The sequence below is a fragment of the Myxine glutinosa genome, chromosome 1 (genome assembly GCF_964187855.1).
Source record: "Myxine glutinosa chromosome 1, kmMyxGlut1.1, whole genome shotgun sequence".
Lineage (NCBI taxonomy): Eukaryota > Metazoa > Chordata > Myxini > Myxiniformes > Myxinidae > Myxine > Myxine glutinosa.
In genome coordinates, this window is record NC_136261.1 from 371,613,227 (window position 1) to 371,685,315 (window position 72,089).

Below are 72,089 nucleotides of genomic sequence, written 5' to 3' on the forward strand. Positions count from 1 at the left end.
CTGGCGCTCAGATGTGTAAACATGACGTCATCAAATCTATATTTATGCAGCCGGTTCTGCTGCGAACTACTTCACCATGGAAAGTACCATATGAATAATAATTTCCATGTGCCAACCTGGGCGGAATCCAAGTGGATTCACTTGACTTGTTGGACATGTCCTTGCAGTTTGTAAGAAGATCGTGCTTTTTTGCTGCTTTTTTTATCAACTTTGAGTAACCAATCACAAATGCAGATAATTATAGAATGCTGTTATTGGAGATGTCCATGCAGTTTGTAAGAAGTTGATGATCATGAACTGATATAACATTCTACTCAGGCTCATAATTTGTAGTCTCAGTATGTGGCTACACTACAAGTAATCAAGTAATGTTGCAACCAGTGGAGTGTTTGTGGAAGATTGAAGCAATAATTGATTAAGTGTAAATGAGGCATTGATGTAAGGATTGTCTGTTTACTGCGAATGGCCAAAGAGATGTTGATCTTCACAAGCACATGATCAGATGAAAATGCATTGTCTGTTTGAAATTTCTTGAAATTTTTTCCTTCATAATTTTGGAGAAAAATTTCAAAAGTGAATTTTCAAAAAACAAGATAGCTTTAACTATGTTGAACATATAAACCAAGTAAGAGAGAAAAGAAACAAGTGTATCAGAATGAATAAAAAAGGGAAACAAAATCAAAGGAAAGGGAAGGAATTAAAGTCAAGAAAGTGGGAATTTTGAAAGATCATGGAAAAAGAGAAAAAGCAAAGAAGGACAATGAATTTCCTCGTTAAATATCATTCTTTTCAATCCCTTCACCCTCCATGTCCCATTGCCCTTCATTTCACTTCCAAAGACTTCTCAAGCTGCTCTGGTCCAGCTCAGACATTTGGAGCTCCACTGGCTCTGTTGAAAGAAGGAAAGATAAAGCAACATCACAATCAATGTGGACACCCTGCTGTTTATTTATACAGTAAATATTTTTTGCTCTAAGGAACAATTTACAAACATGAACAGATTTGGCACAATGTATGAATGCGAACGAGGCCTTTCCCGCATGTGCTGTGTGTGAATTTTCAGGGACTTGCTTCTGCCCATCAGGGCACTTTTAACCTGCCGCTGCCAGGGAGAAGTGTGTAACTCAAATAGTCTTTTTAAACATGATTTTCAGCATTTAAACGAGTGGCAAATTATCGATGATTAACCATAATTGTTTTGCTCCTGGATGAAAATCAGACTCCTGGAAAAAGAGGAAATACGAGAAATATCTGTTGATGAGACCGAGGTGTTTAGTTCCGTTAATTTCCTGTTAATACAAGTGAGCTGTGGACACACACACACACACACACACACACACACACACACACACACACACACACACGCGCACGCGCACGCACACACACACACACACACACACACACACACACACACACACACACCTTACCTTCAAGCAATAAATGCAAAAATCAAGTATAATTTATCTTGCCTGGAAACACGAAAATGAGGGTGGGTTGGGTATCTTGTCTGTTTCCCCCTAGAAACAGGAAAAAGGAAACAAAGAAAATATATTTATCCCAGCCCTCACAGCTCCAAAATCTCTTTTGGTCTTTTGCTCTCTGAAGCAGGTTCTAATCAAGGATTTGCCTGCACTTGGCTCCATTCAATGTTCCCTCTGTCCTTACAAGTCTCCCAGTCCCTGCCACTGAAAAGCATCCCCACAGCATGATGCTGCCACCACCGTGTTTCACAGTGGGGATGGTGTCAGATGGGTGATGAGCCGTGCTCTGTTTCCACCAGAAATAGCACTTTGCATTCAGGCCAAATAGTTCAATTGTCGTCTCATCAGACCACAGAATATTTTGCCTCACTCGCAGAGTCTTTCACGTATCTTTTTGCAAATTCCAGGCATGCTGTCATGTGCCTTTTTCTCAGGAGTGGCTTTGTCTGGCTTCACAAATCCAGCCATAAAGCCTCGATTTGTGAAGTGCTGCAGACTCTTATCCTTCCAGCAGATTCTCCCATTTCAGCCAAGGAACTCTCGTTCTGTCACAGTGGTCATTGGGTTATTGTTCACCTTCCTTGACCAAGATGCTTCTTGCCCGGTTGCTCAGTTTGGTCGGACAGAACTTTCAACATTCTCGAAATTGCTTGATACCCTTCCTCAGATATACGCCTCCTCACAATTCTATCTCAGAGTTATACGGACAGTTCCTTGGACTTTATGGTAGTTTCTTCTCTGACATGCACTGTCAACTGCGGGACCTTGTATAGAAAGGTGCGTTTCTTTCTAATATAATTTCCAATCAATTGAGCTCCATTAGCTCTGTTTGAAACGTGCCATGTTTGTTTTTTAATTTAACATTTTTTTGTCAATGCACTAATTGTATTTTATAAACTTTTATCTTGTAAGCAATCTTTGATTGAAAATTATGAATATGTATGCATGTGCAATTCAGCCATTTGCTGCCAGACATGCTTTCGCCAAACCATTTTGATTGATTGATTGAATTGGCCATAGTGGACTCCAATTAAGTTGAACATCCATCTTAAGGATGATCAAAGGAAATTGGATGCACCTCAGCTCAATTTGGAGTGTCATAGGAAAAGTATTGTGGACTTGTTGACTCGAGACATTTCAGCTTTTCATTTTAAATTATTTTGTGAAAGGAAATTCTAAAAAAATTAATTCCACATTATGGAGGTATTACGTGTAGATCAGTGACCAAAAAAATCTACTTTTATCCATTTTAAATTCAGGCCGTAACACAACAAAATGTGAAAAAAGTCAAGGGGTGTGAATACTTTCTGAAGGTACTGTACGGTATCCTTTAAGGTGCCCCAAACACCGCTAAGGTGCCCCAACAGATTATGTCCTTTTGAAAGTTGTGTACGAGAGTAAGACAATGATCTTTGTCATTTATATACTTTTCACTTTTCTATTATCCTTCCTGGTTCTCTCGCATCTCATGTTCCCCAAATAATTATTCTCCTTACAAAATAGCACATTTTTGTCACTCACTCATTATATTCTTCAGAAAGTTCTCATTGAGTTCAATGAATGAGCCCAGATTCTTCTCCTCCTTGGAGAAGTCCAACACTGTGGTTTGTGCCATCTTCAGAGATTGAAAATGTGACAGTGACTCGAGCCTTGGTATGAAAAAGAAAAAACTTCAGGAAGGTCAGGGGGTCATTGGAGGAGAAAAAGGTTTGTAAAATCTATATCTATAAAACAGTGTGTGTGTGTGTGTGTGTGTGTGTGTGTGTGTGTGTGTGTGTGTGTGTGTGTAATGTTACCGATAGACTCCGAAACGGAGAGGCTCACGTGCTTGATATTTGGCATAGACAGCCATTGAGCCTGGGACGAACATGGCCGAGACCATATTTGACGAGATCCATATTTTTTATTCATATTTACCTCAGCGCATTTCAGCGAAGTACCCGCTAATCTCAGCCGGTTCCAGAGCAGCTCGCTGATTCGCTCAGAGCGATCACGTGATGTTCCATCCCGGCACACGTCACACGTTTGCACGTAATTCAGTGCGAAAAGGGATTGCGAATTCGCTGCTGCTGCGAGCAGCAGTGCTCGGCTTGTGTGCGCGAAGGGTACGATCAGCAGTACTCGGCATGTGTGCGCGTAGGTTACGAGCAGCAGTACTCGGCCTGTGCGTGAAGCAAACGGCCACCAGTCATTCCCAAAACTCCAGCAGTTCGATCGAAACTGCGGTTGCCATGTTCGTTTGAAGCCCCCGAAAACGTTCGGGCGAAGCCAGGGTCACCAATGTAGGTGCGAATGGTGAATTGCGAATTTCGTGTTTACGAATTCGAATACGAAGGATTTCCCCTTTCCCCTTTCGATTTCGAATACGAATTCATGTTTTAAATTTCAATTAATTAATTAATGTGATCACAGGATCACAGGATCGGTGAGTCTCCAAAATCCGCTTTGTGCTCTTGCGAAGATGCAGGACGATGTCGCGATTGTTGTGCTGCTCTCCGACCATGAGAACTGCAACGTCATTGTTGACTGGCCCTCCCCTTCCCTCTGTCCTCCCCCCCCCCCCATCCTCCCCCCTACCCCCTCTCCTTCTCCCCTCCCCCCTCTCCTTCTCCCCTCCCCCTCCCTTTTCCCCTCCCCCCCTCCCCCCTAAACTTCAATTGTGCTCCAATTACTTTCCTTCTCAGTTTTCCCAGTCATTTCACCACATACTTCCTTGTTTAAAATCTCAACTCAAAAAAATATATATATTTCCTTCTCTGTTCTTATTCGTTGTTCTAATTCGTTTATTCGTTGTTCTTATTCGTTCGTTCGTTCTTCGACCACGTGTTTCACCCCCATTTCCCCAGATAGTTTTCACTGCTCAATTTTAAAATGTTTAAACTTTCCCCTGAAGTACTGTATTCTGTCGTATATTATCTCATACTGTTGTATCTCATACTGTCGTATCTCTCATACTGTTGCGGATATGAGGATTGTATTTTTTTGATTGTGTGTATTATATTGGAAATGGTGATGAACATTGGTTGGATATGGCCCCTCCTGCCTCCAGAGTTGTGTAAAGGTAAAGAGGGCGTCTCGGTAGTTATTCCATGAAACACCACATTGCAGGACCCGATAAAACCCTTGTTCAGTAGCTTATATCTTATTATGTGTTTTAGAGTAAGGCCTTGTCTTCCATTAGAATAATACTCCATTGCACCGAATCAATTAAGAATAGCTCCCCTTCAATAAATCCATTTCCCAGCCAAACTCTCCATCTGTGGGTAAAGCAGTTCACAAGCGTGGGATGCACGCCCTCTCATTTCGCTGCGATGGTAAATATGTGCTCCGTGCTCTGTTTGAACAGGAGGGGCGGGGTCGCCAGGGAGAGGCAAGCCCAGGGCGCACCACGAAGGGCGGGGCTGTTCAGCCCCATGCCCAAATAAGGAAACAAGCCCGTGGCTCGCCACGAGGGACGTGCCGTCGGCGCCATGCCCAAATAAGGAGACAAGCCCGTGGGATTACCATACAAGGTCACGAAACAGAGCACGGGGGGGAGGGCGGTACAAAAACCGAGGAGGGCGTGTCAGACAAGGTATGAGAAAAGTGTGCGACGATCGCGGGGACAAGCGACATGAGGGATACGGCAGATGAGTCCAAGTGCGTAGGAGGGTTGGCAGTCCACCGGGAGAAAGTTCAGAGTTGCACCGGAGTTGCGTGAGAGATACGAAAAGCCTTTGACAAAGAGCCGCTTCAACCAGCCCCGTTTCAACCAGCCGCGTGAAGCCCTGACGGGGCAGCGAGTGACCCTGCCGGCGTGCGCTGTAAAGCCGAATACAAGGAGCTGCCGGCTCCTCGCTTCCCGCCCGGAGTGGACCTGCTCGCTGTGCCCTGTGATTCCACCTGCTCATCCCTCCAAACGATTCCTGCCCTTATATCCATTTGCGTACGTGAGTTTGTTTTGTTTGTTCTGTCCATGGGTATTTAATTAAGCTTGTATAAGGAATTCACTGTGTGTCTAAAAGCTTCTGTATATTATTTTCTTATCTTTCCTTCTCCTTGGTTATTTTGAGCCTGTAAATAGTAATAAATAGTAATCGTATTTCCAAACCTTTCTTTGCCTTCGTCTTCTTCCTCTTTGGTCTTTTCCCGATTGAGTAGCTGTGGCGCGATACGGCCAATGTCTGGGTGGATCGGGTGAATTGGGGAAACTGTTAGGTCGCGGAGCCTCCGCTCGGCAAACATACCATCCTTAACCGCGGACCGTAACAATACCTTTTTCTTCTTCTTCTTTAAAAGGATGCTTTCAACTTGCTCACCAAATGTATTCATTCCAAAAAAAAATTCCATCTATTACAGTGCCTCTTTCATACATTCCCTAAGCTCACCTGCATTCCACCCCCAATCACAAATGCAGATAATTATAGAATGCTGTTATTGGAGATGTCCATGCAGTTTGTTATCTTGTCATTATACCCCCTCCAGCGTCCTTAAACGTATTTGACTCGGTCACAAGAAACTCATTTTGCAATAAATGTTCGTTTCCTATTTATCGTACACTTTCTAAAATCCAATCTCACCCCTCCCCTCCAAATCTTCCCCATCACCCCTCCCCTCCAAAACCTCCCCATCACCCCTCCCCTCCAAATCTTCCCCCTCCCCTCCAAATCTTCACCATCACCCATCCCTTTCAAATCCCACCCTTGCCCCTTCCCTCCTAAACTCCCCCCACACCCCTCCCCTCCTAAACTCTCCCCTAACCCCTCCCCTCATAAAGTCCCCCCACACCCCTCCCCTTCAAATCTCCCCACCCTCAAATCTCCCTCCTCACCCCTCCTCCTCAAAGCGTCCTCCCCGCTTCTTCCCCCTTCCAACTCTCACCTTCATCTCCCCCAACATTCTGCCTCGCTCTTCCCCCTCCTCAAATAACACCTGTCCCTCACCCAATCACCATCAAACCTTTTGTCCACCCTATCCTTCCCTTTCTGCAAGCTATTCTGAAATCTCTGACACACCTTCAACAGCTCTCCCTACCTCCTGCTCCTCTTCCACATCTTACCCTACCCCGCCCCCCCTCTGTTCTGTATCCGATGCTCCCTCTTTTCTTCTTCATTAACGGTATGGACCTCAAACATCCGGGGCCTTCACTCAAACTTGACTGATCTCTCCCTACAGGTTGCTTCTGACAAACCAGACGTGATCTGCTTAACAGGAACTTTCCTCCTTCATGATGTCTCTGATTCCTTAGTATCTCTAACGCTCTCCATCACTCTCCATCTCTGATACACGCTCTCCATCGAAATCGAAGTTAAGTAATTGTTCCCATTTGTATTTTCGTTATAACTGTATTTATTTTATGGTGTATGTACGTATATTGTCCCGACGAAGATTTTCGGTGCAAATCTTTCATACCTGTATTGAAAATCGTGTTAATTCGTGTCGTGTCTTGAGGCCTTGTACAGTGTACACTGTACAACCTTGAGGCTTTGTTTTTCTCTCAGCAGTCTGTCGTTTGTGATCCAATAACTTTCGTTCTCTGTTTTCCCAGTCTTTTCACCCCATTTCCTTATGTAAATCTCAACTCAAAAAAACAAAAAAAAAGACATTACCTTCTCTGTGCTCATTCGTTTATTCATTCTTATTCGTTCGTTCGTTCTTCGACCACGTGTTTCTCCCCCATTTCCCCAGATAGATTGTCAAATTTCAACTCGTTATTTTATCGCCCATGCGATATTGTTTGATTATAGTTAGTTTTGGTTTGAATTTCCTGTAACTCGTAATTAATTAATCGTGTTCTGCTCCTCGTGTGTGGCCTTGTAGTTGTACCCCCGTCGGTGATTTGTTAACTTAAGCGTGTTTTGCTTGGCTCTTAGTTTTTTCCCTTCTACCCCGAACATAATACTCTGTCTAACGTTCTAAATCCCCACCCCCCCCCCAAAAAAAACAAACAACAAAAAAAAAAAAACATTTATTTTCCTTTCTCCACGTGTACTGTTGTCTCATCTGTCATCTCATCTGTCATCTCATCTGTATTTTCTGTCCAGGTGTGCTGTTCGCCCCGCCCCCATTATCTCCTTGCCATCCACCGTTTGCCCTGTTCACATGACTCGTGGTGGTCCCTCTCAGCTCTCCCCCCCGTTGGTATTTTGTGCATAGAAGATTGTTCACAGTTCTGTTTAAATATTATTTAAATATGTTTAACCTTTCCCCTTCTGTGTTTTATTCAGTGGTATAATACAACACGCTGTTTTTCTTCCTATTTAAAAGGCTTTTCTCAATTTCCTCTCCAACTCATTCCACTTAAAAAAAAAGAAATTCAATATCTTATACGTCTCCCTCACTACATGGTCTAAATTCACATTCATTCCATCCCTCCTCCATCGTTCTGAATCGGATTGCTAACTTGAAAATCACAACAAACCCAATTTGTTATCAATGTTCGTCTTTCATTAATCATCCACTTTCTAAACTCCCCTCTTGCCCCTCCCATCCAAATCCCCCCCCCTTGCACCTGCACTCATAAACTCCCCCCTTGCCCCTCCACTCCTGAACTCCCCCTTTGTCCTTCCCCTCCTAAACTCCCCCTTTGCCCCTCCCCTCCAAATCCCCCCCCTTGCCCCTCCACTCCTGAACTCCCCCCTTGCCCTTCCCCTCCTAAACTCCCCCCTACCCCTCCCCTCCAAATCCCCCCCCTTGCCCCTACACTCCGAAACTCCCCCCTTGCCCCTCCACTTCTAAACTTCCCCCTTGCCCCTTCCCTCCAAAACTCCCCCCTTGCGCCTCCCCTCCTAAACTCCCCCCTCACTCCTCCCCTTCAAAACTCCCCCCCAACCCCTCCCATTCAATTCTCCCCCCATACCATTCCTCTCCAATTCTCCCTCCTCCCCCCTCCTCCTCCAAGCTGCCTCCTCCCCACTTCGTCTCCCTTCTATCTCATACCTCCACCCCCCCAAACCTTCTACTTTCCTCTGCCCCCCCCCCTCAAACAACCCCTCACTGTGCCTCATTCCTTCACCATCAAACCTTTCATCCTCCTCATCCTTCCCTTTCTTGGAACTCTTCTGCAATATCTGACACTATCAACTGCTCTCCCTACCTCCCCCTCTCATCCTTCATCTTACCCTACTCCTCCCCTCCCCTGTCCTGTACCTGATGCTCCCCCTCTCTCTTCATTAACGGTATGGACCTCAAACATCCGGGGCCTTCGCTCAAACCTGACTGATCTCTCCATACAGGTTGCTTCTGACAATCCAGACTTGATCTGCTTAAGAGACTTTCCTCCCTCAAGATGTCTCCGATTCCTTAATATCTCCTCCTGGATACTCCCTCCTCCGGTATGATAGACCTGAGCCTCGGCCTAGTGGTGGGGTGGCTATCTTTATCAAAAACTCTTCCTCACTCTCCTTGCACTGCCCTCTTTCCTCCTCACCCCCAGGAGTACCTCTGGCTACGGCTTCCTCTCCGCTCCCACCTTTTGTTCATATGTGTTTTGTACCGTCCCCCAAACAGTGATGACTCCATCTACATTTCACTGTCTGACAACATGGACCAACTTCTATCCACTCATCCCAACTCTCTCTTCCTCATATGTGGTGACTTCAACTGTCATCATGCCACCTGGTTGGGTGTGGGTTCCTCTCTCACCAGTCAGGGCTCCTCAGCAAAGGACTTCTGTGACTCACTGGGATTGACACAATCTGTCAATTTCCCGACCCAGATCTCAGCCAATGGAGTATCTTCTCTTCTAGACTTGGTTATGACAAACTTCCCTGCTAATGTCTGCTGCTCTTCTTCTGCTCCAATCGGTTCTTCTGATCATGTGCTTGTCAAAGTGGACATCTCTCTGGCCATTCTCAGAGAGCCTCCTCAGCGTCGACGAGTCTGACATTTCACTCAGGCCGACTGGGACGGTCTTCAAGCAGCCATCAATCGTCTGGATTGGTCTCCCATCTCCACTGCCTCTGACATCAATTCTTCCTGGGAATTCTTCCAAAGCAAACTGATCTCTCTCATGCACAGATTTATCCCATCTCGCCTTCAGTTGTCTTACCCTTCCTCCCGTCCATGGTACACTGAATCTTGTGGTGAGGCAGTTGCCCTGAAACAACTTGCCTTTGCCTCTTGGAAGGCTAATCCAACTGAAGGCAATCTCAGTTCCTTCCACCAAGCTCGGAACAAGTGTGTGTCTACCCTCAGGAGTGCCAGGAAGCACTATCTCTCCTCACTCAAGAATGAACTCTCAAACCTGTCTCCTTCCTCCAAATCTTGGTGGCGTCTGGTCAAATCCGTTTCTGGTGTTTGTTCCCCCTCCATCCCCTCCCTTACCTCAAATGGCCACACAGTTGACATCGCACGTGACAAAGCCGAATGCCTCAACTCTGTGTTTGCCTCAAAATCCTTAGTCCCAAACCCATCTCTCTCTGTTCCCACCTTTCCCAGTCCAACCCAACTGCTCCTGAACTCTGTGTCCTTCTCTCCCGACAAGGTGGAGGAGTTTTTGTCAAACCTCGACTCTGATTCTACAACTGGACCAGACGGCATCAGCCCACGGGTCCTAAAATCCTGCTCTGCCGCTCTATCTCACCCTCTCTCTGTTCTTTTCACCCTATCTTTTGCTCAAGGTCATCGGTCATCTGCCAGCATCCTGGAAATCAGCTAACATTACCGCTTTACACAAAAAAGGTGCAAAAACAGATCCTTGCAACTACAGACCAATCAGCCTGCTCCCAATTATCAGCAAAGTCATGGAATCCATCAATGCTTCGGATATGAAATCTTTCCTCTTCTCCAATGGCTTGATCTCTGATCAATTTGGCTTCAGACCAGGTCACTCTACTCTGGACATGCTGCTTCTGCTGTCTCAACAATGGATGGAGGTCCTCAATGCCAAACAGGAAATCAGAGCTGTCTCCCTTGACATATCACGTGCCTTCGATACGGTCTGGCACCCAGCTCTGCTCACCAAACTCTCCTCCTATGGTATCCATGGAAATCTCCATGCATGGCTTGCGGACCTCCTCTGGTCGGTCAACGTGTGGCCCTGAATGGATTTCTCTCATCTCCCCTTCCTGTTCAGGCTGGAGTTCCCCAAGGCAGTGTGCTGGGCCCTGTGCTTTTTCTGGTCTTTATCAATGATCTCTCCGACACTCTGGAAAATCCTCTATCTCTTTGCTGATGACTCCACTCTCTGCCGCTCCATTCCTCTTCCCTCAGATCGGCAGTCTGCAGCCTCCTCACTCTCTGAAGACCTGGACAAAATCACAGACTGGTCAAACAAGTGGAACACGTCTTTCAATCCTGACAAATCTCACTCTCTTACTATGTCTCTCCGAAAAGATCGACTGGACAACCCTCCCATCTACTTTCTCAACAATCCTCTCCAAGAAGTTCTGTCGCTCAAGCTTTTGGGTCTCACTATCTGCCATGATCTTTCTTGGGAAAACCACATTTCCAAGCTGGCCTCCAAAGCCAGTCGCCGACTGGGCATCCTCCGTCGTGCGAAGTCCTTCCTCGGCACACCTGAGCTCACCCCATACAAGGCTTTCATCCGCAGCTCAATGGAATACTGTTCTCCCCTATGGGCTGGTGCTCCTGCCTCACACCTGGCTCGGCTTCACGCTGTTGAATCCAAAGCTTTCAAAATCATTGGAATCTCCCGCGATGAAGCTATCTCTGAGGGCCTTTCACTCACTCACCGCAGGCAGGTAGGTGGTCTTTCTGTCTTCTCTCCGGCCGACTCCTCTCCGGCCTTGCTCCCCCAGCTCTCTCTGTGCTCTGTCCCCCAAATATTCCTACAGGTCGCACAAGATCTGCCAGCAACCCTCTGATGGTTAAACTGCCGAAATCTCGGCTCTCTGCTCACCTTCACTCTTTCATTCCTCTTTTCTCCCGCCTCTGGAACAAACTCCCACACTCCCTTCAATCCCACTCCTCCCTCCAGGTCTTTAAAACAGCTGTTCACCACCATCTCTTATCTTCCCCCATCCAAAACCTTGATCTTTTCTACCCCCACTAATTCACCCCAGATCCACCTTGTTTGAAATTCCAACTTCTTTCCTGGAAGTCCTGGCAGTGTCCATATGTTTATACCTCTCCCACCCCCCCCCCCTTCACATGCCTCCCCCCCAAGCCATCTCCCTCCCACACATCTCCCGATGTCCCTGCTCTCAAATGTTGTGTTTGTGTGCTTCCCCTTCTCTCCCCATCTTGTCTGCCGCTCCCTCTTTTTATATATTTTGTTTGTCTGTTTGATTTGTTTGTGTGATAAATGTTAGCTCTTTCACGAGCCTCGATTCTGTATACAAAAAAAACAAACTTGTGATTGAAATAGAATGATCGATGGAATTTATGTTTGCGCCAATCTTTCGATGAGAATCTATAATTCAACAAATATATGAAAAGGAGAATGGGTGAAACAAATAGACTTGCTAAACTTTTATTTTCTTCATGTTCTCTCATATAATATGGACTCAGGTTACATTATACAACAAGGATCATCAAATGAGAACGAGTCGAGACATTTTTGTGAATTACATATTTTTGGAAGAAGTAGAAAATAAAATATATCTGGAGATGATTGAAAATGAATGATGGTTCTGAAGAAGGAACAGAGAGGAGGAAAAAAGCATGATGATGTGTCAAGCAATGTGATGGACACCATCACAGTCTCACCTTTTTATGACATCCTTATAACCTTGAAAAGGAAGAAAACAGTGAATTACCTCAAGACTTCTTCGTTAATGAATGCTCTCTTCATAAATGTAAATAATGCTTCATAAATGTTGTGGTGAATGTGGAACTATAATCCTGAAACAAGTTAGAGTGATCAATGAACTTCCAGGGTCTGTCAAGGACGATATCTCCACATCTGATGGTATATTCATGTTGTGTTATTGTCCTTCTGAAGTACAATGTACCATTAATTCACTCTCCGAGCAATACCCCAAGTCCGAGCATTCAATCGGTTCTCATGTCCTGAAAGTTTATGATTAGTCAATTTTTTCCTCTTCTAAAAAAATTAAATTTAATAAATATTGACAACTAAACATTCCCACTTTTGTAAAAGGTGAAGAAGAATGCCTACCTGCAAAAATGAAATAGTCTCAAGATCCTGGAGTGCTGCTTTCAATGTGAAATTTGTTTCATGGAGAGAGTTCAACTGCTCCTTCACCTTGTCCATCTGCTTCTGAAGGAGAAAAATCTTCTCATTTTGCCTTTTGATCACGCTACTCTTCATCAGATCCACGGATTTATCCACATATTGGTACAGCGCCAATCGCTTTTCCTCCATCCTGTCCAGTCCCTTTGCCTGAATCCTGGAATAAATCAACCATTGTGTGATGAGAGTTAAAAGTCAAGAATAAACCATCAGAAAGGAGGTTAAAACTAAAGAGAACAAAGAATTACGACTGAAGAAGGATGAGGACATATTGCACGAGTGCGTTTAGAAGGACATAATGTTTTGGACAGGACACTTTTCCACAACACTTATTGGGGTGAGTTGATGGGTTGATGGAAAATTTCAACATTTACCCAACCGAGATGAGGGAGATTTTAACTAGTTCGCATGTGATGGACAGAATTAGGCAGAAAAGGTATAAATCTTTAAAAGTGAAAGAAATAAAATTAAATTTCAGATTTCCTGATCACAAAAAAACACCAACACTTGTTCAGATATGGACAGAGTTTGTTTCCAGGGAATTGCACAGAGGTGGGCAGTAATATTACAGGATACCTGCCCACCTCCACTCTTTTCTCTGGCTTGTGAAATAATCTTCATGAAAAAGTTCAATCCCGCTCTACCCTCCACGGCGAGATGTTGGCATCCCACTACCCTCTCCCGTCATCCTGAACCATCCAAACCTGCAATATTTTACCACTTTCACTATTTTCACCACTTTTCACCACCACTCCCCACTTCCCCAAACCAATCGTCTTGCAGGTTAATGTGTTCTTCACATCTTATTTTTTCTTTTTTGCCCATTAATTAATTCCCTAACTTTTTTTTTTGTATACAAGATCGAGGCTCGTGAAAGAGCTAACATTAATCACACAAAAACACAAACCGACACACAAAACACAAAAAACAAGGGGAGCGGTAGACAAGATGGGGAGAGAGGGGGAAGGACACAAAAGAGAGGGGGAAGGACACAAACACAACATTTGAGAGCAGGGACATCGGGAGGACTTGGGGGGAGGTGGGAGAGGATTAAAACATATGAACACTGCAAGGACTCTGGGGTGAATTACCGGGGGTAGAAAAGATCAAGGTTTTCGATGGGGGAAGATAAGAGATGGTGGTGAACAGCTGTTTTAAAGACCTGGAGGGAGGAGTGGGATTGAAGGGAGTGGGGGAGTTTGTTCCAGAGGCGGGAGAAAAGGGGAATGAAAGAGTGAAGGTGAGCAGAGAGCCTAGACTTTGGCAGTTTAACCAGAAGAGGGTTGCAGGCAGATCTTGTGCGACCTGAAGGAATATTGGGGGGACAGAGCACAGAGAGAGCTGGGGGAGCAAGGCCGGAGAGGAGTCGGTAGAAGACAGAAAGACCACCAACCTGCCTGCGGTGAGTGAGTGAAAGGCCCTCGGCGTTGACTACATCGCAGGAGATTCCAATGATTCTGAAAGCTTTGGCCTCAACAGCGTGAAGCCGAGCAAGGTGTGAGGCAGGAGCACCAGCCCAGAGGGGGGAACAGTATTCCATTGAGCTGCGGATGAAAGCCTTGTATGTGGTGAGGAGCTCAGGTGTGCCAAGGAAGGACTTCACACGACGGAGGATGCCCAGTCGGCGACTGGCTTTGGAGGCCAGCTTGGCAATGTGGTTTTCCCAAGAAAGATCATGGCAGATAGTGAGACCCAAAAGCTTGAGCGACAGAACTTCTTGGAGAGGATTGTTGAGAAAGTAGATGGGAGGGTTGTCCAGTCGGTCCTTTCGGAGAGACATTGTAAGAGTGTGAGATTTGTCAGGATTGAAAGACATGTTCCACTTGTTTGACCAGTCTGTGATTTTGTTCAGGTCTGCAGAGAGTGAGGAGGCTGCAGACTGCCGATCTGAGGGATGAGGAATGGAGCGACAGAGAGTAGAGTCGTCAGCAAAGAGATAGAGAGGATTTTCAAGAGAGTCAGAGAGATCATTGATGAAGACCAGAAAAAGCACAGGGCCCAGAACACTACCTTGGGGAACTCCAGCCTGAACAGGAAGAGGAGATGAGAGAAACCCATTCAGGGCCACATGTTGACTACGACCAGAGAGGAAGTCCGCCAGCCATGCGTGGAGATTTCCATGGATACCAAAGGAGGAGAGTTTGGAGAGCAGAGCAGGGTGCCAGACCGTATCGAAGGCACGTGAAATGTCAAGGGAGACAGCTCTAATTTCCTGTTTGGCGTTGAGGACCTCCATCCATTGTTGAGAAAGCAGAAGCAGCATGTCCAGAGTAGAGTGACCAGGTCTGAAACCAAATTGATGATCAGAGATCAAGCCATTGGAGAAGAGGAAAGATTTAATATCTGAAGCAATGATGGATTCCATGACTTTGCTGATAATTGGGAGAAGGCTGATTGGTCTGTAGTTGCTGGGATCTGTTTTTGCACCTTTTTTGTGCAAAGCGGTGATGTTGGCTGATTTCCAAGCAGATGGCAGATGACCTTGAGCAAAAGAGAGGGTGAAGAGAACAGAAAGAGGGAGTGAAAGTGCAGAAGAACATGATTTTAGGACCCATGGGCTGATGCCGTCAGGACCAGTTGCAGAATCAGAGTCGAGGGTTGCCAGAAACTTTTCCACCTTGTCAGGAGGAAAGGACACAGAGTCCAGGAGCAGCTGGGTACGACTGGGTACGGTGGGTACAGAGAGGGATGGGTTTGGGACACAAGATTTAGAGGCAAACACAGAGTTGAGGCATTCAGCTTTTTCACGTGCGGAGTCAGCCGTTAAGCCGTTTGAGGTGAGGGAGGGGATGGAGGGGGAACAAACACCAGAAACAGATTTGACCAGACGCCACCAGGATTTGGAAGAGGGAGACAGATAAGAGAGTTCGGTCTTGAGAATGGTGAGATATTGTTTCCTGGCTCTCCTGAGGGTCGACACACACTTGTTTCGGGCTTTGTGAAAGGAAATGAGATTTCCTTCCGTTGGATTTGCTTTCCAGGAGACGAAAGCAAGTTGTTTCAGGGCAACAGCCTCACCACAAGATTCCGTGTACCATGGACGGGAGGAAGGGTATGACAACTGAAGACGAGATGGTATAAATCTGTGCATGAGAGAGAGCAATTTACTTTGAAAGAATTCCCAGGATGAGTTGATGTCAGAGGCGGTAGAGATGGGAGACCAGTCCAGATGATTGATGGCTGCTTGAAGACCGTGCCAGTTGGCCTGAGTGAAATGCCAGACTCGTCGACGCTGAGGAGGCTCTCTGAGAATGGTCAGAGAGATGTCCACTTTGACAAGCACATGATCAGATGAGCCGATTGGAGCAGAAGAAGAGCAGCAGACATTTTCAGGGAAGCTTGTCATAACCAAATCCAGAAGAGAAGATGCTCCGTTGACTGAGATCCGGGTCGGGAAATTGACAGATTGTGTCAGTCCCAGTGAGTCGCAGAAGTCCTTTGCTGAAGAGCCATGGCTGGTGAGAGAGGTACCCACACCCAGCCAACTGGCATGGTGACAATTGAAATCACCACATATGAGGAAGAGAGAGTTGGGATGGGTAGATAGAAGTTGGTCCATATTATCAGACAGTGAGATGTAGATGGAGTCATCGCTGTTTGGTGGACGGTACAACACACATATGAACAAAAGGTGGGAGCGAAGGGGAAGCCGTAGCCAAAGGTATTCCTGGGGGTGAGGTGGAGAGAGGGCAGTGGAGGGCGAGTGAGGAAGAGAGTTTTTTATAAAGATAGCAACCCCACCTCCAGGACGAGGCTCAGGTCTATCATACCGGAGGAGGGAGTAACCTGGGAGAGATACCAAGGCATCAGAGACATCATGAAGGAGGAAAGTTTCTGTTAAGCAGATCACATCTGGTTTGTCAGAAGCAACCTGTATGGAGAGGTCAGTCAAGTTTGAGCGAAGGCCCCGGATGTTTGAGGTCCATACCGTTAATGAAGAGGAAGGGGGAGCATCGGGTCCAGAACGGGGGGGGGGAGGGGTAGGGTAAGATGTGGAAGAGGAGGAAGAGGTAGGGAGAGCTGTTGAAGGTGTGTCAGAGATTTCAGAATAGCTTGGAGAAAGGGAAGAATGGGGCGGACAAAAGGTTTGATGGAGATTGGGTGAGGCACAGTGAGGTGTTATTTGAGGAGGGGGAAGAGCAAGGCAGAAGGTTTGGGGAGATGAAGGTGAAAGTTGGAAGGAGGAAGAAGCAGGGAGGATGCTTTGAGGAGGAGGGGTGAGAGGGGAGTCTAGGAGGGGAGGAGCGAGGGAGAGTCTCGGAGGGGAGGGGTGTGGGGGGAATTTAGGAGGGAGGTGAGGGAAGGGGCAAGGGGGGAGATTTGAAAGGGATGGGTGATGGGGAGGATTTGGAGGGGAGGGGTGAGATTGGATTTTGAAAAGTATACGATTCATGGGAAACGAACATTTTTTGCAAAATGAGTTTGAGACCTTCGAGTCAAAAATACGTTTGAGGACACTGGAGGAGGGATGGAGTTCTGGATAGTTTAGGGAATGTAGAAAGGAGGAACTGTAAGAGATGGTATTATATATTTTTTTTGGAATGAATAGATTTGGTGAGCAAGACGAAAGCATCCTTTTGTAGGAAAAGAAGAAAAGGGTGTTATAATATATGAGAGAAAATAGTTGTTCAGGGGAGAGATTATACATTTCTAACCGCGTGATCGCGAACGAAGAACGAACAAACAAAAAGAACAAATAAACGAATAAGACCTGGGAAGGAAATAGTTTTTTTGGGTTTTTTTTTTTTTTTGTGAGTACAGATATTAAACAAGGAGGTACGGGGTGAACGACTGGGACGAAACAGTGAACGAAAATAATTTCAGCGCATTAGACGAATCACTGAGAGAAAAACAAACCACAAGGTCGGAGACGGTACGGTAGTCCAAGCCTACGAGTACTAGGCCGCAGAATACTCGATACCATTAACCGACGATTGTGTATACATGTACGAAAAATTAGCACCGAAAATTTTCCAAAAGATACGCTATAACTTTTTCATATTCCACCTTTTGCCCCACTGCCCCACCGTCAATACATTTCCTTTTTTCACTCTGTTTTTTGCTCTTCCATGAGCTGACTTTTGTATCAAAAAAGAGCATTTTAAACAATAACTTGAAAGCATTTTCAGCAGACAACTTTCAAAAAAAGTCTGGTCAGTTGGATTTAAAAATAAATCTGACATTAATGGTCATGGATTGAAATTGTTTTGGGTCAGGTGGTTGGTGGTTCGTGTGTGTAGATGGCCAGACGTGGCCTGAGATGGCTGAGATGTAAGTAAGATTGTGCAGTTTGAGCTGTGGTGATGTCACCCATTGTAGAACAAATGTTTTTTCCAGATGCTAATTCTCTTCCCTTCAATCACGTCCATTCCTTGGCACTTCATACCCGTGTTTGTTCAACATCCCGCTTCAGCTGATGGAGTTGGGATTCAAGGTGCTGCTTTGACTTTGATAGTTCAGGACACTTTGCAGCCAAAACGCCCTGCACAGAATAAATAAGTCCAGGTATAGGGAATTGTGCTTCTGTATGTGGAAACGATAAGGCACAAACTGCACAAAACGATTTTAAAATGTATTTGCAAAGAAGTGGAGACGAGACATTTATCGATTCCAAATTAAATATCAACTCTTCTTTATTTATACAACTGTATGAGAAGAGAGCTCATCAACATTATTTATCATGGCGAATAATTGATAGTTAAAGGAAGCAGAGGTGGACTATAAAGGGGCGCCCCACATCTGGCAAATAAAATACATTTACTTCTTCATGCAGCTGTATGAATGAAATTGGCACCCTTCATATGAACTTTTCTGGAACATTACTTGATTCCTCCTCAGAACATAAGGGTAGACCAAACATGCACATGAGATTTTTTGAATGTCCCTTCTTTTCTATTCTTTGCCGTTTTTCTACAAGCTATGAAATGTCCCTTCTTTTCTATACTTTGCCATATGGCACATCCCATATAAAGTGGCCGTTTCCATACCCCTGGCATTTTTCCCAAGAATTACTACCAGTCAAAAAATTTATATGTCCAACATTATGGGGATCGCCCCCATGAGCCAAGCAAAAATCGGACCGTGGGTCCTGAAGCTCACCTGGATCAGGAGCCACAGTCACTCAAACTCCCCACAGACCACGATATTTTTTAATGCTGTGAACAAACTTTTGTACATCATGAGTGATGATGGTTGTGATCAAATTTCATTGAAATTGTGTGTAGTTTCAGAGAAGAGAGCAAATTCGTAGTTGGGGGGCCTGGGGGGAGTCAACCCTCACAAGCCCCTCCCCTGTGAATCCCCTTCATATGCTCAGATTTTGATTCAGTCAATACACCTTCATTAGGCATCAGATATGAAGTTTGTGGCCAAGTTTCATCAACATCGTATGTGTAGTTTCAGAAAAGAGAGCAAATACCAATTTTGGGTGGGGCCCCACAGACCACCTTAGACGTTGAGTTTTTTATGCCATGAACAAACATTGGTACATCATGAGTGATGAAGGTTGTGGACATGTGGACAAAGTGTATGAGTGGTGTATTGAGGACATGTGTAATGATGTTGAGTGATTGACTTGCATGGGGTGCAAGTGGATAAATGGAGAGAATACTTGGTGTGTGGGAATAAATGGTGTGTGGAGCGAGTAGTGTGGATTGAGTGGTGTAGAGTGCATGGTGCGAAGGAGTGGATGGGGGAGGATGGACCCCTTCACGAATACCCGGGGAGGGTAGTTTAAAGTTAGGTAGAGGGAGCAGGTAAATTGTTTGGAAATTGACATCTGTGGTGCAGGGAGTAGCAAGTTGTTGTTGATGCATATCCTTGTAAAGAACCAATCGACGTGTGCATGTGCACGTGTGCATGGATTTGCAAATGCCTGCCTGTACGTCGTCGTTTCTGCATATATCGCATTGTCCAAAAATAAAGAAGCAAGCAACTTCGGGCGCTCGAGGAAAGACAGGGCACGCCTACGACTCGGAGGCGAGCGTCGATCCCCGGGGTGGGGCGGCCGGGTTCACGGAACCCTGAGCTCGTTCGTTCGTCACAGACGACACGACACGACCACCGGTGAAACTGCGCGGACACGTTGGGTAAAGCACGCCGTGGTGAAGCGGGCCGCGGAGCCACTCGGCACACAAGCCAGCTCACGGTCGACACGTCCGTGCCGGTCACCCCGTTCGAGGAGAAGACCCGACTGATAGAAAACAACGGAGGGACTCCCGACGGGGAGCGGCAAAGATTCAGGGCGAAGCCGCAGCCTCCTCCGGTTATTTACTCTAGTTTTACGAATTACGGTGTTTGTCTTCATTTTAAGGCATTTTTAAGACATTACGCCCGGTTTACGTCAAAAACCGAGTTACGTCACGGCTTATGGAACCAATTAATGACGTAGGCCGGGGTATTACTGTACTCCATTGAGTTGCAGCTGTTAGCCTTGTGGGTTGTTAAAAATTATAATTTTTAAAATTGAGGCCATGAGGCAATGGCTTTCCAAGCCAACTTAGATATCTAGTTGTTCCAGGAGGGATTGTGGATAATGGAGATGTTAACACGTTTGAAGACCTGAATTGCAAGTGTTGCTTAAATTGAGTAGATTGGAGGTTTTTCCAGTTGGTCGTTTTAAAGAGACAAAGTGAGACAATGACATTCGCCAGGGTTTACAATTCCAAGTGCTGCTCCAAGCAAGTGCTTCTTCTTTTTTCACACATGTTCAGAGAGGGAAGAAGCTGATGCCTGCCTGTCTGGAGGATGAGTGGTGCTGCAGAAAGGGTGGAGTTATAAGCAAAGTTTTAACCTGAGACTGGTTTGGAGCCTTAGATTTTCAACTGGGTGTGGATCCCATTGAGACTCAGGCATGACTATGAAAGTGGAGGAGAGGTAGACACAATACCAGATTTGGATAAATGCTTGAGCCATGTCCAGGAGATACAGAATTGATCTCTTTTCAAAAATCAGAGCCTCAATCCATTGTTGGAAGAGCAGCAGATGGAGGGCCAGGGAGGTTGAATGGGGTTAGAAACCAAACTGATGGTTTGAGATCAGGCCATGAGAGAAAAGGAGGGTTTTGATTTCAACTGCAATGTTGGATTATTAAGGCCCTTTCTGTCAATGTGAAAACCTGTCTGTGCTCATTTGTAGACTGGTGTCCTTGTCAATATCAGTGCACATTTCAAACAGCCATTTTGTTTATGGAGAACAATTCAACTTTGGTTTCCAGTTACATCATAGTTTGTTAAAGGAGTTTCCATGATTAATATGCTGGTCATCTTTGAACAGAATATTAAAATGAGATCATTAAAAAAAAACTCAAAATAATTTGTTGCTTCATCCTTTCGAGCAGTCGAGTAATTTGTTAAAGTCTGATTGTCATGTCATCAAATATTATTGAAGATCTTTAAAACCATGAAGACGACCATTGGCCGAGACTCAGTATGAATGTGAACATTGTGATGCAAACAAGTAAAAGCTCAAGAAAACTAACACCCAGTGATGGATAATACCAGGCCTGTACATTACCTCTTGGTAATTGTTGTAACTGGAAGTATTTTTTATCCTTTTATATGAAGTTTAACAACAGCCTGGTGTTGGCTTAGCGGTTCGGGTGCCGGCTTGGGATCCTAGGATCCTGGGTTTGAATCCCAGTCGATCGCTGAATTAACACCAGGGGGGCTGACTCAGCCGGTCATCCCACTGAGGTCGTCAAATTGAGTACCAGTTTACTCGTAATTCCCTGTGTGTCTCAAGAGGCGACTTACAGGGTTGGCGGCAGGAAGGGCATCCGGCCATAAAATATTGCTTCAAAAAGGGGACCACGGTGCCCGAAAAAGGCCAAGCCCTGCTCTGCGGGGAAAAATGGCCTCTAAAGGGGGTGCCATATGAAGTTTAACAATAACAGGTTGTTTTGTGTGGTTTTCATGAACTAGGGCATGCCCGTACTATATATATATGCCCGTACTTCTATATATATATGCCCGTACATGCCCGTACTTCCTAGGGCATGCCCGTACTATATATATATCTAAAATTATATCCCCCCCTCTATTTACATGAAATGGTTTGGTCCATTCTCAAAGCCAGTAACGACCACAGAACCCCCCCCCCCTCTATTTACATGAAATGGTTTGGTCCATTCCCAAAGGCAAAGCGAACGGCGAATGGCTAAATCGCCATAGCTCGGTAACTACTTGTCCGATTAATATGAAACCTTGAAAAGGCACATCCTCAGGTCCCCAGCAATATACCTGGCAAGTTTGAAGTATATCGGACCGGTAGTTGTCGAGAAACAGCGGTCACAGACAAACAAACACACAAACACACATTCACACAGAGATTACTGGAATTATAGATAGATATACCTGGGATGGTAAAGCGGTCTCAACCTGTATCTTTTATTAACACACACTTCCCTTTATTCAACAGCTCAAAATGCTGTTCACACACATTATTCTTGAGCATCGCTTGACATTTCATCTCCAAGCTTTTTCAGAGATTTGGGTCTATATCCTTAGGCCCAGGGCCACGAACAATCTCAGCACAAAATTGTTAATTTGGTGAGCTCTCAAGCCTACCTTTTTACCTGTAAAATCAATAACCACCTTTTCTGTCAGTTGTTCAATTAAAAAAAACTTTTTTGATACTTCGCTCATTCTACAACCAATTGATCTACAGCAGTGTGGGGGAAAGTATCATAAGAAGGTAGTCTTTCTATAAAATAACCTCCACTTGAGGAATGTTCTGAGTTATGAGAAATTTTCATGATTACAGAACTTGCAATTTATAAATGTCTTATATCTTATATCTTTTGGCACTTTGTTCTTTCAACTTCCTTTGAGAATGGATTTTATATTCTTGGAGATAAATTCAAATGGATAAAATTTACATGAAATATAAAACATTTTCATTTATTTACTTGCCTTGAGTTCGTCATGAACAATCTCCACAGGAACAACTTCATGGTTCTTATGTTGTCCAACCAGGCACATCACACATCAAGCTTTCATCATCCTTGCAAAAGAGTTGTATTGGCTTGCCATGCTCGGTGCATCTTTGGTCCTCCACGTTTACTCCTGGCACCAACTTCGTCTTCTCTACCAATTTGGCAAGGGCCACATTCTTTTGACATTTTGGTTTTATCGGAAATACCTCACGGCAGTTCGGACAATCACAGACTGTGGCCTCTTCCCTGCATTCCCAGTGTTGCTTGATGCAGACTTTACAAAATGAGTGACCACATGGCAGAGTAATTGGCTCCTTGTACAGTTCAAAGCACACAGCGCATTGAAGTTCATCTGCACAAACTCCCGTCATCGAAGAAAACGCCATTTTCTTGTATCAGAGAAGGAAATGGAGCAGAGTTGAAACCTGTAGATCGAGAGGGGTAGTTATAAAAACAAAACTTTAAAGGTAAGAAAACATCAGATAAATTACTATGGAGCACAACTACCTCAGAAACAAGAGAGTTCATAGAACACGATACCCCACTCAGTGTTAAAGTCTATACAGGAATGCCTTGTCGTTCACGAGGTGGTGAAAATCCCCGTGAACCGCAAACTTAGGAGGTAATGGGGGAAAATATGGTTTGGCACTTCAACTATAAAATTGTCCACACTGTACCATTAATTAACATGTTTGTGCATTGTTTTTGTGCTGTTTGGATTCAAAAGAAAGTATTATTTTCCTGTATTAAGAACATAAAATAAAGTTTATTTTCCTGAGTTATTATTATTATTCCGAGAATATAAGACCCGTCGCTTCTCTGATGGAAATACCAATCTTTGCTGCAATGGCTAATCTATGGGGGAAGAAAAACAAACAAACAAAGGATTTCTGGGAGATCCTGCTCTCCGTGCAGGGATAACCAACACCACGTGTTGGCATTTGCAGTTTTGACATGCGTGTCCATGAACTCATTAAAGAAAAAGTTTTTTCCCGGGAGTTACTCGAATCCCACGTAGTTGGATTTCTTGAAATCCATTAATTTGCTCTCAAGTTATAACATGAAAAACAAGACAGACGGCTCCTTTTATAATATAGATTTCGCGAGTAGGCTGAGGCTGCTGATTGCATCATTGCTGGGAGCGTGGCTGTGTCCCTGATGAATTGCACGGATTCCAGTAAACTGGAACTCATTTTGCAGACCTCAGAATGATGAAAGGCCGAGGCAACTCCCACCCCGCCCCACACAATACACCCCTCCCACCCCATCCCACACAATACACCCCTCCCACCCCACACCCCCAACCCACCCTGCCCAACCACCCCCCCAATCCACCCCTCCCACCCCCCCCAATCCACACCGCCAACCCCCACAATCCACCCCGCCCCATCCACCCCAACCCCCAAACCACCCCTCCCGCCCCATCCCCCAATCCACCCCACCCCATCCACCCCAACCCCCAAACCACCCCTCCCGCCCCACCCCCCCGCCCCATCCCCCAATCCACCCCACCCCTCCCACCCCGCCCCATCCCCCAATTCACCCCACCCCTCCCACCCCGCCCCAACCCCCAATCCACCCCACCCACCCCTCCAATCCCACCGCACCCCCCCCCCAATCCACCCCCCCAACCCCCACCCAATCCACCCCCCCCCCCACCCAATCCACCCCAACCCCCCCCCTCCCCCCCCAATCCACCCCTCCCCCACCTCTCCCACGTCATGGCCGCACCAGAAAAGCAATTTTCTTGAAATCGAACATCAATTGGGATCGATGACAAAACAGACAGAACAATGGCAAGCATGCAATCAGCAGAGCTATACTTCGATCTCTTAGTTTATCTTTCTATTTAATAAGATGATCTGAAGTATATGAGTGGCAATGCTCCATGACCCGTCCTTCATTCTTCCTCTCTGCATGTCCTGATGCTTTTCCACTTTGACCTTCATGCTCTGAAAAAGAGGGTCTGACTGGTCCTGGTCCTGGTCCTGGCATCAATACAAGACCCTCAATTTGGAATATGTGTTTGTGTGTGTCAGTAATCTATATAATAATAGCGTAAGGACTCGACTTTGTTATCCCTTTTACGCCGCACCCAGTGGCCCGATGCCCACGGCACTAATGGATTTACGATCTACGAACCGAACCGCGCTCTTTGTTTATCACGTACAGCCATACTCGAAAAATCTGAATTAGCCGACGTTGGGGCCAAAAGCATCCGATTAACTGCCGCTACGACGCCATCTTACGACGCCATCGTATTGGCGTCTGCTGGGCGAAGGCGAAGCAAGCCGTCCGCTGAGTGGACAATCCAGAGCATGCATTTGTGCCGGTGTCGGCGATCGTTGTTCATATACGCACTCTTCATTCTCATCTTTCTTCCTAACTCTTACTCGGACAAGCAAATCCCCGATGCCATCCATAATGGTACACTCTATCCATACACCACATCCTCCCTTCCGTGGATGTTCCACGGGTTTCGGCTAGTAAGCCAATAATAAGCCAATCACTCCGATGGTAACCAGGTGGAAAAGAAGCACTATCAACTTCAAATTTTGACATGTTGAAAACACGACTAGTTATGCTGGACCAATAATTCCGGCTCTATCCTGGAAGGAGGGGGTCCTTCATGGCATGGTGTGATGGTATTCTTAGATTCGAACTTTCACCAAAATGTAATCATTTCCTCAATGTCACATACACAACCTCCACCAAATTACGTCCGAATCCATCCACAAGTTTTTGAGATGTCCTGTTCACAGACAAACAGACAGTGGGTAAAAACATAACCTCCATCCACCTTGGGTGGCAGAGGTAAAAATACAAAAGATTGACGATTTAGGCGACCTTGACCTTTTGACCTCAAGAGGAATCAGCTTCAATGACCCAATATGTAAAACCTGGTCAAATCTCAAACCAATCGGATGAGAAATGACGATTTTATACAACCTTGACCTTTGACCTTTTGTCCAAATTATTAATTTGTCTCCTCCGTATTCTTAAAATAAAACTTTGTTGAAAATTTCCATGACAAAAGCTGAAATGGTACAAAGGTTACAGCCCGTGCAGACAGACCCCCCCACACCTCTCCACACCCCCCCCCACACCCCCCCACACACAAACACACCGGAGTGATCCAGATACTTGCAAAAAAAAAAAAAAAATCCAAGTAACAAACACTCAAATGCAATACGCTCTCCTTAGCATGAATAATTCATTACACACACCGATGACACCAAAGGTGGGATTAATGAAATTGGTGTTGCATTTGCTAATGTTTACTTAGTCTGGTGGAGTGGCCGTGCGCTTGTTGTACCATTTTTGAATGCGCTTGTACCGATCATCGAGAGAGACAAGGACTTTGTTTCTTTTTCAGTTTTAGGATTGGATTGCGGGAAATTTTTATTTCTTCCTTCTGATAACGAAACGTAAAAGCGACATGTTCAATGTCGTTGTTAAACGGGCTGTCAACAACATGGAAACACCACTAGTAGAGGACCTGGCTTGGACATGGATGCACATAATTTAGGAGAGGATAACTCAACCGTTATAGGCCAATATGACCGACCCCAAGGAACAACTTGGGATGTGTGCCAAAATCTCTATCCGGGACGAAAAGCCCGAAAATGACCACGCCCTTTTTCATCAGAAGTGCTACTTCCGACATAGCTGTATCTTTGAAACCGTTGGAGCTACAGATTTTCTGATGTGCTCAAAATGTTCAGAATGGCCATGTTTAGGGGGATCATAGAAGAGTAAAATTTCTAATTTGATATTTTACGAGAAAATGGCTAAAAACCGTTAGGTCAACTTATTACCATACAACTACCTACATACTGGAATTGCCATATATTTATAACAGTTGAGTTATCCTCTCCTAATTATGTGCATACATGTCTAAGCCAGGCCCTCTACTAATTAATATTATCATTCAATTATAAACTAACAAGACTGCTTCATAGCACCAGTGGTACAAGATCCGGAGAGAGTGAAACAGTGAGAGAACGACTTATCCATCCAGTGTCACAGAGATAATATCTCACTGAAGTACAGCGAAATGGTAAGACAAGCTTTAATATTGTTACAGACGCGGTTTTAGATGTTAGTTTACCGAGCGGTTTGGTATTACCGCGTCCGCACAGTTTACCCGATTCCACTCGAACGTTGACTAAGTCGCGCTATGCTAAATCAATGAAGGAAAGGACACAACGGCTGGGATAAATTCAACGACACAAGGGGTACAGTTCTCAAGACCTCCGGAGGAGGATATAATATTGGTGATGCAGAAACGGGTAGATTACACGGACGGAGGTAAAGCACAGAAAGATGGGCACTTAGACACAGTCTTATCTTATCCCCGACAGACCACAGACAAACAGGACAAGACTGACTTACACAGGGATTGATGGCAAGGAAGGGCAGGCAGTCGATAGCTCAAGGTGCACCTTGGCTCAGGGGCAGAATCAAACGCGGTCCGGTCCAGAGATGCGGGGAGGTATATCGCAGCGCTCGGGGGTGACGTCCTGTTCTCTCCAAGCTGAGGCGCATCTGACGTCACCTCCCCCTTTCTGCGCATGCTCAGCGGGGAGTGACACGCCCTCGGCTCGTTAGCTCCGCCCCAGATGGAATCGGTCCGCCGCTCCTATTGGGTGCGGGGGGGTTACCGGGCTCCGCCCTTGACGAGGAGCTGACAGCGAGCCCCTGCGTGGTAACCCCGTCGGAGCACATGGTCAATGGCGGCTAACCAAGCCGGAGTGAGGACGCGCACTCCCCGCGCCGCCGCCGCTGTTGTTGGTGTTGTTGGTCCATGAGGAAGAGATGCGGGGAGGTATTGGGAGGTCCTAAACTTACTAATGGTGCCATACAATCACATTCTGGTGCAACGAAGAGTCAGAATTAATGGAAACGAGTCCTTAACTGACAGACTAAGAATAACTAGCAAGATGTCCGAAAGTTGTCTACGTGAGATGCGGTGAACCTGGGCACGACATTTAAGGGGGGAAAATAGGTGAAGGTCGGTTCTACAGAGTGTTGTTTACAGAAAATGGGACTAGGGAATGGGGGATTGGGGATAGTTGGGAAGTATTGGGGAAATAGGGGAATATTTACAAGCGGATATGGATGGAGGCCAAATCCCATATCCGCAACATTGCACCCTTCTCTACCTCGGGGCGTCCCGACCCGATAAATTTTTACCTACTTTAGTGTGGCACTCAGATGTAGTTCCCTCTACTATTAACTCAACCCTGAGTGCGACAGTTTTACAGATGTTCACAAATGAGTAAATATGTCCCCCTGCGACGTTGCACCCTTCTCCTCACAGAAACACACCCACAGGATAACCGAATCGCGGAAAGAATCCTCAAACTAAACATACAGCCGGTAGGGAGCATTATTTACACAAGACTACACTGATATTTACACTACGATCCAGGACCTGTTCTTTGAGGAACACATGCAGATGTTATGCAGAGAGAGAGCACGCATGCCAGCATCGATACACCAACCCACGAGTGCCCTGTGGCCCTACGGCCTTTAACAATGTGCAGAGCACCCCATCCAAGCACCAAAAGCACCACCCCATCCACAGTCAGCACCATCCGGTGCACCAATAAAGTGTTCAATAATCACCGGTGGTGTCGCAGCCGGCCGATGTTCTGCCGCTGGTCTTGCCTTGGAGCCCACTTGGTGTTCTGGCTTCCCTAGAAATAAAGAAAGGCGCCAACCGCGTCCATTTCTAATTTGTGGCCGTCAGGGGGCCAACTATGAGTGGTTCACCTGTATGGCATAGGTGCCACATTGACCCATAGGCCCATCAACGGGTGGTGCTTGCCCGCAAAAGACTGCGGTCCATGGTGGGCGGCCACAAAAATTGCGGTCCATATGGTGTATCGATCCCGGCAGCAAGCAGCGAAAGTACAGGCCCACAACTGCGGAGCCAGCACCTCTCTCTCCTCTCTCTCTGCCCCAAAGCCAGATCCTCGGAGGTGGGAGACAAAAGAAGAAGACAAGTGAGTAAGGTGGTAAGGGCGCAAAAGTGCACGCAATACAAGGTGATGCACACTGGGGGCACATGGGAACCAGGTGAGACAGGTACGTTCCTACCGTAAGCCCCCCCCCCCACCAGGTAACCTACATTGCCCCTCCCTTACCCCTTACTGTATCCACAAAACACCACACTACCCATAAACATCTACTTTACACATCAACAAACGTCCCTACTGTCTTCCCCGTTCCTCCCATAAACCAAATTCGTCTTCTCTCCCTCCTAACCAATCAAATTTGCCATTTCCAACTCAACATCAAAATTTGCCATCTCCAACTCATCAAAATTTGCCATCACCAATTCATCATCAGTCCCTCCTAAGGAGGGAGAGATGGAATCACCCCAATGTCTCATCCACGTCATGATGCGTCTCACAAATCCAACAGCAATTCTCATTTCCTGCACACAGAACAAAGAAAACACAGGTGTGGAGTCATCATCATCACCTCAGGTAAGTGGCTGCGTATGGTGCGACAGGTTCAGCAATCCTAACTATTTCCTAAATGACTAACAACTTTACATTACCCGGGGTCTTTCTCCTGCCAAACCATTGGCCCACTTACACTATGGGTTCTAAAAACCAATTCCCATTGACCAAACTGTGGTGCTTCTCAATTTGGGGTCTCACTCCCCCGATTCATCTCCCGGTGCCCTCGCACAATTTCTGGGCTGTGACATGTAGCTCTCCCAGCAGGTCTACCCACCTGCACACCTCCACCACTGTAGTTGCCACCCGAGCTTACCTGCTCCTTACCCTAACCTATCTACCTGGGGAAGGCCCTCTGGCGCTCTCCCCACTCGGTGCCCTCTATGGCACTGGGCTACCCGGGTCCGTCCTCCGGATCCTCGGGCCCCATCCACAACTCTACCGGCTCCCAGTGCCCACCTGCGGCCTCACCTGGCCGACATCCTCACAGTGGTGGAGTGCCCAAACCAACTACACACACTAACAGGCTACACGCCCAGCCATTTCCACACACTAATGCACCCATCCACAATACCATTCTGCAACCGCACCACAAATGCCAATATCCAACCACAATTTACCTATACCCTCTACCTAACACTTACACTACCCGCCCCGGGTACTCGTGAAAGGGGTCCACTCTTCCCCCATCCACACCTTCGCACCATGCACACCACTCCGTACCACTTACTCCAACTCTCTCCACACCACTCATTCCAATACTCCATGTATTCCACAGACCTGTACTTGCACACCTGTGCTCTCACACCTGGTGCCACCTGCACCCTTCTCTCCCCAAGCGCATTCGCGCTGATCCACAACACTCACTACTCATACACTGCTCCACACACCTGTCCAGTTGCACACCTGTGCAATCACACCTGGTCAATCCTCACCTGTTCAATCTTCAAACACACGGCATCATCTCATCTAACTACTCCCCTCTGAACTTGCGCTTCCCAGTCGTCCCTTTAAACTATTGCGCTCCCACGTCATTATCATCCACACTAAACTACCTGCGTCCCCACTACAGGTATCCTCGTCACTAACTAATCTTATCGTTACCTAATGTCATCTTCGCTAGATCCCTACACACGATATCCTAACCCACCCGGGCTAGTTTTCACTGCCATACACCCCATAATCTAGTGCTCCTTTGCCCCCCGTCTGTGAGGGATGACAGAGTTGCCATCCCACCACATCGGGGAGGTCCTACTATCAATTTGGCACACCAAATTTCAGCCAATCAAAAATTTTGCCAATCATCTGCCAATCACCGTACCAATCAATTTTTGCCTTTTTCTAATTTTGGGTCCAAAACACTAACCTCATCACTCGTCTACTTATTAGATCCTCTCGGTGCGCCAATTCACGTCTACAGCCCGGCTTCGTACAGCCGAGCAATGAACGCGGGTCGTTTTGTGCCAGCGGCTGGATACGTCCCGCATTCGGGGCAGGGGCGGGGGCTTACCCGGGCCGAGATCCCACGCACCACCTCGGCGTGGAGCCATCCCATGGCCCGATCTCGACCTGCCGGAATGCCTCAACAAAAAGTGGTCGCCATGACGACCCTTCCTATCGGGCTGCCCGCTCTGCCTAGTGGAGCCCGGACGCGGCCGTTCCAAGCGAGGCCCAGCGTGGATCGCGCATGGCGGTCCTTTCGAACCCGCCGTGGTTCGGATCCCCGCTGGTCCTCGCGGCACGCGAAGCTGCCCGACGCGCACCGAGGGCCCGATTCGGCTATAAGTCGTTCTAACCTTTAACCCGGTTACCGTCGATGCTTCACCTGCAGGCTTACATGCATACGCTACCCCTTTCTTGCTCATACCTCCAGCTGTTTCCATGCTCCTCGTCGTACCTTCTCTTACACATCCAGGTACACTCATTCCACTCCCAGCCTTGGTCACACACCTGACCACCGAACACTTTGGCACACATTCGTCGCTCGCACACCTCACCAACACACCTCTTCGCGCCCCTTCCTCGGTCACCTCCTCTGTGACAATCACAGGTGTGCTCTTACTCGCACACCCAACCACGTGCCTCACGACCAACTCAAGTGACAATGGTTCAGTTCTTGGTTCAGTTATTGGTTCAGTTCTTGGTGGTTCAGTTCTTGGCCCCCTCCTCTTCATCCTTTACCTGTCCCCCCTCGGTCACTTAATCCGCCGTCATGGTCTCCAATTCCACTGCTTCGCCGATGACATCCAGCTTTTCATCTCCACCAAGTCCATCTCCACCGCCACCCACTCTATCCTGACAAACTGCATCACTGAAATAAAATCCTGGCTTCAAATCAACTTCCTTAAACTTAACTGTGATAAATCTGAAATAATCATCATTGGCCCAAAAACGCTCACCAAGTCCACCCATAACTTTGCCCTCAACATCGACGGTTTCCCAGTATCCACCTCCCCTCACATCCGGAATCTTGGCATCATCTTTGACCAAACCCTCTCCTTCGACAAATACACTAAACAGATCACAAAGACAGCCTGCTTTCACCTGAAAAACATCGCCCGTCTCCGTCCATCCCTCTCCTCCGTGGCTGCAGAAACCCTCATCCACGCCTTCATCACTTCCCGTCTGGACTACTGCAATAGCCTCCTTTATGGTTCACCCTCAACAATCACCAATAAACTCCAATACATTCAGAACTCCGCTGCCCGTCTACTCACCCATTCCCGGACCCGTGACCACATCACCCCCGTCCTTTACAAGCTTCACTGGCTCCCCATCTCCCAGAGAATCCAGTACAAAATCCTCCTCTTGACCTACAAAGCCCTCCATAACCTGGCCCCATCCTACCTGGCTGACCTCCTCTCCAGACACACTCCCACCCGCAACCTCCGCTCTGCTGGTACCAACCTCCTGACCCCCCCCCCATCCGGACCAAATTTAGATCCTGGGGGGACAGGGCCTTCTCCATCGCTGCTCCCACCCTCTGGAACTCGCTACCTCACACCATCAGAGACTCCTCCTCACTCACCACATTCAAAACATCACTCAAGACCCACCTGTTCAACACTGCATTCAACATTTAACCCACAGCATCTAACCCCTGACTATCTCCTCTCCTTCTCCCTCCTTTGTGCTTTGAATATTTCCCTATTGATTCTTCTTTTTTTGCAATTGTTTTTATGTTTTGCTATGCATTATGTTTTGCACTCTGTCAAAGCGTCTTTGGGCTTCCTGAAAAGCGCTATATAAAATAAATGCATTATTATTATTATTATTATTAAGTGTGCATTCCCACACACGCTCTACCATTCCAGGTGTGCTTCCTTTCTCACCTGTCACAACCAACTCACGCTCCGTGTCACTCTTACTACTCTCACCTCCACTCTTGACAGCGCACTCACCCTTACTCTCGACAGCGCACTCTTTCCTCATGCACCCGTCCGTTACACACCTTTCTCGCGCACACTCTTGCGCACACTCTCCTGTCACACCCTCTGTAACACTCACCACAGGCGTGCATTCTTCCTTACTTTTGACAGCGCACTCTTTCCCCATGCACCTGTCCGTCACACATCTTTCTCGCACACCCTCTCCCGTTACATCCTCTGTAACACTCACCACAGGCGTGCATTCTCCCTTTACACCCTCCGTAACACTCCTCACTACGCGCTTCCATGTGCTCCCTCGCACACGCGCTACGACCGACTCACTCTCAACAGCACCCTCACTCCTTGGCACGCACTTTTTCCTCACACACCCCAGAGTCGGACTTTCTCGCACACCTCCTTTTTCGCACACCAGACCTGTCGCACACTTCACCAACGGCCTCTCACGAACACCCTGGTCCATCTCGACCCCCAAGCTCATTAAATCACCTGGCGCATCATACGCACGACCATATTGGTCACCACTTACACCGGGTCCTCTTCCTCTTCGCTTCTCCTCCATCACCTGCGAATCCCTCATCCGGTTAATGAGCACATCATCACGATCCGAACACAGACTTTGGACCAATTCTTTTACTTCCTCTTTTATCTCTTTCTTATCCTCTCTCCGTCGCTTCTTAATTTCGCTCACCCCTTCTTCCACTTCTTCTAATTTCTGCTTCACCTCTTTTATTTCCCGGTATGTCTCCTCAAGTTCGTCCTCTAAGGCTACCTTGACCGTTTCCATGTGCGTCCTCACCTGCCGGTCCTTCGTCTCCATTACCTCTGTCACCTCGTTGTCAGTCCCTCACGTACCATCTGACATTGCCTCTTCGTCGCTATCAAGTCGTCTTTTAGTTCTTTCTGTGTCACTTTTAACCCTCCTAGTACCGCAGTGTTCCTTTGTACCTGCTCCACTAACTCAGTCTGTCCCACCGTCAGCTGTTCCACCTCCTGCGTCAGGTCCTCTATGCCCCCTTGTAACTTTACAGTCCCCTTTCTCACCTCCTTCTCCATGCGCTCCTCACAGTGCCTCACCTCCTCGCGCACTCCTCCGACCTCCTCACTCACACCTCTTCTGATCTCTTCTCCCATCACCTGCATCTCCTGCCCAGATGCCACCCTCATCTGCTCCATTTCCTCCCTGTGAGCATCCAATTTAGTTTCTACCCCCATTCTGACCCCCTCTATCTGCTGCCCCATTTGTTTAACTTCCCTTTCCGCTTGGTCCCTCATGTCCCTCAATTTGCCTTCCATACTGTTTTCTAACCCCTCTAACCCCTCTTGCATCCCTTCCATTTGATTCTCTTGAGCGGCCATTCTGTTTTCTACCCCCATTAACCCCTCCTGTATTTCCCCTAATCTATTGTCTAATCCCTCACCGGTACCCCTCGCTTCGTCCCTCATTACCCCCATTTTGCCCCCCAATTCGTCCCTCATTGCCCCCATACTGTTTTTCAAACCTCCAATTTGGTCTCCCATTTGTCCCATAAGGGCCCCCATCATTCTGTTTTCCATTTCTTCATTATTCTTGTCCATAAGGGCCTTCATTTGCATAAAAAAAAGGTTCAACTCCACCGGTGGCGCTACTACGGTCGCGGGCGCGGTCGCCGTGGCCATGTGCGAGGCGCCATTTTGCGCGCCCATAACCTCGTGCGCGACGACGCTATTTTGCGAACCTGCCACCCTCACTGCTTCGCTCTCCTCTTGTCCCTCAATTTGGTCCTGGATCGAACCTGCCTCACTCTCCTCTACCGGAACCCAGCCGTCTTGATCTGCCATAGCGCGACTTTCAAAATTCGGGTTTTTATTTTTGTAAAACAAAATCAAATTTCGCCGTTAACAATTTCGAGCGCGTGAAGCGCGCTTCGGGTTCAATCCCACTTCCCGACACCAATTGTTACTCTAATAGTACAATTGGTGTTCCAAAATTTGGGCCTAACAAATTTAGTCCCAGGTCCGAATCCAACTCCTGACAACCAATTGTTACAGACGCGGTTTTAGATGTTAGTTTACCGAGCGGTTTGGTATTACCGCGTCCGCACAGTTTACCCGATTCCACTCGAACGTTGACTAAGTCGCGCTATGCTAAATCAATGAAGGAAAGGACACAACGGCTGGGATAAATTCAACGACACAAGGGGTACAGTTCTCAAGACCTCCGGAGGAGGATATAATATTGGTGATGCAGAAACGGGTAGATTACACGGACGGAGGTAAAGCACAGAAAGATGGGCACTTAGACACAGTCTTATCTTATCCCCGACAGACCACAGACAAACAGGACAAGACTGACTTACACAGGGATTGATGGCAAGGAAGGGCAGGCAGTCGATAGCTCAAGGTGCACCTTGGCTCAGGGGCAGAATCAAACGCGGTCCGGTCCAGAGATGCGGGGAGGTATATCGCAGCGCTCGGGGGTGACGTCCTGTTCTCTCCAAGCTGAGGCGCATCTGACGTCACCTCCCCCTTTCTGCGCATGCTCAGCGGGGAGTGACACGCCCTCGGCTCGTTAGCTCCGCCCCAGATGGAATCGGTCCGCCGCTCCTATTGGGTGCGGCGGGGTTACCGGGCTCCGCCCTTGACGAGGAGCTGACAGCGAGCCCCTGCGTGGTAACCCCGTCGGAGCACATGGTCAATGGCGGCTAACCAAGCCGGAGTGAGGACGCGCACTCCCCGCGCCGCCGCCGCTGTTGTTGTTGTTGGTGTTGTTGGTCCATGAGGAAGAGATGCGGGGAGGTATTGGGAGGTCCTAAACTTACTAATGGTGCCATACAATCACATTCTGGTGCAACGAAGAGTCAGAATTAATGGAAACGAGTCCTTAACTGCCATAGACTAAGAATAACTAGCAAGATGTCCGAAAGTTGTCTACGTGAGATGCGGTGAACCTGGGCACGACATTTAAGGGGGGGAAATAGGGGAAGGTCGGTTCTACAGAGTGTTGTTTACAGAAAATGGGACTAGGGAATGGGGGATTGGGGATAGTTGGGAAGTATTGGGGAAATAGGGGAATATTTACAAGCGGATATGGATGGAGGCCAAATCCCATATCCGCAACAATATATATACCTAGTCTTATATCTGTGGCTTCTGTGGGTTAGATGTTAGGTCTAGGTGGGTTTCATTTGGAGAAGATTGTGTTGGCCTGTCTTGATACATACCTGGAACCCTCTGGAATTTTTGCTGTTCTAGTTGAGACAGAGTGCTATGGTACTGATGTCATCAAGACCGTGATCTCCGGTTCCCACTATTCCAGGGCCCGCACTGCCCATTCAACGATACACGAGGTCCTCACATCTATGATGTTGGAAGCATTCCTCTCCAAATACCCTGAGAGACGAACGGAACTGGAGGCAGTGCAGGTCAACTGTCAGTCCGCCTCCTCACTCTGCAGGTCAACAGTCAGTCTGCCGCCTCCTCACTCTCTGCAGACCTGGACAAAATCAGACTGGGCAAACAAGTGGAACATGTCTTTCAATCCTGACAAATCTCACACTCTTACGATGTCTCTCCGAAAAGCGACTGGACAACCCTCCCATCCACTTACTGAATAATCCTCTCCAAGAAGTTCTGTCACTCAAGCTTTTAGGTCTCACTATCTGCCATGATCTTTCCTGGGAAAACCACATTTCAAATCTGGCCTCCAAAGCCAGTCGCCGACTGGACATCCTCCGTCGTGCGAAGTCCTTCCTTGGCACACCTGAGCTCCTCACCACATACAAGGCTTTCATCCGCAGCTCAATGGAATACTGCTCTCCCCTCTAGGCTGGTGCTCCTGCCTCACACCTAGCTCGTCTTCACGCTGTTGAAACCAAAGCATTCAGAATCATTGGAATCTCCCGTGATGAAGCTAACTCCAAGGGCCTCTCACTCACTCACCGCAGGCAGGTTGGTGGTCTTTCCATCTTCTACCGACTCCTCTCTGGCCTTGCCCCCCCAGCTCTCTATGGGCTCTGTCCCACAAATATTCCTACAGGTCGCACAAGATCTGCCTGCAACCCTCTTATGGTCAAACTGCCAAAATCAAGACTCTCTGCTCACCTTCACTCCTTCATTCCTCTTTTCTCCCACCTCTGGAACAAACTCCCTCTCTTCAATCCCACTCCACCCTCCAGGTCTTTAAAACAGCTGTTCACCACCATCTCTTATCTTCCCCCATCCAAAACCTTGATCTTTTCTACCCCTGCTAATTTCACCCCAATTCCACTTTTTTGAAATACCAACTTCTGTCCTGGAAGTCCTTGGTGTCCTGTTTTTTATACTTCTCCCTCCACCCCCACCCCCCCCCCCCCTTCTCACACCTCCTCCCCCCAAGCCCTCTCCCTTCCACACATCTCCCTGCTCTCAAATATTGTTTGTGTGCTTCCCCTTCTCTCCCCATCTTGTTTTCCGCTCCCTCTTTTTGTGTGTTTTGTTTGTCTGGTTGATTTGTTTGTGAAGTAAATGTTAGCTCTTTCACGAGCCTCGATTCAGTATACCAAAAAAAAAAGAAAAGAAAAAAGAAGTCCAAAGAGCTCACGGGCAAAGAATGGAACACCACAAAGGAGCGCGCTGACACCATCAAAGCAGCCTTTCAAGTCTACCTTAAGGAAAGAGCATCGCTGTCCCAGTCCTTTGATTACTGGAACACATACGTTTCCGACCTGTTCCCAATAGTCAGGGATCTGACCAATTCTCTGCGCTCTGGAGACTGGATTCTCTACCTCAGTGCTACGGAGAGGGCAACGTAACTGTTCTTTTTTGGGAGAACAAACTACTGTCGATGGACACCACTATTCCTGCAGGACTGCCATCACCTGAAAGATAAGTTCCCACTCCTCTACGACTCCTACATGAACGGTGGATTTGTTGTGAACACCACCAAGAAAGGTAGTGGAGTGCCCTTTGACCAGGCACTAGAGCAGTGCTACAACCGGCCTGCCAAAGTGAGTGGTGGGGATAATTGTGGTCACCAGGAAGAAGGAAGCAGTAGCTCTGTGGGGAATCATCAAGCATAAAAAAGACAAGTACGTTGACCCCCTCAAGATGAAGGATGATGTCGAAGGAGAACTCTCACTTCACCACGACTTCAACCCGAGTGCTGCAACTAAGATAGTTGGGATGGTGCAAGACATAGAGGAGTATCTCCTGAAGGTATGCAGTCCTCTACAAGACCAGGTAGCGCTGAATAATGTTCTCACTGGAGAAATTGTGACCAACGTAAATGTAGACAAGTTGTTGTGCTGTATCAATGAGGGCAGCGCTGCTTGTGCTAAATTTATCGATCGACTCAGAAATAGGTCGATATCGATACACTCAACTATTAGCAAAATCAAGTTTACGTCCCCTAAGATCACCTTGAATTTGGCTCCCACAGCAGACATCAAAGATGAGACAATTAAAGCTCTCATGTTTATTGAGTATGGGTGTCACCGGGGGTTCACTGTTGAGGAGCTACTCCAGCATGAGATCACCAACTCTGCATTCTTCTTGATTGACAAAACTGGTTACTTGAGGAAGAGTGCCAAATCACAACTTAGGACTGAGCTGCTGAAGTTGTGCCCATTTATAGAAAAAAAGGGCCAGAATCCTCCCCACAAACCCACGCCATCGTTATCGACTTCATGGCCTTGGTGAAAAAGGTCCCCTTAAAGAAGCTTGATCCGCCCGTCAAGACATTCCATGACTTTGCTATTGCCTTGACATCTATGGTCACCAAAAGCTGGGCACAACTGTGATGAGATCCACATCGTTTTCGACACTTACAGAGAGGACAGCATCAAGGATGGAGAGAGGGGGAGAAGAGGAAAGTCAAAAGAAATGGTTGTCCTTGATGTGATATCACCGAACCAAAATGTTCCAGTGGTATTAGAGAACTTTTGGTCGTCTTCCATTAGCAAAACTGCTTTCCAGGCATTCTATGTTGAGTGGCTCACCACCAATTACCAAGGCACCAAACCTCTATACCTTGGTATATCACCACAGGCATGGATGGTGTCAGCTGGGTGTGCTTCTCCATTCCCTCGGCTCAACTGCACACACGAGGAAGCTGATGACAGGATGATGTTCCATGTGCAGGACATTCTAAGTCACCGGTCAGGACCTACATCCATGACGCTGTCATCAGGTGACACAGATGTCTTTGTGTGCCTGTTATACCACATCACAGTCAATTGGAGACATCTTGGCCTCCAAGAGCTCTGGCTCGTCCGCAAATCAGGAGTGAAAAGATCAATGTTGCCACTCCACGATATCTGCATAGCGCTGGGAGACGAGCTCACAAAGTGTCTCCCAGCACTCCACGCGCTGACTGGGTGCGATACAACCAGCAGGATATCAACTAAACTTGCAGCCCTGAATGCTGTCCGCCAACCAGGAAATTCCTCTCCGATTCTGAATTTCGACTGTCCACAGCTAACAGAAAGCGCAATACAGATGGCGGAGACATTCTTGGTCAAGTGCAGTGCCTCAAACCATCAACAGACCTGAAGACATTTGACGACCTGCGTCTCGCTGCATTTGATAACAATGCCCTCAAGATGGACTTTGAGAGAACCACTTGCACCTCAACTAATGCAAGGAAACATATCCATAGAGGCTATCACCAACAGCAGCTGTGGGTCCAAGCCCCATTTATAGACGCCACCTTGATTATGAATGCCGAGTCTTATGGTTTTGTAAGAAGGGGCAGTTTATTAGTCCCTGAGATTGTGATCTCAAAACCCGAAGGCCTGCCAGATCCCTGCACGTGTGGCAAATGTGCTCGCAAGAATGGGTGTCCCTGCAGGGTAGCTGGGATCAAGTGTTGCAAGTACTGCAAATGCAAGGGAGGTGATTGTTGTAAAAACCCTATCACTGAATGAACGCTGCTCATCATCCTCATACCTGGACTCTGTTGTGTTACTCTTCATGTTCCTGACCCTGGTTTACATGACTCATAAACAGTACCAACGTGGTGTTAAAAGTTGTATTGTTCACTGTTGGACAATTTCCCTGCTGATCTTTGAAACATTTAAGCTCTCGAGATACTGCTGCCTACTAAAGTAATAAGTTTTGTTTTTTATTTTAAGTTCACATTCCATTGATAATAGTATGTAATGATTGAAAATAGTATTTCTTTATATTAACCAAATGCTCGCTTTCTTTCTTTTTAAAAAATCCCTTGTATTGTTCAAATTCCAAATTGTCAGTTCAACTCTCGGAGATGATACAAATGTTCTAACTTTGCTCTAAGTCCGGAAAGTTTAAGTTAATAAATATATGGCAATTCCAGTATGTCGGTAGTTGTATGGTAATAAGTTGACCTAACGGTTTTTAGCCATTTTCTTGTAAAATATCAAATTAGAAATTTTACACTTCTATGATCCCCTTAAACATGGCCATTCTGAACAATTTGAGCACATCAGAAAATCTGTAGCTCCAACGGTTTCAAAGATACAGCTATGTCGGAAGTAGCACTTCTGATGAAAAAGGGCGTGGTCATTTTAAAAGGGCGTGGTCATTTTAAAAAGGGCGTGGTCATTTTCGGGCTTTTCGTCCCGGATAGAGATTTTGGCACACATCCCAAGTTGTTCCTTGGGATCATATTAGCCTATAACAGTTGTTATCCTCTCCTAAATTATGTGCATACATATCTAAAACAGGTCCTAGACTACGAAAGAGGCAACGCACAGCAAGCAGCATGGGCCACGCACCTCGGAGAACATAGGACACTGGCGTCACAGCACGGTGTCGACGCACGTGGGAGCACATGGAGTATAGCGGGTGTGGACGCATGTGGGAGCACATGGAGTATAGCGGGTGTCGACGCATGTGGGAGCACATGGAGTATAGCGGGTGTGGACGCATGTCGGAGGCGATAGGAGGACGGTGTGCTTACAGAGGATGGTGTGCACGCCGGACAGGAGAAGGCAAGTTGCTTTGCTATACAACTTTTGAGGAAACATTGTGTTATAATCATGGTGTAAAAGGTCACATAACAACGTACCGTAAAAGGCATGTTGTTTGAAGTGAGGACAAAGAGGGTATGGAGGAAGTTGCGCAGGAAGGAAGGCGTCACCTGCACACATGTGCCGGGAAAAACCTTGCGATGTCAGTGACCTTAGCGCATGCGCAGTTGGCGTGTAAATACTTTTTATTGCTTTTTTAAAAATGGCTTTTCCCCATTCTCATGTGGTTATTTTCATTTGTGCCGTTCATGAAGTTGCCTTATTTACTAGGGAAAGTTCCCGGCGTTGCCCGGTAACAATAAGTCCTTTCCTGATGGGAATATGAAGAGAGGCGGCAGCACAGGAGAAGGGGGTGGGAGGGAGGACAATGGAAGGAGAGGGCGACTGGAGAGGTCGAAGGGTGAGAGTGCAACGGAACGGGTAGGGAGGCGGTGAGGGTTAGTATAAACCACCGTTTAGAGGCCATTTTTCCCCGCAAAGCGGGGGTTGGCCTTTTCGGGGACCGTGGTAGTTGTTGTTTTTTGGTCCCCTTTTTGAAGCAATGTTTTACGGCCGGATGCCCTTCCTGACGCCAACCCTTTTTGCCGCCTTCAACGACAAACAGGGAATTACCAGTGAACTGGTACTCAATTAGCCGACCTCGGAAGGAATGACAGGCTGAGCCAAGTCAAAATGGCGTTCTTTTGGAATTACGCAGGAGACGGACGGACAGTCGCTTCTTTTATTGTTGTACACTATGCTTTTGTCATTGAAAGGGTGTTTGGAAGACAGTGCGATAACAAAAGAAATTGCCAGGAAAAAAAAAGAAGGGAACCCTCTGTGCACTGTGACCACGGACGTATATAAAAAAAACCTGGACCCACAATGCGTCTATCGCTCCAACGCGAGCTAATGAGGTCACCGGAAGCAGTCTGGCGACCATGTTGGTGTGACACTCCCGCCGCCCCGCGAAACTTGAAACGAGTCAGTTTGTTCATCAGGTGTTCAACGTACTTTGACATATTTTGTGTGTATGTAGTATGAAGGTAGCATGTAGTATGAAGGTAGTAAGTATGTAGATAGTAAGTATTAAAGTAGTAAGTATTAAGGTAGTATGTAGTATGAAGGTAGCATGTTGTATGAAGGTAGTAAGTATGTAGATAGTAAGTATTAAGGTAGTAAGTATTAAGGTAGTAAGTATTAAGGTAGTAAGTATGTAGTTGGTAAGTATGTAGATAGTAAGTATGTAGATAGTAAGTATGTAGATAGTAAGTATGTAGACAGTAAGTATGTAGACAGTAAGTATGTAGACAGTAAGTATGTAGACAGTAAGTATGTAGACAGTAAGTATGTAGACAGTAAGTATGTAGACAGTAAGTATGTAGACAGTAAGTATGTAGTGGTATGTTTGTAGTATGTAAGTATGTCGTAAGAATGTAAGAAGTATGTATGTCAGTAGTATGTATGTAGGTACTATGTATGTAGGTGGTATGTATGTAGGTGGTATGTATGTAGGTGGTATGTATGTAGTAAGTATTATGTAGCAAGTATATAAGTAGTATTATGTCGTGGTATTAGTATTAGGTAGGTATTATGTATGTAGGTAGTATGTATGTAGGTAGTATGTATGTTGGTGGTATATATGTAGGTATTATGTATGTCGGTGGTATGTGTGTAGGTCGTATGTTTGTAGGTAGTATGTTTGTAGGTAGTATGTATGTCGGTAGTATGTTTGTAGGTAGTATTTATGTAGGTAGTATGTATGTAGGTAGTATTTATGTAGGTAGTATGTATGTAGGTAGTGTGTTTATAGATAGGAAGTATGTAGGTAGTATGTATGTAGGTAGTAGTATGTTGTGGTAGTAGTAGTATGTAGTGGTAGTAGTCATAGTTGTAGTGCCAAGTTGTCATAGTAGTATGTAGTATGTAGTAGTAATAGTAGTAGTAGTAGTAGTAGTGTTGTAGTGAAAGTATGTTGTAGTAGTAGTATGTAGTATGTTGCAGTAGTAGTATGTTGTGGTAGCATGTTGTAGTTGTAGTAGTAGTAGTAGTATGTTGTAACTGGTAGTAGTATGTTGTAGTAGTCGTAGTATGTTGTAGTGGTAGTAGTACGTTGTAGTAGTAGTAGGTTGTAGTAGTAGTAGTTTGTTGTAGTAGTAGTAGTATGTTGTAGTAGTAGTAGTAGTATGTTGTAGTAGTAGTAGTATGTTGTAGTAGTAGTAGTATGTTGTAGTAGTAGTAGTATGTTGTAGTAGTAGTAGTATGTTGTAGTAGTAGTAGTATGTTGTGGTGGTAGTAGTATGTTGTGGTGGTAGTAGTATGTAGTAGTGGTATGTTGTTGTAGTAGTAGTGTTGTAGTAGTATGTTGTAGTAGTAGTAGTATGTAGTAGTAGTAGTATGTTGTAGTGGTAGTGGTGGTAGTAGTATGTAGTAGTAGTAGTAGTAGTATGTTGTCATAGTAGTAGTATGTTGGAGTAGTAGTATGCTGTAGTGGTAGTATGTTGTAGTAGTAGTAGTATGTCATATGTTGCAGTAGTAGTATGTTGTAGTCATAGTAGTATGTTGTAGTGGTTGTATGTTGTAGTGGTTGTATGTTGTAGTGGTTGTATGTTGTAGTAGTAGTAGTGGTAGTATGTTGTAGTAGTATGTTGTAGTGGTAGTAGTATGTTGTAGTAGTAGTATGTTGTAGTGGTAGTAGTGGTGGTATGTTGTTGTAGTATTCGTAGTATGTTGTAGTAGTAGTAGTAGTAGTATGTTGTAGTAGTAGTAGTATGTTGTAGTAGTAGTAGTATGTTGTAGTAGTAGTAGTATGTCATATGTTGCAGTAGTAGTATGTTGTAGTCATAGTAGTATGTTGTCGTGGTTGTATGTTGTAGTGGTTGTATGTTGTTGTAGTAGTAGTAGTAGTAGTGGTAGTATGTTGTAGTAGTATGTTGTAGTGGTAGTAGTATGTTGTAGTAGTAGTATGTTGTAGTGGTAGTAGTGGTGGTATGTTGTTGTAGTATTCGTAGTATGTTGTAGTAGTAGTAGTAGTGTTGTAGTAGTAGTAGTATGTTGTAGTAGTAGTAGTATGTTGTAGTAGTCGTAGTATGATGTCGTGGTAGTAGTATGTCGTGGTAGTAGTATGTTGTAGTAGTAGTATGTACTATGTTGTCGTAGTAGTATGTACTATGTTGTAGTAGTATGTAGTATGTTGTAGTCGTAGTAGTATGTTGTAGTAGTAGTAGTAGTAGTAGTAGTGTATGTTGTAGTAGTCGTAGTAGTATGTTGTAGTAGTCGTAGTATGATGTTGTGGTAGTCGTATGTTGTAGTAGTAGTAGTATGTACTGTGTTGTAGTAGTATGTAGTATGTTGCAGTGGTAGTATGTTGCAGTAGAGGTATGTTGTAGTCGTAGTAGTAGTAGTAGTATGTTGTAGTGGTAGTATTGTTACGTGGTCCTCCCGGTAACTACCTGGTCTCGGTGACCCCCGGACCGTGGGAGGAACCCCGCCAGAAAGATATATGATTTATACGCTTTCGCAACACAAGCAATATGAAAGATACAAACAATTCAAGTCAATAGGAAACCCCCACACCAAGGATCCGGATTAATGGATAATATATTCCCAATCAATCAACAACATTACTAAGATGTAGACTCATCAACAATAGCTCTAAGATGGCCATCTTATATATTCCTCCCTTGAGCCCCACTCACGACTCCCTCCATGGTCAATGTCTCTCACAACGTCTCTGTACTCCTGTAGTTCGATTTCCGCACGCGGGCGGTTGAACGGACCCTTCCTGATGTGCTTCCACCGTGCACGTCCCGTACCGGGAACGGCTGCTACCGTGGACACCTCCTCGGCAGCCCACCGAGGTCGGTGCTCATGATCGCGGCTTCGGGGCTCGCAAAGCGCGCGAGGCTCAAGGCGCCTGCCATACGCGTCCTTGTAGACGTTGAGGTAAACGGTGCCGGACGCTGGGTTCCGTGCAGGAACCCACGGCAATTTGACGCGTAACCGGTAATTACCCTGCGCCGGTAACTCCTCTCGCCAGACGGGCTTTTCAAACTCAGCGTTCCCAACGCTGATCAATATCGACACCGCTCGCGTCGGAGCTGGGCGAGGAAAAAGATGGCCGCTTCTCTCCCGACCTCGTCTTCCTCCTTCTTCTCTCTTCCGGTTTCACGATCCCGTTTCCGGTCTCGTTGGTACCAGGAGCGCTTCTGACCATTTAACCACAACAACCTTTAATAGAATAAACATTAATAAGCAATGACCTGAATAGTAATTCACCTAAATCTGGAATCCGTAACAGCATGTTGTAGTAGTAGTAGTATGTTGTAGTGGTAGTATGTTGGCCACAAGAAAATATGCTTCCCTGACCTATGCATCCACGTTATCACGTTTGTTTGTTTACAAGCAAGTGTCACACAAACATGGCCGCCCTTCTTTTGTCACACAAACATGCCTTCTTTTATTATCGCACATTATGCTTTGGTCATTGGAAGGCCCTTCAGAAAACGGCATGATAAAGGTAGCTTAAAGTGATGTGCACATGGAAAGCATAGATTTACTGGGAAATTTAACGTTGGACGGAGTTGTTTGGGCAAACTCCACCCACTTTTTTTTCCCGCCACTCCGCCTTTTTAAGGGTGTTTTCAGTGCGCGAAATTGTGCGTTGTTGGTCGCGTTGCACGAAGCTGGTTCTCTGGGCAATGCTTTAGTAGTGGGTCTTCGAATGTTTATTTCTTTCGTTTTTCAAGCAAGTACGCCATGACTGGCATAAGTATTACTTACGTCGTAACAGTATCCCAAGATAGGTTTATATTGTTGCGGATCTCCTGGTCGGCCTTTCCCCTGACCAAGGGGGGATTAGTCCCCTTGTCTTTTACTAGCCGATGGGATCCGGGGCTATGACGTTCCTTCCGGACGGCGTTGAATAGGGTGGTAGGCCGAATTCCTATTACCTAAGTACCAACGCCGCCCAGGAAGCAAGGAAATAAGCCCCTCTCGAATCACGGTTGTAGGTGGAAACGCCGAGCGATAGCGAACCGTGATCCGAGCCGTTAACAAGAACTAATACCCGATCCGAGCGGTTCTGATCGTGCCATGCTTACCCAATGGAGGAAATCACTGATACGGTCGAATTAGGAAGAAACAAGGAATAACAATTGGTTTATTTACAATTTGAACAGGAAGGAGAAGAAGAACACACACTGCAGCTTAATACAGTCTTAACTTATCCCAGGGCACGGGCCCGTTTCACACTCAGACACTCACACGGGGATTGCAGATGGTCAGGTTGATGGTCAGGAATGGCGTCCAGGCAGTTCGCTCCGGTCCCCGACTCATACCGCGGAGATGGTCAGGGCGGCAGAAGTTGCACTCCCAATGAAGCACTCAGATGTAGCCAGAGAATTCAGGGCTGGCAACTTCACTGTACAGAAGACGAAGAAGGTGTTCTCTTCGATCCCAATCGAATCGAAATCTTGCAAAAATCAAATCTCTGAATCTGAGATGGCCCAATATCCAGATCTTTTCATAATATGATCGTCCACTAGTGTGCCAAATTTGGTGCTTTCCTCACAAAATGCACAATTGTTATGCTAAGTTGCCCCACTATGAGGCAAATGGTTGGCTTGACGTCCTCCACTCACGAGGCTCCATCGCTGAGAGAAGTTGGTGAGCAGAATCAGCTTCAGGAAAACAAGTGACATGTTCTTACAGCCACAGCTGACGCTCACGGACTACACAGGCGACAAATTTCATGTGTTCTCTCTCAGTGTAGCAGCATAGCAAACCTGTTGTGCATTTTGTGATACAAGCACCAAATTTGGCACAAATGTACATTAATATGTTGCGAACATTTTCAGATATTGGGCCACTTGAAATTCTCTTTATGTCCGCCATATTGGATTTCAAAATGGCCGCCACTTGAAATCTACATTTGCTATTATCTCTGGACGTAATGCAGCTATTGACTTGATTCTGGTATCTAAATGTATGTTTTTGGGGGCAAGGAATCCAATGGTACCAATTTCAACTTAATATTATCTATCACAGTCTGTTATATAATTTTATTTGGAAATTATCTAGGCAAATATTGGATTCAACACAATACTTTGAAAAGAATGTCTTAGTTCTGTAAATGTCTTAGGTATAATACTGACATGCTACATGGTCTAGTATTTGAGGCTAGGTGTACTGGTATCTGAGGCTAGGTATATACCGGTACTGAAGATACGTGTACATAAACAGTGTCATGTTAACAAGTTCAGCATTGCCACAAGTACATGTATGTTGTTGACTCATCGTCATGTGCAGTCCCCTTCACACACACACAGGGCTGTGCACTGAAGGGCAGCCTTTTTGCACTTGCAAGAAACCAGCTCAATGCAGCTGTGAGCTGCCTCAGTTAGCCTGGTCCAGTAAGGTGTGTACTGTCCTTCTCCAGTCCTTGACCAACCCCAGTTAGTTGGTGGAGGGAGCTCTGGTGCTGGCAGCAGTATCTGACCCCACACATGTCCACCTTGATACACTGCCCTCTTGACATGTTCCTCCAGAGCTGCCTTCGTTGGAGGGATGAGCTGCACATTGTTCTTCCTTGCGAAGAGTTTCCTCCTGGCCTTGTCAATGTCTGTGCATTTGCTGGTTCGATCATACAACAGGATCACGAACCTCTCGATGATGCGCATTGCATCGTCTGGTATGTCACGAGGTGCAGAGGACAGCAGCAGCAGCGCCTCAGTGAGTTCTGGCAGTACCGTCCAGACTGCCCACGCAGTGTTCTTGCCATGTCTATGAAAACTAGACACAGTGTCGCATCCAGTTAGAGCGTGGAACATTGGCAGTGCACGAGCCTTCTCTCGTCCCAATCCAGCTGCTATTTCGTGTGCTGCTAGGTATCGGAAACTCTGGCCTGTTCCGAATGCCAGCCACAGTTTGTCTTCTGGTTGCAACTCCTGTGCCAGGGACACTGCCAGCACCACAACATCGGTGTCTACAGTCCGGATGAGTATTGCATGGTGTCCATGCTGGACTGCGTGAGATGCATGCAGCAACATCCGACTGTCAGCCTCTTCATGGTTACATGGGGCGAGTGAGGTCAGATCTGGCAGTAGTGGCTTGCTGAGCACTGCCTCTCCATCAGTAATGACGAGTTGCTTATCCTCCTGGTCAAACCATTCCATGAGAGCTGCTGAGAGGAACCTGAACAGCTCGGTCTTGTTGCTGTCCACTCGTAGGAAGTTCTGCCAGTTTCCTGGTATGGCTGCGGCAGCCACCACACGTCTCCGCACACCTTGTCCCCGCTTTGCACGTGTACTACCTTTCAGTGAATCAGCAAGGTAAGTATCCCAGACCAGATCCAGGCGTGACACTGTTTGCAGCTTCGTGGACATATATGGGATGAAGATCTGTTGTGCATACTCTTCAAAGGTCTTTGATGCAGCCGGCTTCAGCATCTGGACGATGGCTGCTCCATCAAGCACAATACAGGTCGTGACAGGAGTGTCTGTCTTTGCGTCGGAGACTTCTTCCAAGCATGTGAGGAGATCACTCTTGGTACCAGTGCAGAGGCTTCCACCATCAGACAATGCAGGAGGACATGCCTGATTCTCGTGACAAAAGAACTCAAGGTTTCCATCCCTCGTCTGACAGCCAATGTACAGGCGTGCGAAGAGTTCACGGTCATTCTTGATGGAGGCGAGCTGTTGCTGACCTTTGCTCTGGCTTCTTGGAGTGGAAGTGCTGAACACCTTCAGCTTGTTACGAGGAATGGGTGCGTCCACTGCCAATTCTTACAATATTTACACAGCCAAGATTTAAATATAAATCAGTCTAAACTCTTATTAGGTTGGACAGTACATTTTCCAGACATACCCCGTTCTGTTAATTACAGCCTTCGTGTTAAATTCAGAACATGTCAAAACTGTCAGTGTGGAATACACACTTCACTCAAAATACTACTTTATATAAAACATTTCTAATTTAAAGCCTTATAGTAAGAATTTCAGATAAACCCCAAAAAAGTAAGACCAGGTTGGCTATTAGACAACCTGCCTCTGTCGTGCCCACCAGACAAGTGGTTTTAGCCAGCACACATGTGTATCAGGTAAGCTTGTGCTGAGTACATCATACCTGAACAACTCAGTGAGGCAGAACACAGCAGTGCACACCAGGGTGACCCCTTCAGTGCATAAACCAATTAACCTGTCCACTGCAGGGCATATAGAAATGAAGTTATTTTCTGCATATAATAATAATATAAGTTCAGTTCTATATAACAATTTCTGTTATCACCACTACCACTACAACTACCACTACTACTACTACAAGCTTTGTCTGGAATTTTGTGGACTAACAGACAAACAGACATACAGACAAGCTGGGATCAAAACATTACCTCCTTCCACCATTGAGTGTAGAGGTAAACATCATGGAAATTATATCATGCCCTAGATTTAATTCATGCTTACCTGTGTATTTGCTTCACTGGTTCACAAGGTCTTTTGCATACATGTAATTCAGACTCTCGTCTTCATTGCTGACCACACAATGTTGTCTAGCTGAGCCCAGATTGTATGTAATTAACTCATTTATGTGGAGTCACAAGGTGATTTAAACACAGCCACACACAAAGAACACAGGTGATGTGGGTCAACACACATGCAGCCTCTCTACTCTTTTATTTGGGTCAGGGCTGTGATTAAAGACATGTAGTGGAGTCATGTTTGTAAACATTGTTAAAGACATGCTACAGTGCATTGTTAAGGAAATAAGACAGATGGAAGCCTATACAAGAAATTTCTGTACTCTAGAAACACAAAAGATGGCTTAAAGGGTCTAGGAAAAGGGGATTATGCATGTTTGGTATTTATTGACAATATGAATGTAATGTTACATAAAATATGCAAATGAAAAACACAAATGAATGGGTCACTTTGTTTCCTAATGGGATATGAATTTATATTTTAGACTGCCAGTATATATGAGCTTGTCTGAGTTGTTACTAGTGATTTAGTATAGTTTTTTTAAATATTTATATTTACAGAACTAAGACATTCTTTTCAAAGTATTGTGTTGAATCCAATATTTGCCTAGATAATTTCCAAATAAAATTATATAACAGACTGTGATAGATAATATTAAGTTGAAATTGGTACCATTGGATTCCTTGCCCCCAAAAACATACATTTAGATACCAGAATCAAGTCAATAGCTGCATTACGTCCAGAGATAATAGCAAATGTAGATTTCAAGTGGTGGCCATTTTGAAATCCAATATGGCGGACATAAAGAGAGAATTTCAAGTGGCCCAATATCTGAAAATGTTCGCAACATATTAATGTACATTTGTGCCACATTTGGTGCTTGTATCACAAAATGCACAATTCTTTTGAATATTTGGGCTAAGCTGCCCCACTATGAACACCCAAAACACATTGAAGACCCAAAATACCCTGAAGACCCCAAAGAGCCCAAAAGACCCAAAAGACCCAAAATACCCCAAAGACCCCAAAGACCCAAAACACCCTGAAGACCCAAAATACACTTAAAGACCCAAAGGACCCAAAAGACCCTGAAGAAACAAAATTCCCTGAAGACCCAAAACACCGAAAATACCTAAAAGACCCTGAAGACCAAAAATACCCCAAAGATCCTTGAAGACTCAGAGGAATCGAGATATCGTCAAGACCCAAATGCCGCTGAAGAACCAAAGTACCCTGAAAACCCAAAAAACTCCGAAGACCCCAAAGACCCTGAATACCCCAAAGACCCAAAACAGCCCAAAGACCCAAAATACCCTTAAAGGCCCAGAGGGTCTAAAATACCCTAATGACACAAATGCTCTGAAGACCCAAAAGACCCTGAAAACCAAAAAGACCCTGAAAACCAAAAAGACCCTGAAGACCCAAAACACCCAGAAGAGCCAAAACACCCTGAAGACCCAAAACACCCTGAAGTACCAAAAGACACTGAAGACCCAAAACACCCTGAAGACAAAAAACACCCTGAAGAACCAAAATACCCCAAAGATTCTTAAAGACCCAAAACGGCAGTCTGCAGATTCTTAAAGGCTCAGATCGGCAGTCTGCAGCCTCCTCACTCTCTGACGACCTGGACAAAATCACAGACTGGTCAAACAAGTGGAACATGTCTTTCAATCCTCACAAATCTCACACTCTTACTATGTCTCTCCGAAAAAACCGACTGGAAAACCTTCCCATCCACTTTCTCAACAATCCTCTCCAAGAAGTTCTGTCGCTCAAGCTTTTGGGTCTCACTATCTGCCAGGATATTTCCTGGGAAAACCACATTTCCAAGCTGGCCTCCAAAGCCAGTTGCCGACTGGGCATCCTCCGTCATGTGAAGTCCTTCCTTGGCACACCTGAGCTCCTCACCACATACAAGGCTTTCATCCGCAGCTCAATGGAATACTGTTCTCCCCTATGGGCCGGTGCTCCTGCCTCACACCCAGCTCGGCTTCACGCTCTTGAAACCAAAGCTTTCAGAATCATTGGAATCTCCCGCGATGAAGCTATCTCTGAGGGCCTTTCACTCACTCACCGCAGAAAGGTAGGTGGTCTTTCTGTCTTCTACCGACTCCTCTCCGGTCTTGCTCCCCCAGCTCTATCTGTGGTCTGTCCCCCAAATATTACTACAGGTCGCACAAGATCTGCCAGCAACCCTCTTATGGTTAAACTGCCGAAATCTAGGCTCTCTGCTCTCCTTCACTCTTTCATTCCTCTTTTCTCCCGCCTCTGGAACAAGCTCCCTTCAATCCCACTCCCTTCAATCCCACTCCTCCATCCAGGTCTTTAAAACAGCTGTTCACCACCATCTCTTATCTTCCCACATCCAAAACCTTGATCTTTTCTACACCGCTAATTCACCCCAGATCCACTTTTTTTGAAATTCAAACTTCTTTCCTGGAAGTCCTTGCAGTGTCCATGTGTTTTATACCTCTCTCACCCCCACTTCCCATGCCCCCCCCAAAGCCCTCTCCCTCCCACAGATCTCTCGATGTCCCTGCTCTCAAATGTAGAATTTGCGTCCTTCCCCTCTCTCCCCATCTTGTCTACCGCTCCCCTTATTATATGTTTTATGTGTCGGTTTGTCTTTCTGTGTGATTAATGTTAGCTCTTTCATGAGCCTCGATCTTGTATACAACAACAACAACAAAAAAGACCCAGAGGAACCAAAAGACCCTTAAGACCTAAAGGCCCCTGAAAACCACGAAGACCCAACAGACCCTGAAGACACCGAAGACCCAAAACACCCCCAAAACCCAAATACCCTTATAAGCCGAGAGGATCCAAAAGACCCCAAAAACCCAAAAGGCCCCAAAGACCCAAAATACCCAAAACACAATGAAGACCCAAAAGACCCTGAAGACCCAAAAGACACCGAATACCCAAAAACACCCTGAAGACTCAAAACACCACAAAGACCCAAAACATCCTGAAGATCCAAAACACCCTGAAGACCCAAATACCCTTAAATACACTGAAGACCCCGAAGACCCTTAAAGACCCAGAGGCACCAAAAGACCCAAAATATCCCGAAGGCCCAACCCACCATCACCACCACTAACCCCCACCCACCATTCCTGCCATCCCTCACTCCCTGAGAAAGCAGACATGGTCAAAGATGCCTACCCTATGAAACGACGCGTGGTGAGGCACGCGGAGCGCGCGAGTCACGCTCGTATATGCAGTTCAGCATCTAAAAAGGCTGTGATGAATATTCCTTTAACACTCTCCCTATACACGTCCTCATTTTAGCTCTTTCACGAGCCTCGATTAAGTATACAAAAACAAACAAAAAAAAAAAAAACATTGTTCCCCAATTCTTTCATTGTACACCACACCTTTCCTACACCATCTCCAGGCGCTGCATAACGTCATTGCCGGGCACCGAAGGGGGCTCGGCAATGACGCACGCTGAAAGGGAGTACTCAGTTTTCACTCTGGTTGTTTTCTTGTTTTTTATCGTTTTCTTTCTTGTTTGTCCGGGCGATATCTCAGCCATCCTTTGAGCTAGGAAGCTGAAATTTCGGCACAATAGTGAGCAAGTACTTTGACAAAAACGCTATTTTTTGTTTTTTGATTAATCAATTAATTGAGGAGTTATTTAATTATTAGCGATTAATTAAGTACTTTTCCATTTCCTTTCCCTTCTGTCCATTATCTCAGGCACCTTTTGAGTTAGGAAGCTGATATTTGGACATGCCAATGACCAAGTGATTTGGCTGCAAAGGCTATTTTTGATTTATTGATTTATCAATTAATCAATTAATCGATTATTTATTTAATTATTCGATTAATGAATAATTATTTTTTTAAATTACAGATTCTGATGAAATGGTGGTGGTTTATGTGTTCTATTAGCGAATTGATTAATAATTTAATTTTTTAATGATTACTATTTATTTATTTTCATTATTAATCATTTATTTATTTTCTTTCTCATTTGGCCAATATCTCAGGCACCTTTTGAGCTGGGAAGCTAATATTTGGACATGACAGTGAACAAGTGATGTGGCCATCAATGATATTTTTGATTTATTGATTAATCATTTAATCGATTAATTATTTATTGATTAATCGATTAATTATTGAATTTTTTATAAATGACTTATTTAATTAAATTTCTAAAATATACATCTTCGGATGAAGCACGAGTGGTTTAGTTATGCTATTGGCCAAATGATTCAGAAAATATTTTGTGATAATCTTTTATTGATTTTAATGATGCAATTAATCAATCAATTAGTGTTCACCTCTCCCTCCCAATGCAGCCTCAATGAGCTGCACTGCTGTATTGCTGGGCGCCAGAGGCCCGGCAATGCCGCGCTGTAGGATATTTAATTATTTGGCATGGGGCGGTGTACTTTGAATGTATCTGTACTTGTTTAATTTATTTTTCCATTTGGTTCCTGAGGCTGATTTATAACTCACTGTTTATGCCAAATGTGTCCTTCACTCAACTTGTACGTGAGGATCACACAATGCCGAACACAAGAAATTTCAACACAGGAGGAGACAATGAGGCCCACCAAGCCTGCACAATCGTGCAAATATCCTTGTACCACTCGACCTATCTACCACTTAGAGTCATTGCCCACAGTAGTCGTTCATTTGGTTGTTGTGGACAATAATTCAGAAGCAATAGAGGTCACGATCTATTTCCAACCTGGGGGAATGCCACTTGTTTTCCAGCTCTCTGAGTTTTTGTTTCTCACACTTAATTTAGTGAAAATACCAATGAGTGTGCGAATGAATCTTCACAGATTGTGTCGTGGCAGATGCATGGACATTCAACAAGGTGCTAACAACAGAGTTGTAGCGGTCAGCATAGTCATTAACACTGCCAGTGCAAGCTGCAGTGAGATCTCTGTTCATTTTATCTCTTGCAAACAATACTCTGTTCATTGCCTTCATGTTTCGCAAGACATATTGATGAACAATTAACTGAGGTTTGTGCAAATATATGTCACAAGTAATCCCAGAAACGTCCGAGGTTTGTGCAAATATATGTCACAAGTAATCCCAGAAACGTCCGAAATACCTGGAACGATTTGAATGTCAGAAAATATTTTACTGTGGGTGTTGAATGAATGAATGATCGTTTTAAGGCCATTTTCCCCGCTACAGCGGGGGTTAGCCTTGCGGGCCCGATGACGATCATGGTTCCCTGTTTGAGGCAATGTTTTTATGGCCGGATGCCCTTCCTGACGCCAACCCTTGGTCACGCTCTTCCGATGCGCAGGGATACAGTGTGCCGATTCTAAATCGGGGTACACACCGGGATCATTCATCCCAGCAAGCTGGTACTCAAATTTGCCGACCTCGGAAGGATGACAGGCTGGGTCAACCCCCCTGGCGTTAATTCAGCGATCGATCGGGATTCGAACACAGGATCCTAGGATCCCAAGCCGGCACCCTGACCGCTAAGCCAACACCAGGTGTTGCAGCAAAATATCTTCAATTGGCCTGCAATCTCACATTCATCAGGAACCAATCTCCCTGTGCTATTAATCAAAACACCCACACTTCTCTTAACCTCTTATGTATTTAAATAATGCCTGTTATTAGTCCCCTACCGGTGTACACCGGAGGGGACTATAGGTTTGCACGCCGTCCCTCCGTCCGTCAGTCCGTCAGTCTGTCAGTCCGTCAGTCCGTCAGTCCGTCACGCAAAGAACAGCTTTCCGGACTTTATTTCTAAACGCTTAATGCTAATGATTCCAAACTTGGCACATGGTTTCCGCATGATAAGCTACAGGTCAAGTTCGAACTTCACGACGTTTCGATCATTTTTCACAAAGTTATAGCACTTTGAACTTTGGTAATTCTGATAATTCTGATGATCCTTAACTCAGTGCCATTTAAAGTTTTAATTTCCTTTAAAAACCAATTTCTCTGCAATAATAGGACCGATTGAGATAAATTTTTCACCATATGATGGACTCTGTCTTTAGAAAATTTCAATTGTAATTATGACGTCACAGGTCACGTGGTTCGGTCGCCATATTGTTTTTCGTGAAAACACGAAAACCCCTTTTTCTCTGCAACGGCTGAACAGATCGAGGCCAAACTTTGCAGGCATAATCGCATACGCATGACGAACAAACAAGTCATCGAGCCTGACGTCATGTATCAGATGGTTTCATAGTTATGACGTTTTTAAGCATGAACCTTTAAAACCGAGCTCCTCCCTCATTTTTGATCCAATCGAGGGGAAACTTCACAGATCGGTTCAGCACTAAAATGTCCTTTTCGAATTTGCGATAGGGCACGTGGTTTGGTAGATATCGTTAATTAAACGAAAAAAAAAAAAAAAAAAAAGGATATCTCTTGAATCGCTATTACCTCGGACCGTGAGTTGGTAATAATTTATATAATTCACACAGTGCAACACGTGCAGGCTGCTCCATGGAGCGACCTTGCGGGCTTATCAACGAGGTGAGGCATGACAAACATGTGTCTCAGCATACCTCAGATCAAGTTTGAAAACCAGCATCAACCGTGCATAAATGTGCATATTCGATCATTTTTGACAAAGTTATGGCACTTTGAACTTTTGTAGGGGACATGTATTGCAGCGCAATACTCAGAATGCTTGTTATGTTTAACATTGGCCATATACTTTTTATATCTCCCATATAAACCACAATGTCAGTTTATGTGTTTGTAAAGATGTCTGTCCCCCTTCATAAGGGAAGGTTTTAAATGCCAATCTTTTAACACGAATGTGTGTTCAATATGGTCTATTTTTGAAGAAAAAACAAACTCAAAAAGCATTTTCCATAAAAGAGTAATTATATCTCTTCTACGAGAATTGTAGACGGTGGCCTGCACACTGAGACTCAAGGGCGGTGTACAAAAGTGTTATTTTAAACAATGAATACAAGGCGTGCAGAGTTAAAAGAATGTTCATTTACGTCCGTATGATGTTTAATACGTAAAAAGATGCAAGTACACCTTGACACGAGGCCGAGGCTTCAGACTTTGGCACGCTCATGAAGCTGCACCATTGAATAAACTGTTCCAACCCATTATTTTTGATGGGCTTTTATACTCGAACATAATAAATGCCTTCTGCTTTTCATTGATAGCATTCATTCCCTCTCTGCTCTACCACCTTGTTCTCTCTGCCTCTGGATTATATTTAACACCATCCATATTTGCTCCTCCCTCCTCCTTTTTATTTTTTATATTCATGGTCAAGGCTCGTGGAAGAGCAAGAACACTGAACGGATCATGATGCAACAGAACAAAAAGAACATCAGAAAGAGGGGGGATACACAAACAGCAGGGCTGAAGGGGGAAATGGAAAGAGACTCGGACAAACACTGGGAGGTGGGGAGGAAAGAGGGAGTAGGGAAGTATGCATGCGGTGGACAAGATGGATAGTGAAAGTCTTTTTGGTTTTTAAAGCAAGCTGGGGGACTGGTATGCCATTGAAGAGACAAAAAAGCAAAATTGAGTGGATTGGGGATAGGGGGGGGAGAGGTGGGAAGGTACCTCAAAAACGAGATGATTTTGCTCCCAGCTATCCAATATGTGGGCCTGAGCTACATGAAAACCAATTCGACAATATAGACAGGAAGGTACGATTTACCACGAGAAAGATTGATGAAAACACAAACAGCAAAGCAAGGATGAAAATATCACAGAAAAACACAACAGACAGTTTTGAAATCTTCGTGTTGATTGAGGGGGAAGGAGCAGCCGCAAATTTAACTGAGATGTCGGGCAATCTCAAGCTGTAAAATAACTTCTACCTCCTCCACAATGTTGGAATGGGATCATTATTTTATGAGCCAAGACTTTGCAGACAAAAAAAAAGATGTCGAAATCCTGTAACTTACTTGATGTGGACAAGTTTATCTGAAAGGTCATCCCACAAAGTAGTTCAAATAATATGCACAAAACAGTTCATGAATATTTTCGTTGTTGCAACTACAAACAGGATGATAATTTGGCCTTGCTACTAAAAAGACCAAAGTAACAAGGATGAATTGATTGTATTTTAGTGAAAATCCAGATCTGGATCCATATCTGAGAATGTTTTAAGTGATTCTTCACCACTGAGTGAAAGGGCCAAAATCCATATGTAGCATGGTATCGCAAAAAAATCAGGATGGATTTGGACAGGTTGAGTGTTTGTCAAAGACGCATCGAGACAATTTTGGTGAAAATTCAGATCTGGGTTTGAGAATTTTCTGAAGGATTCTTCACCATTGAGAGATGTGGCCAAAATGACATATTGTGCACTGTAACATGATGTTTCACAAAGTTGTGGACAGATTATAACAAAACTTGGTGGAAGAATGGGGTTGGTGGCAATAACAAGCCAATTAGATTTTGGTTCAGGTTCAGATGCAGATCCGGCCTGTCAATGGAATACAAAACACAAACTTTTCAGCCTGGCGGAGGTGTGCACTCCACCGAGAGCCGTTCTTGTTCCGCCACCACCGAAGGTGGAAGGAGATTGTTTTCAGCCCTATCTGTCTGTCTGTCTATGAGCACGATATTTCAAGAAGGTATGGAAGGAATGAAACAAAACTTGCTGGACAGGTTGCGTGTGCTACAATGACGAATTGATGAGATTTCGATGAAGATCCGGATCCGAGAAGTTTTTGAGTGATTCTTCACTTAAATGTTAAGGCCAAAAACCATGGATAGTATGATGCCTCAAGAAAGTTATGGATGCATGCATTCCAAGTAATGTTCGGGAAAAGTTCATATACAGTGAAGGGGTACCAGTTCCCTTGATTGTACCTCTCAAATTGCTTATTGTATGGAAATCAAGGGAGGCGAAATGTGCCCTTCCCCTTTTGTGGGATCGTTTCTCTGGATGCAACTTTAACATGGCGACTGAAAATTCGTTTCTTGGCTTCCACTGGTCGAAATTGCCTGCAAATTTCAGAAGCAAATGCTTTGTACCTTGAGGTAATATCTTCCAAGTTTCAGCAATGTCCATTAAGCATTCTTGAGTTTTATTAAGAAAACCCTCGAATTCACGTTGCTGTCAGTCCGTCCATCCGTCTGTCCGCCCAAAATGTGTTGGCGCTCATATCTCAATGGCTATACATTGAAACAAGCTGAAACAAGGTCTGGCAAGCAGCGTAGATGAGGAAGACACTCAAAATGCAGGACCTCGATTGTTGCAGCTGCAGTGCGGGCAGTATGGGGCGGAGAATTGTCATGCTGCGGCAAAACACTGGTCGTGAGTATTCCACGACGTTTTGATCTGATTGCTGGGTTCAGATTATTTTTAAAGAGATCGCAGTATAATGAACTGGTGACTGTGGTCCCTCTGGGCAAGTAATGCTCTACAAGTGGACGTTGGCTATCCCAGAAGAGCGTCAGCATCACTTTTCCAGCGGAAAGCTGTGTGCAGAATTTTTTGGGCTTTGGTGAAGTTGAATGGCACCACTCTTTGCTTGCCCTCTTCGTTTCTGGCTGAAAATAGTGGACCCAGCTTTCATCCCCAGTCACTACGCGCTGTAAGAAGACGTCGCCTTCTGTTTCATATAGTCGCAGAAGTTCTTCGCATGCCTTCACTCGCCGCCTTTTTCAGTTCGGGTGTGAGTTTTATGGACACCCACCTTGCAGACACTTTTCAGAACCCCAGCGCGTTGTGAATGATATGGTGTGCTGAACAATGGCTAATGTTCAATTCGGAGACCACTTCATCCAGCGTAATGCCATGGTTTTCCCTTCGCACGCGCTCAACTCCTGCAACCATTACTGATGTGTTTGGTTGTGTGAGGCTGGCATGAGCGAGCAGCGTCTGCCACACTAGACTTTCCTCTTTTAAACTTCCTGTCCCAGTCATACACCTGCTGCAGTGATAAACATGTGTCACCATATTGCATTCTCTTTCTGTGATGGATTTCACTGGGATTCATACCCTCACTTCCCAAGAAACGGATGACAGAACGTTGCTCCTCCTGGTGCATGCTTCTACGGGAGCCGCCATCTTGGAACTGCTCCACTGACGTCAATATGCTCAATGTTGCCAGATCTAAAATAGGCAAAACATGACTCTTACCCATAGATATAACATATGTCGTCTACAACTACTCACATTACATTCTCGAATTTATATCGCCATTTTAAAGTTACTTATTGACTCGCCCTCGTATTTTGTGTTGTTGTTGCTTTTGTAATGAGAAGCGGCTTTGGAAAAACGCCATGATAAAGTTATCTTAACATGGATATACACCTCAACACACAACCTCCTTGGTGGGGAAAACACCCTTGGGGTGTGGGGGAAGTTAAATAGCTCCAACCTCCATCGTGCGACTCTTAGTCTTCCTGTCAAGTTTGGTTGCGATTGGATAAGGACCGTATTCGTGTCTTTCTAGTACGAGTACACCCGCTCACTTCGAGAGCGGCAGGAAGGGTCATTCCTCTTTGGGGTATATAGATTACAGTCAATCTATGGTCGGGTCTCAAGAACTTTGGGTGTGTGTCCATTTACCAATTTTATTGTGGAGAGATTGCCATTTGGTTGAAGCATTCGGGCAAGCACTCCTTTCAAAACCGTTAAGGAATGGCTGGCTTGGCAAGCACAAGCCAGCTGCTTGGCAAATGAGTACAACCCGGGCACAACCCGGGCACAACCCGGCAAATGAGCACAACCTTGGCAAATGAGTACGAAAAATGCCATGATAGCGGCAGGAAGGGTCACGTTATTAACCCAACCCTTGTGGTGGAGGACAGTAGATCTTTGTTCAATTCGATAAGTAAAAAACTACCTCATGGATGTTGGGATTCCTCCAAATTTCTTTATTTCGTGTTATAAACAACATTAGCGAATGTTTAAATAGCTAATAATGCGTGTTTGTGGTTTATAATATATTTACTTATGGTGGACGCCGTTGGCCCGTTGCTCCCACGGAAATGCCATGGTAAGCTATTCATAAAACGTTGACTCGACATTTGTTCAAGGAGGAAAAACACTTTGGGGAGGTGGGATATTATTGGTATTAATATTGTTTTGTAATATCATTAATAATATGACCCTGCAGCAAAGCAGCAATGAGCCGGCGAAGCCAAAGCGTCTTGCCACTATTTTACCCATCTTGATGGCATCAGATGACACCTTTTGCATTCTGGATGAGATAAACATTTATAAAATTTACCTCTTGATTAATTCGGTGAATTCCGTCTCAACTTCGGATATTTCCGGCCGTGAAAAACTATCTCCTCCGGCCGCGATATTTCTAAAAAATAATTCTTCGTCAATTTTAGAATATTTGACGCCGTTTTCAGCCTCCGAAACGCGGTAATAAGCTTTTTTGAAATATTTTTTCAAATGCTCGAATCTCATTGGTTCCGGTGTTTGGTGAAGATTTTCGTTGAAGATAACCAGGGCCTGTGCGGGCCCGGAGAACGAGGTTGGTCTTAAATTATTTTAATTACAAATTAGAGGTGCATAAGATTGTGAATCAAACAAGGACGGGTGAAACAAACTCCTATTGAACTTTTTCACAATTTTTGTCCCCCGTCGCACCACGGAGCGAAAGGGGGACTATGGTTTTCCCCTCCGTCCGTATGTGCGTGCGTGCTTGCATGTGTGTGGACGTGCATGCGTGCTATGCATGCGTAAGTGAAGGACCGAATTCTAATTTGGTGTGTGGGTGCAACTAGGCATATGGTAGAACCCTATTGAAAATTAGGTCGCTGTGTCAAAATCCAAGATGGCCGCCGCCATGTATGTCTGAACATTGTGAGCGGAATATCTTGAAAAATAAGCGAATTACCAACTTCTAATCTGGTGTGTGAGTGTATCTAGGCATAAGGAAGAACGCTATTGAAAATTGGGTTTTGTATACTGAATCGAGGCTCGTGAAAGAGCTAACATTTACTTCACAAACAAATCGACCAGACAAACAAAATACACAAAAAGAGGGAGCGGAAGACAAGATGGGGAGAAAAGGGGAAGCACACAAACACAACATCCGAGAGCAGGGAGATGTGTGGAAGGGAGAGGGCCCGGGGGGAGGAGGCATGGGAAGGGGGGGGGAGGGAGAAGTATAAAGCACAAGGACACCAAGGACTTCCAGGACAGAAGTTGGTATTTCGAAAACTGGAATTGGGGTGAAATTAGCGGGGGTAGAAAAGATCAAGGTTTTGGATGGGGGAAGATAAGAGATGGTGGTGAACAGCTGTTTTAAAGACTTGGAGGGTGGAGTGGGATTGAAGAGAGTGAGGGAGTTTGTTCCAGAGGCGGGAGAAAAGAGGAATGAAGGAGTGAAGGTGAGCAGAGAGTCTTGATTTTGGCAGTTTAACCAAAAGAGGGTTGCAGGCAGATCTTGTGCGACCTGTAGGAATATTTGCGGGACAGAGCCCAGAGAGAGCTGGGGGGGCAAGGCCAGAGAGGAGTCGGTAGAAGACGGAAAGACCACCAACCTGCCTGCTGTGAGTGAGTGAGAGGCCCTTGGAGTTAGCTTCATCGCGGGAGATTCCAATGATTCTGAATGCTTTGGTTTCAACAGCGCGAAGGCGAGCTAGGTGTGAGGCAGGAGCACCAGCCCAGAGGGGAGAGCAGTATTCCATTGAGCTGCGGATGAAAGCCTTGTATGTGGTGAGGAGCTCAGGTGTCCCAAGGAAGGACTTCGCACGACGGAGGATGCCCAGTCGGCGACTGGCTTTGGAGGCCTTTAAATGTGGTTTTTCCAGGAATGATCATGGCAGATAGTGAGACCCAAAAGCTTGAGTGACAGAACTTCTTGGAGAGGATTATTCAGAAAGTGGATGGGAGGGTTGTCCAGTCGGTCTTTTCGGAGAGACATCGTAAGAGTGTGAGATTTGTCAGGATTTAAAGACATGTTCCACTTGTTTGCCCAGTCTGTGATTTTGCCAAGGTCTGCAGAGAGTGAGGAGGCTGCAGACTGCCGATCTGAGGGATGAAGAATGGAGCGACAGAGAGTAGAGTCGTCAGCAAAGAGATAGAGAGGATTTTCAAGAGAGTCAGAGAGATCATTGATGAAGACCAGAAAAAGCACAGGGCCCAGAACACTGCCTTGGGGAACTCCAGCCTGAACAGGAGGAGGAGATGAGAGAAACCCATTCAGGGCCACACGTTGACTATGACTAGAGAGGAAGTCCGCCAGCCATGCATGGAGATTTCCATGGATACCAAAAGAGGAGAGTTTGGTGAGCAGAGCGGGGTGCCAGACCGTATCGAAGGCACGTGATATGTCAAGGGAGACTGCTCTAATTTCTTGTTTGGCATTGAGGACCTCCATCCATTGTTGAGAAAGCAGAAGCAGCATGTCCAGAGTGGAGTGTCCAGGTCTGAAACCAAATTGATGATCAGAGATCAAGCCATTGGAGAAGAGGAAAGATTTCATATCTGAAGCAATGATGGATTCCATGACTTTGCTGATAATTGGGAGAAGGCTGATTGGTCTGTAGTTGCTGGGATCTGTTTTTGCACCTTTTTTGTGCAAAGCGGTGATGTTGGCAGATTTCCAAGCAGATGGAAGATGACCTTGAGCAAAAGAGAGGGTGAAGAGAACAGAGAGAGGGAGTGAAAGAGCGGAAGAACATGATTTTAGGACCCGTGGGCTGATGCCGTCAGGTCCAGTTGCAGAATCAGAGTCGAGGGTTCACAGAAACTTTTCCACCTTGTCAGGAGGAAAGGACACAGAGTCCAGGAGCAGCTGGGTACGACTGGGTATGGTGGGTACAGAGAGGGATGGGTTTGGGACACAAGATTTAGAGGCAAACACAGAGTTGAGGCATTCAGCTTTTTCACGTGCGGAGTCAGCCGTGTGGCCATTTAAGGTGAGGGAGGGGATGGAGGGGGAACAAACACCAGAAACAGATTTTACCAGACGCCACCAGGATTTGGAAGAGGGAGACAGATAAGAGAGTTCGGTCCTGAGGACGGAGAGATATTGTTTCCTGGCTCTCCTGAGGGTGGACACACACTTGTTTCGGGCTTTGTGAAAGGAAATGAGATTTCCTTCCGTTGGATTTGCTTTCCAGGAGACGAAAGCAAGTTGTTTCTGGGCAATAGCCTCACCACAAGATTCCGTGTACCATGGACGGGAGGAAGTAGTCTAGTAGGAAGACTAGGTCCCCCTGCACCCCCCGGAGATATACTTCTAATCAGTGTTTCTAGATTGGAAAAAATGTGTAGAAAATGACTAGCTATGGCCCCAAGCTGAAAAAATGTCCCACATACCATTTTTATGCAAATTACTGCTGCAAATTTTATGCAAAATTATGCAAATTTTATGCAAATTTTTGATGAGGAGTAGAGTTGAGGGGTCTTTGAGGGCTTCATCGAGGTGCTCTCGGTTGCAAGACTGGGTCATTCTGAGAAGCACAGCAGGGTCAGAGATCATGATGTTCTCCTCCTCAGTGAATCTCTCCATCAACAGCCTCTCCATTGCCTCACACACTGTTTTGAGGCAAAAGAGGGACTTTGCGTAGGCCTTTCCACTGAGAACACCTTTGAGAGATCCACTTGTTACTAGTTGTGCCTCAAAGAGAATCTCTGCATATCCAGAACCACGCATCTTGTGTCCAGTGAGCATCCCGATGTAGTTCATGGATGTGTGGAAGGGTCCAATCGTTACTACATGACTAGCAAATTCATTTGGCCAGCGCCAGATGATGGGAAGGGCTTTCATGCAGACACCCAGATCAAATGTATTCAGGACCCATCTCTGACCCACCTCAGCAGTTGCTGCCTCGGAACGCTTCAGTAGCTCACGAACAACTGCGTTGTCTGTGATCGGTTGGTGGATAGGCGTGCAGTAGTCGACTGTTGATTTGCTGGGTGGGGGAGAACCAGTTGCAGAGGTGAAACCCCCTAGCCCAGGCACAGGCTGCAGGCCATTGCCATGCCATGCAGGCACCAGGCACAGACCGATCACAGACAACGCAGTTGTTCGTGAGCTACTGAAGCGTTCCGAGGCAGCAACTGCTGAGGTGGGTCAGAGATGGGTCCTGAATACATTTGATCTGGGTGTCTGCATGAAAGCCCTTCCCATCATCTGGCGCTGGCCAAATGAATTTGCTAGTCATGTAGTAACGATTGGACCCTTCCACACATCCATGAACTACATCGGGATGCTCACTGGACACAAGATGCGTGGTTCTGGATATGCAGAGATTCTCTTTGAGGCACAACTAGTAACAAGTGGATCTCTCAAAGGTGTTCTCAGTGGAAAGGCCTACGCAAAGTCCCTCTTTTGCCTCAAAACAGTGTGTGAGGCAATGGAGAGGCTGTTGATGGAGAGATTCACTGAGGAGGAGAACATCATGATCTCTGACCCTGCTGTGCTTCTCAGAATGACCCAGTCTTGCAACCGAGAGCACCTCGATGAAGCCCTCAAAGACCCCTCAACTCTACTCCTCATCAAAAATTTGCATAAAATTTGCATAATTTTGCATAAAATTTGCAGCAGTAATTTGCATAAAAATGGTATGTGGGACATTTTTTCAGCTTGGGGCCATAGCTAGTCATTTTCTACACATTTTTTCCAATCTAGAAACACTGATTAGAAGTATATCTCCGGGGGGTGCAGGGGGACCTAGTCTTCCTACTAGACTAAAGGGTATGACAACTGAAGACGAGAAGGGATAAATCTGTGCATGAGAGAGAGCAATTTACTTTGGAAAAATTCCCAGGATGAATTGATGTCAGAGGCAGTAGAGATGGGAGACCAGTCCAGATGATTGATGGCTGCTTGAAGACCGTGCCAGTTGGCCTGAGTGAAATGCCAGACTCGTCGACGCTGAGGAGGCTCTCTGAAAATGGTCAGAGAGATGTCCACTTTAACAAGCACATGATCAGAAGAGCCGATTGGAGCAGAAGAAGAGCAGCAGACATTTTCAGGGAAGTTAGTCATAACCAAGTCCAGAAGAGAAGATTCTCCGTTGACTGAGATCCGGGTTGGGAAATTGACAGATTGTGTCAGTCCCAGTGAGTCACAGAAGTCCTTTGCTGAAGAGCCATGGCTGGTGAGAGAGGTACCCACCCCCAGCCAACTGGCATGGTGACAGTTGAAATCACCACATATGAGGAAGAGAGAGTTGGGATGGGTAGATAGAAGTTGGTCCATATTATCAGACAGCGAGATGCAGATGGAGTCATCACTGTTTGGTGGACGGTACAACAAGCATATGACCAAAAGGTGGGAGCGAAGGGGAAGCCGTAGCCAAAGGTATTTCTGGGGGTGAGGTGGAGAGAGGGCAGTGCAGGGCAAGTGAGGAAGAGAGTTTTTTATAAAGATAGCAACCCCACCTCCAGGACGAGGCTCAGGTCTATCATACCGGAGGAGGGAGTAACCTGGGAGAGATACCAAGGAATCAGAGACATCATTAAGGAGGAAGGTTTCTGTTAAGCAGATCACGTCTGGTTTGTCAGAAGCAACCTGTATGGAGAGAGCAGTTAAGTTTGAGCGAAGGCCCCGGATGTTTGAGGTCCATACTGTTAAGGAAGAGGAAGGGGGAGCATCGGATACAGAACAGGGGGGGGGGGGGGCGGTAGGGCAGGATGTGGAAGAGGAGGAAGAGGTAGGGAGAGCTGTTGCAGGTGTGTCAGAGATTACAGAATAGCTTGGAGAAAGGGAAGAATGAGGCGGACAAAAGGTTTGGTGGTGTTTGGGTAAGGAGCAGTGAGGTGTTATTTGAGGAGGGGGAAGAGTGAGGCAGAAAGTTGGGGAAGATGAAGGTGAAAGTTGGAAGGGGGAAGAAGCGGGGAGGACGCTTTGAGGAGGAGGGGTGAGAGGGGAGTCTCGGAGGGGAGGGGTGTGGGGGGAGTTTAGGAGGGAAGGGGCAGGGGGGGGAGATTTGAACGGGATGGGTGTTTGGGAAGATTTGGGGGGGAGGGGCAAGGGGGAAGATTTGACAGAGATGGGTGATGGGGAAGATTTGGAGGGGAGGGGTGTGATTGGATTTTGAAAAGTGTACGATTTATGGGAAACGAACATTTATTGCAAAATGAGTTTCTTGTGACCTTCGAGTCAAAATACGTTTGAGGACGCTGAAGGATGGGTGGAGTTCTGGAGAGTTTAGGGAATGAATGAAAGATGCACTGTAAGAGATGGAATTTTTTTTTTGAATGAATAGAATTGGTGAGCAAGTCGAAAGCATTCTTTTATAGAAGAAGTAGAAAAAAGTGTTATAGAATATGACATAATAATAAAGTTATTCAGGGGACAGATGAAACATGTATTAACAACTTGATCACGTGATCTCGAACAACGTGGTCGAAGAATGAAAGAACAAATAACGAAGAAGGAAAGAGAAAAAGAACGAAGAACGAAAGAACAAATAAGAACGCACAAGCGGATAAGAACAGGGAAGGAAAAAATTTTTTTGGTTTTTTTCTGAGATTATAAAACAAGGGAGTATGGGTGAAAAGACCGTGAAAAACGGAGACCAAAAGTAGTTGCAGCGCGATCGAAGAACCGCTGAGACAAAAACAAAAGCCTCAAGCCAAGGTCTGAGGACACGGTAGCCTACAAGTACTACACTAGGCCTCAGAATATACGATACGAAAAAACCGACGATTCTGTACACAGGTATGAAAAACCAACACCGAGAAACCTATTAAAGTCACCCCAATAGGTACATGCACCGAAAGAAAGATAAAGATACGACAAAAACGCAAATGTGTAAGATCACTCAGCTTCGAAAGCGTGAGCGCATGGAACAGCTTCGAAAAGACGTGACCTCGCCGTGATCTCGCGAGTTCAGATCATGACTTATTGATTGAATGACTTATTGAATTGATTTTTAAAAACTTACAGCTTCGGATCAAGCACTGGTGGATTACTTATGCTATTAGCCAATTGATTAAGATAATATTGTATGAATATTCTTTATTGATTTTAGTTATGCAATTAATCAATCAGTTATTGTACACCTCTCCCTCCCAATATAGTCTCTCTGAGCTGGACGGCGGTATTGCCATGCGCCAGAGGTGCCCCGGCAATGCCGCGCTGGAGGATATATATTTATTTGGCATGGGGGCGGTGTACTTTGAATGTTTCTGTACGTGTTGTGTTGTTATCTTCAAGGGGGTACATTATACAGCCTGTAAAATGAAAATTAATTTCACGCTTAAATTTGCAAATTCAACAGTGTGCATTATTTACATTTATGAAGAGAGCATTCATTAACGAAGATGTCGTGAGGTAATTCACTGTTTTCTTCCTTTTCAGGGTTATAAGGATGTCATAAAAAGGTGAGACTGTGATGGTGTCCATCACATTGTTTGACACATCATCATGCTTTTTTCCCCATCTCTGTTCCTTCTTCAGAACCATCATCCATTTTCATTCATCTCCAGATGTATTTTATTTTCTACTTCTTCCAAAAATATGTAATTCCCAAAAATGTCGCAACTCGTTCTCATTTGATGATCCTTGTTATATAATGTAACCTGACTCCATATTATATCAGAGAACATGAAGAAAATAAAAGTTTATCAAGTCCATTTGTTTTAAACATTCTCCTTTTCATATCTTCGCTGAATTATAGATTCTCATCGAAAGATTGGCGCAAATATAAATTCCATCTATCATTCTATTCCAACCACACTTTTATCGATATCTTCCATATTTGAGGCTTTTATAATATCATTTTACAAACCTTTTTCTCCTCCAATGACCCCCTGGCCTTCCTGAAGTTTTTGCCTTTTCATACCAAGGCTCGAGTCGGTGTCACATTTTCAAACTCTGAAGATGGCACAACCCACAGTGTTGGACTTCTCCAAGGAGGAGAAGAATCTGGGCTCATTCATTGAACTCCATGAGAACTTTCTGAAGAATGTAATGAGTGAGTGACAAAAATGTGCTATTTTGTAAGGAGAATAATTATTTGGGGAACATGAGATGCGAGAGAACCAGGAAGGATAATAGAAAAGGGAAAAGTATATAAATCACAAAGGTCATTGTCCTCCTCTCAGACGCAAATTTCTAAAGGACATAATCTGTTGGGGCACCTTAGCGGTGTTTGGGGCACCTTAAGGGATACCGTACAGTACCTTCAGAAAGTATTCACATCCCTTGACTTTTTTGACATTTTGTTGTGTTACGGCCTGAATTTAAAATGGATAAAATGTAGATTTTTTTGGTCACTAATTTACACATAATACCCCCATATAAATGTGGAATTAATTTTTTTAGAATTTCCTTTTGCAAAATAATTAAAAATGAAAAGCTGAAAGGTCTTGAGCCAACTGGTATTCAATACTTTTCCTGTGACACTCCAAATTGAGCTGAGGTGCATCCAATTTCCTTTGATCATCCTCAAGATGGATGTTTAACTTAATTGGAGTCCACTATGGCCAATTCAATCAATCAATGAAAATGGTTTGTCGAAAGCATGTCTGGCAGCGAATGGCTGAATTGCACATGCATACATATTCATAATTTTCAATCAAAGATTGCTTACAAGATAAAAGTTTATAAAATACAATTAGTGCATTGACAAAAAAATGTTAAATTAAAAAACAAACATGGCACGTTTCAAACAGAGCTAAAGGAGCTCAATTGATTGGAAATTATATTATAAAGAAACACACCTTTCCATACAAGGTCCTGCAGTTGACAGTGCATGTCAGAGAAGAAACTACCATAAAGTCCAAGGAACTGTCCGTATAACTCTGAGATAGAATTGTGAGGAGGCATAGATTTGAGGAGGGGAATCAAGCAATTTCTAGAATGTTGAAAGTTCTGTCCGACCAAACTGAGCAACTGGGCAAGAAGCACCTTGGTCAAGGAAGGTGAACAATAACCCAATGACCACTGTGACAGAACGAGAGTTCCTTGGCTGAGATGGGAGAACCTGCTGGAAGGATAAGAGTCTGCAGCACTTCACAAATCTAGGCTTTATGGCTGGATTTGTGAAGCCAGACAAAGCCACTCCTGAGAAAAAGGCACATGACAGCATGCCTGGAATTTGCAAAGAGATATGTGAAAGACTCTGTGAGTGAGGCAACATATTCTGTGGTCTGATGAGACGACAATTGAACTCTTTGGCCTGAATGCAAAGCGCTATTTCTGGCGGAAACAGAGCACAGCTCATCACCCATCTGACACCATCCCCACTGTGAAATACGGTGGTGGCAGCATCATGCTGTGGGGATGCATTTCAGTGACAGGGACTGGGAGACTTGTAAGGACAGAGGGAACATTGAATGGAGCCAAGTACAGGCAAATCCTTGATTAGAACCTGCTTCATAGAGGAAAAGACCAAACGAGATTTTGGAGCTGTGAGGGCTGGTATAAATATTGTAACGATTTTGGAGAAGTGTAACGGGTTTTGGGAAGTGTAACGGGTTTTGAGGAGTGTAACAATTTTGGAGGAAGGGTAACGGATGTGAAGAGTATGGTTTTGGTATGGTAACATCCTGGTAATGTAAATAATGGTCGCAGCCGTCCTCCTAATTAATTTCATAGAACATACACGCAGGTCACGATATATCTTTTAAATAGGGTATTTCCTTATTCCATGTAGGCTAAGTATGTGTTTTCCACTAGATTGACTTTGCATTGTATCAAACAAAATAAGCATAGGCCCTTCCAGTTTCCCCAAAACCTCCCTTCCAATTGCCTTCTGCATTTTGGCTGGTTTTCTTCAAACCACCATTGGCCACGAGGTAAGGTTGGGGAAGAAGGGCGTGTCTCCACCTCGTCGTAAGAGGGAAGGAGTGAACCGGCCCTAACAGCCAATCAACACCGCGGTGAGTGACCCGGTAGGTGTGCCCTCGGAGCCGGCGGCTTAATTCCGCCGGAGGTGATAAAAGCGACTGGAGGGGACTGCTTTACGAGTCCAGATGAGAGATGAGCTGGAACCTGGAGAGGAGCAACGAGGCTGCACCAAAGAGAGGCGGTGAGGTGCGAAACGCTCCAAGCCAAAGAGGAGAGGTACTCGGCAAGGAGACCAGCTTTGGAGAGACGCGCTGAAAGGAGGGAGACGGCCCCGCCCCAAGAAGAGGAGCAGGTGTGCCGAACCAGCGCGTGACGGCCGCGGATACGCGACGGAGGTTTTCCCGCCAAAACCGCGAGGGGTGCTGCGGCCTCCGATTTTGCCTTCCTCTCAAGCAATCAACCTCGAGCCATGACCTGCCTGCAATATCCACCGTGTGAGTGTGAACGTCCTGTCCTACTCGTTTGTCTTGGGGATTAAGTAAATGAAATAGAATAAGTTAACAATGCACTGTGTGACTGCTCTTTTCCATCTATTGCTGTAAATAATATTGGTCGCTCTAAAATATTGCTTGTGCGTGTATAATAAATCTGTTCTTCCTCCAAACTCTGTCTTTCTTCTCTCTTCTTCTCTTTCGGTCGCTTTAGAGGTTTCCCAATTGAATATCCGTGGGGCGATCTGGTCAACGTCGGGTGAAATCGGGTTTTAATCGGGGAGTAACTGTTCGGACGCGGTTAAATACACCACCGCTCGGTCCATATAACATCTAAAAGCCGTGTCCGTAACAATTGGTGTCGAGGAGTTGGATTCGAACCTGGGACTAAATTTGTTAGGCCCAAAGTTTAAAAAAAATTTTTTGGTCAAAATTACGAGCTGCCGAAATTGTGTTGTTTTATAAAATCCGAATTTTGAGATCGCGCCATGGACAATCAAGGCGATCGGATGTCGGTGGGGGAGATAGACGGGTTAGGGGTAACCCAGGAACCAGGGGAAATGTATGTGGAAGAAAGGGAGGAGGAGAGCAATGAGGAGGCGGTTGAGGGGGTGTCAGACGCACAAAGGGGCGGCTCGCACGAGCGCGGGGTAGCCGCGCCCGCTGCGCAAATAGCGGGAATTGATGTGCGGGACCTCATGGCGCAGATTAATGCAACCATACTAATGGCAAATATGGGGCTAGAAGCAAAAATGGATGCTCAGAGTGAGCAAATGGGGGTAATGGGAAACCAAATGGGGGTAATGGGGAACCGGATGGATGCTCAGGGTGAGCGATTGGAGGGCCAAATGGGGGTAATGAGGGACGAAGCGAGGGGTACCGGTGAGGGATTAGAAAAGAAATTTAAGGAGTTAGACAAGAAATTTGAGGGATTAGACAATGGGATAGAAGGGGTGAAAAATGGGTTAATGGGGGTAGAAAACAGAATGGCCGCTCAAGAGAATCAGTTAGAGGGGGTGAAAAATGGGTTAATGGGGTTAGAAAATAGGATGGAGGACAAATTGCGGGAAATAGGGGAACAATCCGCCCGGGAAATCGAACAGATGGGGAACCAGATGGAGGAAATACGACGAGGGGTGAGTGAGGAGGTCTCGGGGCTACGCGAGGAGGTAAAGCGAGGCGAAAAGCGTATCGAGAAAGAGGTGAGAAATAATACGGCAAAGTTACAGGGGGGAATAGAAGATCTGACGGAGGAGGTGGAGCAGCTGACAGAGGGACAAACTAAGTTAGTGGAGCAGGTTCAAAAGAACACTGCGGTACTAGGAGGGTTAAAGGCGACACAAAAAGAAATTAAAAACGAATTAATAGCGACGCAGAGGCAATGTCAGATGGTACGGGAGGAACTGACAATGAGGGTGGAAGAGGTGACAGAAGCAATGGAGACGAAGGACCGGGAGGTAAGGACGCACGTAGAAACGGTCACGGTAGCCTTAGAGGACGAACTTGAGGAGACGCACCGGGAAATAAAAGAGGTTAAACAAAAATTAGAGGAAGTGGGAGAAGAGGTGAGTGAAATTAAGAAGGGACGGACAGAAACTAAGAGAGAAATCCGGGAGGAGGTGATGGAATGTGTACAAGGTCTGTGTTCAAATCATGATGCGGTGCTCACTAACCAAATAAAAAGTTTGCAGGTGGCAGAGAAGGTGCGACGAGGTACGGAGGTGAGTGGCAATGTACATGATGTGAGGGGAGATTCAGTCGGCTTGGGGATTGGTTTGGATCCGGGTGTTCGTGAAAGGCCGTTGGTGAGGTGTGTGACAGGACAGGTGTGCGAAAAAAGGGGTGTGCGAGAATGTCCGACCATGGGGTGTGTGAGGAAAAAGTGCACGCCGAGGAGTGAGTGTGCCGTCAAGAGTGAATTGGTCGAAGCGCGTGTGCGAGGGAGCACAGGGAAGCGCGGTGTGGTGAGTGTTACGGAGGAAGTAACGAAAAAGTGTGCGCGGGAGGACGCGCGAGAAAGGTGTGTAACGGACGGGTGCATGGGGAAAGCGCATGCTGTCAAGAGTAAGGGTGAGTGCGCGACTGAGAGTGGAGGTGAGAGTAGTGAGAG

At 45.7% G+C, this 72,089-nt stretch overlaps 1 long non-coding RNA gene across 1 annotated transcript; it reads right to left on the reverse strand.

Moving 5' to 3' along the window:
- Positions 1–11,881: 11,881 nt before the first annotated feature.
- LOC144889540 (uncharacterized) lies at positions 11,882–40,542 on the reverse strand. The gene is made up of 4 exons (XR_013621846.1): positions 40,420–40,542; positions 22,530–22,977; positions 18,005–18,100; positions 11,882–12,775 (listed from the first exon to the last, which is right to left on the reverse strand). It is a non-coding gene; the product is annotated as an uncharacterized LOC144889540 (long non-coding RNA).
- Positions 40,543–72,089: the final 31,547 nt, after the last annotated feature.